Here is a 64,904-nt window from a genome sequence, read left to right on the forward strand (position 1 = left end):
CACTGCCTGTGAATGAGTATGTTATCATTATTTTGTCTTCATACCTTCTGAGAGACAGGAATGATCAACCTCACCTTACAGGTGAAGAAACTGAGAGGCAAAGAAGTTAAATCTTGTTTGGGGTCACACCGTGAATCAGTGGCAGAGTCTAGATTTGAACCCAAATCTGACTGACTCTAAAACTCTGTTCTTTTCACTCCACTCCACTGGAGGTCTACAGCTAGGCTTCAAATGATCCCCAACCTCTGAAATCAGGGGCACAATTGTGTATAAGTTTGTGTGCATTTTTAATGGAGAGTCTATACCTTTTAATGGATTCCCTGAGGTGGTTGCCACCCACTCCCGTTGCCTATACCATGCTGCATCCCTGGAGGTGGTGGCCTTTGAGCTGGGTCTGGAAGTTTGGACAGGGCTTCATGAAGCGGGATGGAGAGGCAAACAATGGGGTGGGGATGTGAAGAAGGCCAGCTGGGTAGAGGGAGGAGCACATGTAGGGGCTTGTTAGGGGGAAAGAATTCAACATGTCTAAAGAATGTCAAGGGTGCTGTGGGTTCTTTCTTTTTTTAATAAATTTATTTATTTATTTTTGGCTGTGTTGGGTCTTCGTTGCTGCGTGCGGGCTTTCTCTAGTTGCGGTGAGCCGGGGCTACTCTTCGTTGCAGTGCACAGGCTTCTCATTGCAGTAGCTTCTCGTTGCGGAGCACGGGCTCTAGGCATGAGGGCTTCAGTAGTTGTGGCGCACGGGCTTAATTGCTCCGCGGCATGTGGGATCTTTCCAGACCAGGGCTCGAACCCATATCCCCTGCCTTGGCAGGCAGATTCTTTTTTTTTTAATTTATTTATGTATTTTATTTATTTATTTTGGCTGTGTTGGGTCTTCGTTGCTGCGCGCGGGCTTTCTCTACTTGCGGCAAGCGGGGACTACTCTTCATTGCAGTGAGCAGGCTTCTCATTGCGGTGGCTTCTCTTGCTGCAGGGTACGGGCTCTAGGTACGTGGGCTTCAGTAGTTGCAGCATGCAGCCTCAGTAGTTGTGGCTCACTGGCTCTAGAGCACAGGCTCAGTAGTTGTGGCGCACGGGCTTAGTTGCTCCACGGCATGTGGGATCTTCCCGGACCAGGGATTGAACCCGTGTTCCCTGCACTGGCAGGCGGATTCTCAACCACTGCGCCACCAGGGAAGTCCCAGTTCTTGATCCTCGTTTATTTGTGCTCCAATCATGGCTCCTGGCTCCCTGGTATCTGCCTGCCCTGCAACTTCCCAGCATGAGTCTACAGCCTAAAGGAACTCCGGACCAGGTGTCAGGATCTTCATTCTGGTTCCAGTCCTGTTCTCTGCTGGATTTTACCACCATAGAATCTAGTAGGAGACTTAATGCCTTCTCCTCCAACTCTCAGGGACAGGGTGAGAAGAAAGTGAACTCACAGGTGTAATTGCTTGCGGCTTCTCATTGGCCAGAGGCCATGTCAGGGAAGAGGGCTGCTCCCTGGACCCCCTGAATCCCTGGGAAGTCGCTGGCCCTTACCTGTTCCACCCCTGGCTCTCAGCCCCATGTCTCTCTTGTGATTACTCCTGGAGTCTCCTCCCTGACCAGCCTGGATGATTTTAAGCACAAGCACCTCGTCTTCTTCAAATCTCAGCTCAACCCAGAGGTAGACTCAGCATGAAGCTAAGACTGCTTGAGCACCACGGCCTCTACCCAGGCCTTGGGAGAGTCTTCATCAATATGTTCCTGTTGTCAAGTTCTCAGGAAATTTCCAAAGGTAGACACTTTCACCACAATGGGTCAAGATGGCTAGTCCTTTCCACTCCAAGTGTCCTTGTGTCCCAGTTTCCCTTTATGTGAAGCAGTTGGCATGGACATTTCTGGAATAATGCTAAGGGGGAGTGGAGTTGGGGATCAATTTAATTTGGATTCATTGGGATATATTTACGTGGTTCTCAGTCACCTCTATGAATAGATAGATCATTGCTAGCTACCTCTGTATAGAGAATGGCTTCTAGGAATCTTCCTACCCACAGTCCAACTCATTTGGCATTGTGACATCAAGGTGTCATATCCAGAGGTCATCTTGTGACATGAAAGTGTTTTCTCCTGCCTGGCCCTGGAAGTATATGGACAACAGAGGAGAAACAGGTTTAAAATGTATGGAACCAGAAGCTAGTCTATAGAAAATATTTCCAACCATTAGGGGGAGAATTTTGGAGGTATGCACAGCAGTTAGTAAACAATCTTATGCTATTTTTCTGAATTGTGAGATGTATTTGTTTTGACTTCTTTTTTCATTCTAAGTAAATATTCACCTTCTTACCTAATTTTGTGCTCTTTTTCTTAAAGAGGACTCCCCAAATTGTGTGAGCGTCAGTTCCCACAAAATCTAGATCTAATCCTGGCTCTGACATTTATTTTGTGTGATCTTGGGCAAGTTGCTTATCCTTTCTGAACCATCTCCTCTTCTGTAAAACCTGAATGACAGTTTGGACAGGTGAGGACTGGGAAAGCCTTGCGACATTATTCCACTTCTGAAACCATTACTAGAGAAAGTAGTCGAGCCGAACAAAAATTAGACCAGAATATACAGGTAGGGGAAGATGTAATCTACGAGAAATAACGGTGAGCAATGAATCCAGCAAACCTTAAATCTAAATAACTGGAAATAATCTGGTTGTTGCAAACCTTAATGCAGTTTGGAAGAAAGGATTTTTGTAACGGAAGACACATTATGCAAGAACAAATTTAATAATAAGCTATATCTATAATTCCAGATTATTTCTGCAAAACCTGGGAAACAAGAGGGAAGGAGGAGGAATATGAACATACAAACAGCCTCATCTTGTTGGAAGAGACTCGGAAATTCTTGGCACTGATAAATGCAGGCTCAGATATCTGTTAGACATTTAAAGGTAACAACCAGCAGAACAAAAATGGGAATTAGAACTTTTGTACCTCCCTCTTCTTTCATGTGGCATAGCCTCAAAGCCCTGCCGCTGAGAGCTGCACAGAGGGCCAGGGCCACGTGTGCCCCCAAACCCCCAGCTTCCCCCCTGGTCCACAGCACAGGGCTGGACATGGATTTGGGAAGCTCCTGCTTCTGACTCCCTGTCTCTTGCCTCCCAAGCAACTAGATTGGGCTGGAAGCAGATTGGGAAACTCTCTCCCCATCCCAGAGAGATAATCAGGCCAGATAAGACTAGCCATAAAACAAGACAAGGCAAGACAAGGCCTGACACAGACAAGGACTTGTCTCTTCAGACCCAAGCATCCCACAGACCCACTTATTACACAGAGCCACGCATTAGTGCTTCTAGATCACAAGCCCAGGCATCACAAAGAACAGGTTCTTACGCCAACCCAGGCATCACAGAGAACCAGATGTTACCCCAAAATGTGGGTGTCACAGAACCAGACATTGTCTACACAACCCCAGGTGACATAGAATCAGGCGCCTGGGAGGAAATGGTGAAATTAGAATTCTAGTCACAAAAGTCAAAGTGGCTTTGGTGGGCCCAGGTCAAGTGTGTGAAGTCTTGGCAATGCATGGGTACCAGTGAGTCTATGCTGAGTTTGTTTGGTCTTTGAAATTAGAAAATGCCCCAGTGTGGGAGCTGGGTCCCCCTCTCCACCAGGCAGAGAATAGGCCTCACCCAGACTGGGGCTGCCTGAGGGCAAGGGCTGGGATTTCCTGACTCCAGAGAGTGAGGCTCCCTGCATGGCCAAGGCCCCTGGGGACCTCACACCAGGTTTCCTGAAGGCCCCGCCTAGCCTGGATGTCGGGAGTGGGACCAGTTCCCTCCCCAGGGCGGCTCCCCAAAGCTCAGGGCTCTGCCTCCAGGGGGCGCCAAATGGACACTTCTCAACAGAGGCTGTACTGGCCCCAAGTCCAGGCTGAGCGGGGCTGGGGAGGAGACCTGAGTCTGTCCTGGCCACACAGATGGTCACAGCTGAAGAGGCCTGAAAGCTGACAAGTTCATTGCCACCTGACAGAGATGGAGGCTGGGAGGCTGAGGCTCAGAGAGGGTGTTCCAGGTGAGCAGTAGATCAGGGCCAGGACCCAGTAGGCGGGGCAGCCTGGCCTACTATTGTCCACTTCTCTATCCTCGGGCCCTGGGGGAAAGATATGCAGTCCTTCCACCCAGGAAAGCCTGGTTTCAGGTCAGCCCGTGTGGCTGGGGGAGAAGAGGGGGAAGACCCTCAAGCTTCAGAAGTGGCCAAAACAACAAACCCGCAAGTAACTCTTTGGTTCAGGTGAGCCAACAAAGGCCCAGAAAGGGTCAGTGGCTTGCTCAAAGCCACACAACAAGTTAGTGGAGGACTCATAATTGGAAAACAGGGCTCCCAACCCCCAATCTCAGGCAAAGGGCCCAGAGGAGGTACTCGCCATGGCTGCTACTCCCGGCCAGAATGGGGCCCTGGGACAGCTCACACTCTGGATTCCTCAGGCTCCTTCTTTGCCCCTGACGCTAACAGCTGCTGCTGTAGGCCAGGGTTGGGTATGGTCGCCTTGGTCCCCTCCTCTTTGTCCTGCTGCCTTAGGATGGCCAAAATCAAGGCGAAACAGGCCAGAGAGCCTGTCTTGAAGAAGAACTGGAGGCCGATGAACCTGGGAAAGAGCAAGTGACCCTTGAACTCAGGACCTCCCCATTCAGGGCTTGGATGTGCTTGGGCTGGAAGCAGAGTGGCGTCAGCAATCATCACCCATTATGTAGTTGGAGACGTTGAGGCCTTGGTGGGGGGATAGGCCTCCAGCCCCAGGGCAGTGGACCCTGTCACCATGGCTTTGGCTGGGAGCCCCTAGAATTGACCCCCATGGGGGTCCTTCCTTGGAAGGGGGAAAAGGCTCCAAAGAAGCCTGCCTGCCCTGTGCTGACTGCCTCATGGCCTGGGCTGGCCCTGCCTCATGGCCTGGGCTGGCCCTGCCTCTCTCTGGGTCTCTCTCAGGACTCAGCGGGCCTGACAGTTGCAACTCTGGATCACATCACTTGCCGCAAGAAAAGGAGGATTCCCTCTCCTGTTTGTCTAATTCACCAAGACTCTTCTTGACTTCTCCTCCTCTAGGAAGCCCTCCTGGAACCATGCACTCCTCAGAGCTGGAAGTGAACAGCTCCCTACTCCCAGCTCTGCTAGTAAGTCCCTCTCCGCAGCTGCCCATCCATCCCAGGACCTGCAGCCTCTCTGCCTTCAGGTTCCTTTGGGCTCCCCATTGTATGGATGGGAAGATTAAGTCCCAAAAAGGCAGGTCTCGCAATGAGGGAGGCAGAGCGGGGCCTGCATCCTAGGCCTCCTATGTACTAGGTAGAGCCATCTTCCTGACCCACCCCAACTCTGTTTTTCTCACACCTGGGCTGCTCCCCTCATTCTCCCCTCACTCAGCCAGCACAGACGGGTGAGGCCCAGCTTTGCCAGTTATCAGCTGTGTGACTTTGGGCCACTTACTTAAATCTCCCTTTCCTCATCCATCAAAAGGGGAGACAATGTCTAGCTTGCAGGACTGGTGGGATCAGCACTGTATAGAGCGCCGGTCACCTTGCAGGTGGATGCCAGTGGACCTCCCCTCCCTGCTGGTGGCCTGCCTGGGACCCCAAGAGTGTTTCTAGAAGCTTTCTCACAGCCCCCTGGTAGCCCCTATCCCCGGTCTCACCGGTTTCGAAGCAGGTCGTGGTCGTAGTAGTGGCAGACGGCCCGACGCCCACAACTCTGGGCCCAGTACACACAGGTGGTGTCAATGGCACTGCCGTGGATCACGGGGCTGGGCATCCAGGCTGGAGGAGGAGGTGTTCAGGGGACAGTGGAAGCTGGCATCCCGGTACCTCCCCTGCCACTCCCTGGTATATATAACTCTTTAGGGCCATTAAGTCTTCAGCCTTCAAGCCCACCCCTTACCCTGGTATTGGATGCTGGCTCCCTGTTGGGCCGTCTAGCTGCTTGCACACCCACCTCCAGGGTACCTAGGTCGGATCTGTGACCCTGTGGGCCAGTGAACCCTAAGGTCAGGGAGCAGGCCCCACTCATCCCTGTGCCCCCCGGGCCTTGGACCAGTGGTCCCCAGCATATTCTTTACCCAAAACTCTCAGGAGCATGAACTGGATCCCCACAGCCAGAGTCTTGTCTTCTTTCTTCACTCCCCTAACAAGCAGGGACAGGGTGACATGAGGATTGAGAGGGTTCCAGCCTTCAAGGGGCTCTCACCATCCCCTTCTCTCCCACCCCCAGCACCAGCCTGCCCCCGGAGGTTCTGAAGTGGCTTCCCTTCAGCCTGCAGAGCCGGGTCCCAGCTATACCCGCTGACCGTCAGGGCCCTGTGCTGACCTCCCTGTGTTGCCGGTCACAGACACCCCTCTCTCCCCACCCCCTGGTCCCACCAAATTCTCCCCTTCCTCCTACACTTGGCAAAACCTGGAGCTGGGCAGCCAGATGCGCCGTTTAACTTCCCTGATCACTATGATGTCTCAGCCTGGGGTGCCCTGGCAATCGCTGGCTCCTCTTCCTAAGTCATCCCAGCAGCTGGCATTTGTGGAGTGCTTACCATGGCTCAGTTATTCTGTACTGCGCCCCCCACGTCCCCCGCATATGGGAGGTATAGCATGAGGCCCATTTTACAGGTGAGGAAACTGACAGATAGTTAGACAGGTTGAGTGACTTGGCCAAGACCCCACGGCTGATGGCTGTCAAGGGTTGGAATTTGTGCCGTACACTGCCTGCATGAACTTCTCTTAATCAGCCTGCCTGCTGGGGCATCTGACTCCTCTACTTTTGCTCTTGCAGCCAGCCTGGTTTACGGATCTACATGCCTTCTAATATTGTAAGGGGCTCCATTCCCCTTCTAATTTTCTAGAAAACAGATGGGGAATAAAATAATCCCAGCATAATGAAAATTTGGAATTATCCTGCTCTGAGGTCCTCTTATGGCTTCAGGCGACAGTTTGTCAGTCCCAGCAGGCACCCTCAGGACAAGGGCCAGAAAGATCTTGGACCAAGAGGCAGTGCTCAGCACAGGCTGGGTCCACAGTGGGCACCTAGTGCTTGTTGACTTGAAGTGGAACAGTCGTAGACCACACTGATGGGGTTTGGATTTCTAGGTGCACCACCTGTGACCAGCTCACTGCAGGTCGGGTGGGGTGGAGAGTCAGGTGACGCTCCCCCACTTCCTCCTCACTGTGACTGGAGGCCAGGGCAGGGGCTTAGGTGTGGCCTCTCCTCCTCTGGGGAAAGTAGGGGTCTGGGCTCTGGGCCTTGGCATCAGTACTATTCCACCCAAAACTTGCTACATGACCCGGGGCTAGCTCCTGAATTTCTCTGAGCCTCAGTTTTCTTATCTGTAAGATGGGGAGAAAACTTCACCTCAGCAGTTGCCATGAGGATGTAGACAGGACAGTGAGAGTCTGGTCTGCTTTGGGGACCAGGACACCTCCTTCTTTGAACACCTCCCTCAGGATCCCTTATCCTGCCTGTGGTTAAGAACCTCTTGGTGTGCACTGGTTCCAGCACGCCCCTGCTTTCACCTTAGGATGAGCATGAAGGACGGTGTGTGGGTGACACTAGCCAGTGCGGCACCCAGGCTGACCAGGATCATGAAGGGCAGCACGAGGTGGCTGCAGGCCGAGTCGCAGGAGCCCGCTGGCACAGGGCCGCCCCCTACCACGCAGCTGCAGTTGGTGTAGAAGACCTAGGGTGGGGAGGGGGGAAGAAGAGCCTTCAGGAACCTCTAAGGACAAGCAGCTGGCTTGCAACCAGCTGCAACCCTCACTCCCAGCCCCAAGGTGGCCTGGAAAACCACCTTTTTTCAGATTCTTTCAGAATTGGTCTAGACCACCAGTGTCCTCAGATGCCTCAACGGGAGCAAAGCTGAGCCAGGAAGACCTGGCTTTTCTTTTCTGCCCCTAGATCACAGTTTCCCAACCAGTGTGCCCCAGAGACCTCGGCCTCAGCTGAGCGACAGGCGTGCAGGGAACACATCAGCCCTCAGGGTGACCTGGTGAACTCCAGACAGCTGGAACTCTCTGGGCCTCTCACCTCCAGCTTTGGCAGCTTGAGACTCTTCCCAATGTGAAAAGGGCTGGGAAGCCCTGAGATGGATGCTGGGAGCCTTGGAAGGATTTGAAGCACGGGAGAGATAAGACCTGATAGCACAAAAGCTGCTCTGGCTGTTGCAAGAGGATGGACCTGATTGGGGAGGCTGGTAGAGAGGCAGGAGGGAGGGGGAGCGGGAAGGAGAAAAGGATTCTGATTTGAGAGGTATTTAGAAGGTGGAATTAGGGCAAGGTGAGAGAGAAAGAGGCAGGGAGAGAGAGAGACAGAGACAGAGAGAGAGAGGAGAGATTGGAGACCTAGGATTCCAGCTTGGGTGTTTGGGCGCTTGGCGTTGCACGACAAGGCTATGCTGCCATATGTGCCTGCCCCCCTGAGCACACACTGTCTGGACCTTCACCACGGGCTGAGGAAGCCACTGGGTCGGAGATACAATAAAGGGACAGGTAAGTGGAGAAATATGCCAAGGCCAGGTTATCGGAAGAGAATCATCCTGTCCTTTTTTCTGGAGGCAGAAGGTTGCTGGGAGAGATAAAAAAGCTAGAGGCCTTTCTCTTGGGGTTTTCCCAGCCCTTCATTCATATTCATCTAATTCCATGGCAGGAAGTTCGTCTTATGAATGACTTTAATCTCTCCAGCTGCCTCCGATTCTCACTCCCTAGGACCCCACCCCCTGAGCCCTAGATGCCGCCAGCCTTCCAATCTCACATTTATTCATTCATAAATGGTTACTGAGCGCAGCCGTGCTGGACACTGACTGATCCACCTCTGTGCTGAGTAGCTCAGGTTGGCCTGAGGAGGCAGGCTCACCAACAGACAATTCCAGGCCAGGGTGACCGTTCGTGAGTGCTGACCAGGACTCAGCTACACCCTCCTCCAAATACTATACCCAACACAACCTCTGAGGATGCACTGGAGAGGGGGCTGGGCTCAGAGGCCAGAGCCCTCAGCTCTAGTCCCAGCTCTGGCATTAAAACTTTGGGCAATGCCTGGTCCTTTCCTGGGCCTCCATTCCCCATCTGTATAATGGGCATAATAGAAGTGTGTATTACTGCATGCTTAAAATTCCTCAGGCACCGTGCTGAGTGCTTTTCATGGATTATGTCATGTGGCTCTTCACTTAATGAATTTATCCGGGTAAAACATTAGCACAGTGCCTGGTATATAGTAGGCACTCGATACTATCACCTCCATTTCACAGACCAGGAAACTGAGGCACAGATTAAAAAATTTGCCTAAGGTAACAGAGCCAGTTAGAGGCAGAACAGGGATTTGAACCAGGTGGCCTGGCCACAGTGCTCACAGGCCCCTATCCGCAGGAGTTCACTGTTGCCTCGGGGATCCAACCCCAGCTGCCAGGGCCTGGGGGACTTTGGAAGGGTCTCAGGGAGATCAAACCAAGTCAGGACAGTAAGTGCTAGGAGGCTCGAAAGCCTGGATTGCGATTATTCCAAATGCGAACAGTTTACACAGCTCAGGTGGTGCCTTGCTGGTTTCTGAAATAACATCAACCAGGTGCTTTACTCTGCGCCAGCCCGTGGGGCCCAGGTCTCTCCCTGTAGGAGTCTTGGGCTTAGATGCGGATGCCCAGCAGGACACAATGGCAGGGGTTCTGCATGATGGGAGTGGGGCTCTCCGGAGAGAGGGAGGCGTTGTCATAACAACCAGCCTGACACCACACCCACACACACATGCTTTATTCCAGCTGGTGGGGGGCGGCCTGAGGAAGGTGAGCATTGTCCCCACTTGTCCTTTGGGGGCAATGAGAGGAAAGGAGAGGAGGAACCAGCTGGTCTTGGTGGTCCTTCTAAGATTCACGTAGAACGCACTGCTGCTGGTTACGCTGTCCACTCCTCCTTTCTCCCACAACCGCATCCCCGGGAGTTCCTTGACAGCAGGAACCCTTGGCTCTGAGTCTGTCCTCAGCCCCCAGCACAGGGCCTGGCACAAAGGAGAGGCTCCACGAAGGTTTGTTGTTGACTGACTGACTGACTGACTGAATGGGCTCATTGCTCCAGCCTCCCCACTGGTCTCCCTGTCTCCTGGCCTGCATTCTGTTCACCTTCCTCTGCACTATGGCCTCAAATGTGATCAGACACAGGTCTGACCCTGTCACTCCCCTGCTTGAAACCCACCCAAGTCTCCGCACTGCTCTCCAGATGAAGGCCCCACTCGTGGCCTGGCATTCAAGGCCCTTCCTAGTCTGGGCTTTGCTTTCCCTCCATGAACCATTATGCTTCTGCTCCAATAATTTCTTTGCAGTTTCTTGAAACACTGTATGTGTGTGTGTGTGTGTGTGTGTACCACATGATGTGCCCTCCCTGCCTGGAAAGCCCTTCCCTAGTTTGCCTGCCCACGCTTGAAGATCCAGCACACCTGCCACGTCCCGTGAGGCCTTTTGGGACCCTCCCAGGTGGGATGTATCTCCTTGCATCCTTGTCTGTACTTGTGGGGACCACCTCTCCCGCCTATCACCACCCCTGGAATTCCTGAGTTACTTCCTTCTACCCCTCCCCTGCATAGACAGCCGGGGCCAGATTTGGTTCACCTCTGTGCTCTGAGCCCTGGCACACAGCTGGGCCCAGGCTGGCAATGAAAGCTTATTGAAAGAATAAAGTTCTACATCTGCCAGCAGGAGACAGATGACACAGACAGAGAGACGAGCCAGAGTGAGACCATTCAGAGCTGGGAGCGGGGCAGGCGCACAGAGGTGGGGAGGGCAGAGCCCATGGGAGGCAGAGGGAGCGGCCAGAGGCCTGACCCACCTGGCCTTTGTCCGGAGCCTCGTGGACCACCCGGCTCCTGCAGCCTGCGTGGCAGGGCGTGAGGTACTCCACCCGAGCGCTGGAGTCACAGACAGGGTTAAAGTCGTCTGACGGGCAGGAGCAGGGCTCCGTGCAGCCTGGAAACAGCTCCAGCCCAGGCTGGGCACTGGTGGGAGAGAAGGCCGGCAAGGTTGGCCTGGCTCTCCCTCCCTCAGGCCACGAGCCAGGGCTCCCTCAGCCCTGAAACCTCCCCTGACGGCCATGGTCAGAGATTTCAGCTCCTCACAGAGGTTTTTCACTGTCAGAGCTGCTCCATGACAGGCAATTGTGAGCCCCTTGCAGTGGAAGCTGCAAGAGGCCTCCAATGGGAGAAGTGGGGAGCAGAGTCTGGACCAGAGGCTCTGAGACCCCCTTCCAGCCCCAAGACCCTACAAGTCTTTGAGCTGCTTCTGCAAACATCTCTGCTCCTCAATGACCCTTTCTTTTAGGGAACATGAGGTAAATTCTTCTCAGAATTTAGTCTCAGATGAAAAGTGCCTTTATCTCAACGAGCTGGACTGCTTCCTTTTCTGGGAAAATTAGAACTGTATGTGAGGGGCCCAGTCAGAGTACCTGAGTAGTTGTGGGATCTCCGACCTGTTCCTGCCTCTCTCTGGCCTCAGTTTCTCTGTCAGCTCTGCAGGTTCCCCTTCCCATCGCCATCCTGTAGTCTCATGACCTTTCCCTCACTCTCACTGCCCTGTTCACTGTCTAGGGCACATTTTAGACCCACCTGACTCCCTTCTGGGGGCCTGCCCCCAAGTCCCAGGAGCGACTCTGCTCTAGTCTGACCGGGGACAGGGATGTCCAGGGGCAGGAGATCAGAAGGGAGGTGACTCCACCTCTCTGAGCCTTGCTATCCTCATCTGTGAAATGGGGATAATGGTAAGACCCATCCCGGAGATCCCGTGAGGGTTTAATAATACGGAATATGGGAGGAGCTGGACGTGTAGGAGACCCTCAGTTCTCAGCAGCTGTTGGTACCATTAGTTGTTCTGGAGTTTGAGAAATTCTCAGTTTGTTCAGTGGGTCCCCAAAGGCTTCTTCAATGAATTATAACCCAAAGCTGAATAAATTGCAAGAATATAGATGAGAACCTGGATGAGATGAGATGTCAGGGTCAGGGTGAGAGGCTTCAGAAGAAGAGATAAATGAGGCATGTGAGGTAGGCTCACTTTTCCCCATTTGCTTTTTTAAAAAATTGTGGTGAAATATTCATTTACTTTTTACTCTAAAAATCATGAAAATGTCCTGGCTCCCTCGTCAGACCAGGGGCTTCACGAGGGCCTGGCTGAAACCCCACCTCGGTGCCTAGAACAAGGCTCTGCAGATAGAAGGACCCACCCTGGACCTTTGGGAAAAGGAGAAGGGACAGGGAAGGAGGGGAGAGGGAAGGGAGATGGGGGAGAGGTCGTCAAGGTGGGAGCTGGGACAGAAGTGGCAAGGGCTGAGCATTCCTGAGCTGAGGCCCCCGCAGTCACACAGAAGGAGCCCCAGGTGTGGAAAGTTGGCCCCTGGGTGGAGGGAGGAGATGCCAAGGGAGAGGAGAGAACAGAGCAAGTTGGGGGATTCTAGCTGGGTGTTGGGCCAACCTAAGCCTGGAGCAGTTTCCCAGGAAAAACAAAATCATTCCGGAGAAGAGGCAGCAATGGAACTTCCAACACTCTCTCCAAGACGGTTCCCAGGGGAGAGGGTCTGTGTCTGTGGAGGGCTGTGGGCGGGGTGGGGGAAGGAGAAGGGAGATAGGCATCAGAGGCTTTCCCCCTGGAGGGTAGAGGCAGGTGCTGCCCCACAGATGTGGAAAAGAACTCTGGAATTTTAGGGTCATGGAACAGCAGAATTTTAGCTCCCAGCCTCTAAGGACCAAGGATCTCTGAAGTCTCCAGGCCAACTCCTTCCCAGGGCATAAGTCCCCTCTGCAGCACTCCTGATAGGGGCCTTCTTACCTGTGCCGTCCACATAAGTGGCCTTGTCCTGCCTCATCTTCCACCCCGCCCCAGGCCTGAGCTGCCCTGCCCACGAAGTCCCGTCCCTACCTAGGGGTGCCTGACACCTTCCCTGGAGCATTCAGGAGACAAGTCCCACTGTTCACAGCTGAGCCAAGCGGGGAGGGGAGGGGAGGGGAGGTTTGAGGTGGGGGGCGCCCCACTGACCTGGCCTTATCCGGGCCACCCCCTCCCGTGTCCCTGGCACCCTCCTGCAGCTTTTACTCACAGGCTCTGGCACATACTCACCCAGGCTGGTGGTTGATGCCTGCAATCTGGTGGGTAGAGCAGCCCATGAAGAAGAGGGGCGTGCTGAGAAGCAGGCAGAACAGAGCCCCCAACAGGCAAAGGGTGCCGCAGTGCATGGGGCCCAGGCGGAGGCGCTTGACCAGGATGCCCCCCACCACGATGCCCACGATGGCCAACGGGATGGTGAGGCAGCCTATGAGCAGGTTGGCATAGGATGCTGTGACGGAGAACTGGCGCTCCAGGAACTTGGGAAGGAAGATGGCCATGCCTGCCACCATGGACGACATGCACACCTGGGACAGGACCACCAGCAGGAAGATGGGGTGGCGCAGGGTCCGCAGCATCACCCTGGGAAAGACTGTTGGGGTGAGGGGAGGGAAGGTCAGAGTGGACTGGCCACGCCACGTGTTTCCGTCCCATCCTGCCTGTTCAATTTGTTCCATTCCTTCCATCCCATCTCATTCCACTTAATTCTGTTGCATTCAGTTCCATCCCATTACATTTGACTCCTTTCCATGTAATAATATTCCGTCTTTGAAATTCGGTTGCTTTCCATTCCACTGAGTTAGACTGCATTTTATTCAATCGCACTTCTTTCCACTCAGTTCTACTCAAAATGCGATTCCATGTAGTTCCCTTCTATACCATCCCATTTGACTCTGTCTCATTCATCTCATCCCATCTCATATCTTCTGTTCTACTTATTCATCTCATTTTTACCCCCACTCAGTCCTTTCCATCCTGTCCTGCAATAGCTCTTTCCAAGCCAACCCAGGCCTTTGTTTTCCCTTCTGTGTCCCCAACATGGGACAGCGCCCACTCCCCTGATTTCCCCATTCCTAGTTTATGTTTCTCCACAGCACTTTACCTAATATACTACACTTTACTCATTTAGCCATTCTACTGTCACCCCAGCAGAATGTAAGCTTCATTTAGAGCAGGGATTTTTATCTGTTGCGTCCATCGTTGAATCTCCACAGCCCGGGGTATATAGTAGTATACTTATGGAATGAGTGAGAGAATGAATGAACGAGAGAATGGATGAATGGACATACAGACTAATAGGTGATCAAATAGCAAAATGTTGGAGCAGAACCTAAGACCTCCAGAGAAGGTGGAAGCTCAGCAGGCCTGGTGCTGGGCAGCTTCTTGCAGGTAGGACAGAGGAAGGGTCTGAAGAATGAGAGGATCTGGAGAGGTGGAGGGGAACGAATTCCTATAGGGGCACAGCCGGGGCACAAGCATGGAAACAAGAACAGACGAGACGGCTCTGGCTTTGAAGCCCTCCGCTCCCATGCTGCCTCCTAAACCAATGCCTGTGTACAGGTCTCCCTCGCTGCAAGTCTGCTAAACTGAAGGGCGCATGACATTGGGTTGGTCTTGAACTCTGAGCTTCAGGGCCTTCATCAGCAGGGGTAGCCGAGGTGACTGGACCAGAAGGCTTTGTGGGATTTTCTCTCCACCAACAACAAAAGAGAAAGATGTGTTTCTGCCCTCAGGAGGCGAGATGAAGTTAGACATAAGGTATGAGGGAGAGAGGAGAAAAGGCCTTTCTAAGAAGAGGCATCGGGGCTTCCCTGTCGTGCAGTGGTTAAGAATCCACCTGACAGTGGTTCGATCCCTGCTCCGGGAAGATCCCACATTCCGTGGAGCAACTGAGCCCGTGTGACTCAGCCGCTGAGCCTGCGCTCTGGAGCCCACGAGCCATAACTACTGAGCCCACGTGCCACAACTACTGAAGCCCGCATGCCTAGAACCAGTGCTCTGCAACAAGAGAAGCCACCGCAATGAGAAGCCCGGGCACCACAACGAAGAGTAGCCCCCGCTCACTGCAGATAGACAAAAGCCCGAGTGCAGCAGCAAAGACTCAACACAGACAATAAAAAAATAAAAATAAAAAAAAATTTTTTTAAATTAAAAAAAAGAAGAAGAGGCACCAGAGGAGCTTTAAACACTTGCCAGGCTGGGCTGGTGGGGGGAGATGGCCATGGGCTCCTCTGGGCCGAGTGGGGGTGAAAGCGGGGCTCCCTTCAGTTCCTGCAGCTTCAGGGCCAGGGAGTTTCTGTCCTCAGAGCATGGCCAGCCAAGCCAGCTGGTTCCCTAGCCCCCTGGGCCTGGCCAAGAACTGTTTTCTTGGGCAGGGTGGCTGGGAGCTGGGGCTGTGGAATTCCCCCTCTTCCTGTCCCAGGCCTTCCTCCCGTCCTCGGTTCCTTGCCACACACGCAGTGCACTCAGCGGCACTTGGAGCGGGGAGGGAGTGACGCCGGGCCTTCACCCCAGTGAGCTGCCCCAGCTTGCCTCCCTCTTTGAGCTGTCCTGGCCAGGAGCAGCCTGGGCTTGGCCCAAGCTGTATGGGTGACCTCATGGTGCAAGTAGGGCCAAGAGAGGGCAGGGACTCGCCCAAGTTCGTCTAGGAAGGTCTGGGCCAGGCCAGGAGTTGCTGGGAGCTTCCTGGCTCCTCGTGTAAGGGTCGTTGTCCCTTCTATCCCTCCACTCCCACCCCGTCCTGCGTACCCGTGCCTCTGGCTGCCTGACTCCAGAGGGCTCCATCTCATGGACTGTTTCCGTCCCATTCTCCTGTGCTCATCACTGCAGTACACTTTGTCCCCATCCTCTATCTCTCTTCAGCATCTGCAACCTGTCCCTAGAACAGATGGAAAATTTCTGGAGGGCAGGGCTATGCCTTTAGTTTAGATAAGGATGCCTGAAGGGGAACTCCAGGGCTGTCTCTAGCTCAGAGACTTTCTTTCCCACTAGACAGGGGCTTCCCTTAAGTCAGCACAATGTCTCCTCCCATCAGACAAGACAGGGCCTCTGTCCACTGAGAGCCTATGTCTCCCTTATCAGACAGGGGCCTCCTCCAGCAAAGAAGCCAGGTCTCCTCCATTAGACAAGACAAGTTCTCCCTCCATTCAGGGACTATGTACCCTCCATCAGACAGGGACCTGTGTCTCTCCCATCAAACAGGGCCTCTCCCAGCTCAGGGACTATGTCTCCCCCATCAGATAGCCTTTCCTTAGCTCAGAGACTGTCTTCCCCTGAGTTTAGGACTCCTCCAGCAGAAGGACCATGTTTCCTCCTCCCTCTGCCTCCCCACTGGTCCTAGGTGGTCAAGGCCAAGCCTTTGGATCAGACTGGCACCTCTGGAGCTCAGCAGAAAGCCCAGAAGCCAGGGTGGCTGACCAGCCACAGGGCCTGTGCCAGCCATGCCGTGGTCTCCCCTAGGATCATGCAGGAGCTGAAACCATCAGAGATAATCTGGCCCAGGACACCTGCTCCAGGATCCAGTTTCAGCAACTTGCCCCAGCTTTCCTCTGGGCTGAAGCCAAAGCAATGATTAACAAGCTCTTCCATGGAACAGCACACTAGGGCCTTCTAGCAGCTGGGGGTGACCTGAGGTTAGGGAGTCTAAGCCCTTGCCTCTAGGCCCAGCCTCTTGGGTTCCAGGCCCCCCTTTCCCTGAGAGTACTGGAAAACCAGGGGCTAGATCACTGGCACCTCAGCATCAAAACTTAGGCCCCAAGAAGTGGGCCTAATTAACTTCCTATTGCAGAATTCCTTGGGGATGGGGGGTGGTTCAAGCAAACTCTGTAGTTATCACCCTCCTAAACCACAGGCAACTCAACTTACTGTCCTGGGATATGGTCAGAATTATAACAGGAGGGCAGGGGTGATGACTGAAAGAATAATTGTATCGTATCAATATAAGCACACTTTTTTAATCCATATGAAGGACCTTCCATTCATCCTCCCATTTGAGTCTCCTAACCGTCCTTGAGAGAGGCAGAGCAAGGATTACTGACCCAGTCTTTCAGATGAGGAAACTCTGGTTAGGGGAGGAAAGTAACTTGTAAAAGATCGTACGCGGGTCAGCGTCAGGGGCAGGCCTCTGAACTGGGTCTTCTGACTCGCTGTCCAGTGCTCTGGCGCACCACAGGCACTCAGTGTTTGTGGGATCAGACCCTTTAGAAAGGATGGTGTGGTCACAACATGGACCCTGGTTATTGATCAATTGAGTTCATAGTCTCAGGGTCAGAGTGACATGGATCTCACCTCTCACTGCACAGATGGAGAAACTGAGGCCCAGAGAGGCGCAAGGGCCCAGGACAAAAGCCCAGATTTCTGGACTTCAGCCCAGAGCTCCTTTGGCCCATGCCACAGCCAAGGACTTTAATAAAAATAAATATTTACTGAGAGCCTCCTGTTTGCAGGCTCCATGGTGGGAGGAGAAGAGGGGTCACAGATGAGCCGGCACAGGCCCTGAGCCTCAGGAGCTCACTGCTTGGTAGAAGGGTTGGACAGTCCAGATCTGAGCTGACACAGGAGTCCTGAGGTCCGGAGAGCCTAGAGGAGAGAGAGCCAGGCTGGGGGAAGGACAGAGTGGTTTGACCTAGAGGGACAAGAAAGATTTTAATAGGTGGTGATAAAAAAAAATGATGTTCCAGGCAAAGGGGACCCTTTGAGCAAAGACTGACCAGGGATATATGGTGCTCATGAAGGGCCTGTAGCTGTGGAAGGTGAATCAACAAAGGCTGGAAGGGCTGGATCCTGTACAGTCCCATGTGCCCCTCTGGCCCCACCTCTGGCCTCAGCTCACTCACCTTTGATAAACTGGATGACAGTCAAGTCTGGGGCAATCTGGGCTAGGCCATCCTTCTTCTCTGGGGACTCCCCAGGGCTCCGCTCAGAGGAGGCGTCCTCACCCTGGAAAGACACACGGCCAAGGGCAGTCAGCTGGAGGCCAGGCATTCTGCTCAAAGATGCTCTGGGCTGGGGAAGGGAGCTCTGGGAGAGGAGAGGGCGGGGGTCTGTCACTGCCAGCAGTGTCCCATTTGTTCTTGGCCCCGTAGATACTTAAGTAGTTTTTGAAAAAATGGATGAAATTCCAATGGTTGAACTCTGTCATCACCATTATTAACATCGTAATAACCGACATTACCGTGAAAATTCCCACCGTAACCACCACCATCATCGTTATTCTCGTCACCTTAAATATCACCCCCATTCACATCGCCAATATCATCATAAGTAAACAACCAATGTAGTCCTTACTATTGTCATTGTCTCTGTCAAGGTCACTAATTGTCTGCGCAATCTCACAATCATTATCACATCATCACTGTCACCTGACCCTTCAGAATCACCAGCAACAACATCATTATCGGAATCACTAATATCATCATCGCCGTCCCTCACATCACTGTTCTCCCTACCACTGTCTTCACCACCACCAGCAGCATCACCAACTTCTATCCAAGGTTATCGCCATCCCGCTATCTTCAGTTCCGTATCCCTCATGGCTGTCATCACCTGGAGAGTCACCATGAGCAGGGGCCTCCAGCGCCCATCCTGTTCCATCCTGTCTGCTGCGCCAGGAAGGGAAGTGGGTTGGGAGAGCCAAGAGGCAACAGCCCCCTCCTCCTTTTGGATGAGTCAGGCCACACCCAGAGGGGATTGCTCAGCCCTGCGACTGAGGAAGCTCATGGCTACCCTGTAGTGTGCCCCTCCACCTAGGTGAGGATGGCCTCTGTGCAACTCCTGAAAAAAAGGTCTCTGATCCCAGAAAAGAGAAGGCTAGGGGTGATACAATTATGGTCTTCTGATTGCGCCAAAGAGGGAAGGAAATAAAGATAGATAATGATTAATGATTACTAAGCACTTACTACCATCCCAGTGCTGTTCCAATGACAAATCCATTAACTCATGGAAACCTCACAGCAACTTTCTGAAGTAGGTAACATTGTAATCCTTATTTTTCAGGAGATAGAACTGGGACACAGACAGATGAAGTAACCTGCCTGGTCACACAACTAGTAAGTGGTTTGGCTAGGATTTGAACCCCGACAGCTTGACTCCAGGGCCTGTGTGCATTTGGCTGGTTCACCCTAAGGGCAGGGGGAACCAAGGCCCTGAGGGAACCAGCACTAAGTGCTGGGTATTCTGCCTGCCTTACTCCAATACAGCAGTGCTTTCAGGCAGGTACTATTACTGTACCCATTTTTTATATGAGGAACTAAGTCTTAGAGAAGTTGCTTCTGGCACAGGGTCATTCAAGTATAAGTGATCAAGTGGGGTCTGATTTTACTACATTTTTCTGTGCAGCCCGAGACCAAGATTAGAAGCAACAAGTTCCATGGAGAAAGACTGAAGCCCAATGTGATGAGCAGCTTGGATGAGCCTGCCCTGGGAGGAAGTGAGTTCCCCATCATTAGGAGCATGCAAGCACAAACTGACTTCGCCCTGGTCTGGGGTGCTATATACCATGGGGAAGGGTGGGTTGGGCTGGAGAGCTCATCTGAGGTCTCTGGTTCTGCCTCTTCTCTCCCCACAGAGCCTCTGTGAGGTCCCCATAAGCTTCATCCTCTGGCTGGTGTCTGACACCTTCTCTTCTGTCTCTCATCTTTTTTTTTTTTTAAGGGAGCAAATACTGGATCTCCCCACATTTCAGGACCTCCACGAGGGCCCCCACCCTGGGAGTGCCCTGTTCCAAGCCTCTTCCACCTCACTTGCAGGTGTTGGCTGGCTCAAGGCTGGCCCTGCCCCAGCAGGGAAATTCATTCAAACATCCGTTCAAGTGTGTTTGTCCCCCGTGGGCTTCTCCCTTCCTCGTCTCTACTTTTTATTCCAGCAGGTATTGGGCTCTGGGTTTCCTGGCCTCAGGGGAGGTTCGTGGCAGGGCAGAAAGTCATGGTTGCAAGATTTTCCTTTCTGGCTTTTGTTTCCAAAGCCTGATGCCATTGAGAAGATTAATCTGGGTGTTTTGGGGGGTGGGGAGGGGGGCTGTTTGGAGAGGGAGAGGAGAGAGGGGTTCCCTGAGAAGCAGGAAGCCACATAGCCTCTGCGACAGTACCCAAGGAAGCAGTTCACTTCTGAGGGGCAGGCTGCAGAAGGACTTAAGGAGGCTGGGTCCCCATGTTCCCAGCCACATGGAGCTTCTCAACTCCTAGCAGGTTAAGGGCGGGCCACATGGGCCAGGATGGATTGAGGCTGATATCTGCTAGGGGTGCGGTGGGGGTGAGGATAGGACCTCCCTGGTGCCTGGACACCCTGTAAGACCTCAGGACCTTTGCTTCACCTTGGTGGGGGAGCCCTGAGAAAGGCTGAAGTTGAGTTTCCTACTGAGCCAGGAGGATGGGCATTCAGAGTAGAAGTTAAGTTGATTTTCAGAGAAAATAACTATCCATCTTATACACACTTAGGGTCTGAGTAAAACCTTGTTCAGTGTCTCTCCCTTGCTGAACTCTGAGCTCTGCAAGAGGAGGGACCACATTTACCTTGTTCTCTGTTGAAACTCTGATGCCTAGCACAGGGCCTGGAGTGAAATAGTGCATGTCTGTGAAACATCTATGAAAAGAAGGAGTGCAAGAGATGGCTCCCACAGGCAGTGGGTGCAGGCAACGCCAGGCTCTTGGAAGGAAAATGAGAAGAACATCAACGGGAGATGCTATAGTGCTGGCAGCAAGCTCAGAGATGGCTGCTGGTTCAAGGGAGGGCAAAGGGTCCACACTGAGCCCCCAGGGCCTAGCAGAACGGAGACTCCAGGCATGCCAGGCCACTGGTATGTGGGCTGGTGGCCCCTGCTCCAGCCTCACTGGGACCTGCAAGGGAAGGAGACTTACACGCCACACAGGAGCAAATAAGTTGTGAGGTTAGGTAATGCTGACTAAAACCTGGTACTTGCCGTCTGCCTCTACAAGGATTAAATCACAAGCCGCTGTGACCGCCGACCTTCAACATGCCCTGAAAGGAGTTCAGGGTGGAGACCAGGAATAAGACACGCTGTGCTCTGGGAAAAACTGGCAGAACAGGCCTTCAGACAGTTAGATATTTTCAGGAGAAGATTTTATGAGCCCAGTTTGTGCATCTCCTCATACCTAGAAAAGCACTAAAGTCCTTCATGGTGACGTCTGCTCCTAGCAGCAACCTTCTACAGGAATGTGTGCTTGACTGCAGGTGCCACACCTCCTCCCCCAGCTTCACCAAAATCACATGCATACTGACCTTCCCCCCACCTCTTTGGAGCAGTTTCTCAGAGCTATTTGAAATGCTGTCTCCCAGGCTATAGTCCTCATTTTGCCCCAAATAAAACTTAATTCACAACTCTCATGTTGTGCTTTTTTTTTTTTTTCGGTCGACAGTAACTTGCACAACATCACACAACTGGCAAGTGGCAGAACGAAGATCTGAGCTCAAGCCTGCCCGAGTCGAAACCTTACACTTTATGCACCAAGCCCTGTGAATCAGAAGTCTGGTGCAGGACTGGCGGAATCAGGAGGCACCTTCGTGGGGTGATGTGAAGGGGCCTGACATCTGAGTCTTGCTTCTCTGGATGAGGCACTGTGGGTCTATTATTCATTTATATCTCAGAGCTGTGCTGTCTGTTGCAGCCACCAGCCGCACGTGGCCACCGAACACTGGAACAATGGCCGGTCCAAATTGAGACGGGCCGTAAGTGTAAAACACACATTGCATTTCAAAGACTCGGTATAAAAAATGGAACGGAAAATATCTCACAATTAGTTTTTCATAGTTATGATATGCTAAAATGAGAATATTTTAAATATAGTGGATTAAAGAAAATTCTTCTTAAAATTAATTTCTTTTCCTTTTGAATGCGGCTACTAGACCATTTAGAACAACATTTGTGGCTCATGTGATATTTCTTTTGGATATGCTGCCTTAAGGAGAGTTAGAGAATCTCCTTACTCTGTTCTGAGTCCTAGCCAAGCTGTGAGAGAGCGTGTGGGAAGGTCCAGGGTCCCGGAGCGAAAGGGGTGCTGCCCCAGGAATGGAAATAAGAAGGGTGGGGGATAGATTGACAACCTCCTAGGTTTCCTATCAGGGAGAGGCAGTCTTGCCCTTCAGACAGGCAACATCTTGTGAGTTCCTTGCCTGGGGTTCCTTGTCCCCAAGTAAACAGTAAAAACAACCACAGTGTCAGCTGCTGCCACATGTATAACCCTACGTGGTCTACACTGCACTTTCACATCCACCCTGTCATTTAATTCCCACAACAGTCTGGTGTGGGGACGATTACTGCACCTATTTCACCGAAGAGGAAGTGGAGGCCCCCAAAGGGCAAGTGTCACCCAGGGAGTAATTGGCAGACTAGGCTTTATTACCACCCCCTGTGCCCATATTGACCTCTGGGCTTTGGGGACGGGAGGGGAGGGACAGACCTTCAGGGGTTGCGGGGTCAGGAGGGCATCCAGGCAGAGGTGAGCTCTGGGATTGGAGAGATAGGAAGGGAACGGTTATTTGAAACAGGGACATATACTAGCAGAAGGGCAGGGGTGGGAAGAGAGGTGTCTGGGAGGTGGGAGGAGCCAACTGACGACGGTCAAGAACCTCTCGGGAGAGGAGCATGGCGGTTCAGAGGGCCAGGCTGAGGGACTTGGGCTTTCTTCTGTGGGTGCTGGGTACACTGACCTCCAGCCCCTGTCTCTGTTCCCTCCAGAAGTTTCCGCCTCTCTCTCCACATCTGTTTTGAGGACTCCTGACTAATAGTGGGCTCCAGAAACAGGAATCATCGAGCCTCTGCTCAGAGTGGGGCTCAGAGTATGACCAATCTGAGCTGTTTCCCCAGGTCAGCATGTCTGGGCTGAGGGAGCTGGTCAGAACTTCCCCTCTCGGGCTGTGTGCTGAATGCTGCAGCCCGTGGGACCCGGGACGCTGTGTGGTCCAGCACGAGGAAGGTCCCACTGCCTGTGGGGCCTCAGGGGACCCAGGAGCTGTCCTTAGAGGAAGCTGTGTTCCTTGAAGGCTCTGGGCCGGGGCTGTGATCCCAGCCCCACAGAGCCAGCGCTGACCCTGATGGGTGATGTGGAACTCTCTGCCAGCCCTCAGCTTCCGTCACATCTGGCCTCAGGAAGCAGCCACAGGGATGGGGTTATATGCTTAACTTCCTACCCTCTATGGGAGGGAGATCGTGTCTTCTAGCAGAGGTCCTGGACATCTGAGCTTCTCTGAGGGAACGGTGTGCTCCTGGCTCTCTTACAATGAGATTCTTGCAACTGGCCACACCTCTTTTACCTGTGGCTACCAGAAAGCTCAGGACCCAATAAGTGTTTCAATGAGTGGTCTTGGTCTTGATCGAGTGACTCAGCACAGGCCCTGCGATGGTTCTTCCTGGGCCTGAATCCCAGCTCCACCTTTCACTAGCCATTCCACCAGGTTATTTAATCTCTCTGTAACTCGGTCCCTCGGGAGTAAAATGGGGGTAACAACTATTTCATAGGTGGGTTACAGGGATTAAATGGGCTATTAATACAAAGGGCTTAGAACAGTGGATGGTACAGAGTAGGCAGTACATGTTGGCCTAATTTCTCACTCTCTTACTAGTACTGTACATGTATTTGGTGTGAGCCCTATGGAATATAGTGGAAGTAGGATATAGAAAAGCATCTAAGAAGAAAATTGGAAAAAAAGGTAATTTTTCCTTTTAAAGCTGGCCTAATCCATGCTAAGAACAAGCACTCCTGGTTGCTGAACCCGCATGTCAGGTATTGAACCATCCACCTCAACACTTTGCCCCATTTCCTTCTTACAAACCCCCCAAAATATAGATTGTATGGTTATACCCATTTTATAGATTTCAGACTTAGTAAGTGACAGAGTCAGAATTCATACCCAGGTCAGGACGGTGCAGACAAAGCTGCTGTTGGCCTTCCTCCCTGCCACTAAGCGATGCCTCCAGCGCAGACACTAAGGAAACGCTTCCACGGTGCCTCACGGGCCAGATAGGCTACCAAACACCTCTCTCCTTTAGCCTCAGTCTCCTCCTCTATCATTTGGTGGTATTGGACTAGACCAATGTTTTTAAAACTGGTTTTTGCAACAGAACCCTTTTCCCAAGTGAAATCTCACTCAAAAGACTGGTAGAAAAACACCGAAAAGTAGAACTGGTCTGATTGAAGTGTGTGTGTGTGTGTGTGTGTGTGTGTGTGTGTGTGTAGGAGAGGAAGGTCCTTAGCCCTGCTGGGGAACCCCTCCCCTTCAGTCTCCCTATGGTGGCATCCTTTGGGTTCTGTGGGGTGCAGTTTGAAAACCACTTGAGCAGATCACTCCAAAGGGCCTTCCCGCCCCAGTGTATGAGGAAGCTCTGATCCACACCAGGCCAGGGAGAGGAAGGCTCTCTTCAGACCTTTGGGGCCAAGACCTGGCCTCGTATAGACGGGTGCAGGGGAAGGTGGTGATGGCCAAGCTCTGGGCACAACCTTGACCCTCTCTGGGCCTCAGTCCCTCTGTCTGTAAGAGGGAGTGGGCGTTGAAGTGGACGATCACACAGGTCCTTCTACCTTAGAGAGCTGAGGTGGGGTGAGGGTGGAGTCACAGGCTTGGGTCACCTGGGATGGGGAAGGAAACAAGAGGGCTCCCAAGCTGGCTGGGAGGGCTCTGGAGGCAATGCCAGCAAGGGAGAGACTCCAGGCAGAGGGAAGACCTGTGTCACCCCGAATCTCACAGGGGCTGCAGTGGGAGCACAAAGTCCCAGGGGAACAGGGGCCTTCCGCCTGGGCAGACCCCAACAGACGGGCCCTAAGTCCTAGGTTTTCAAGGCCATTGCCACTGCCCACTTTTGTCCCCATCCCTGAACATTTTCCCAAAGAAGCACATCGAGGTTAATGACTAGGAGACAATGGATTTCATAGACTCAGGCCAAAATTGTAGCTATTTAGAAATGTGAATTTTGGGAGTCACACAGCATTTGAGGCGCAGAATCTTAGTAATAGAACATAAATACTCGAGAATCTTCAACTACTAGAAACATAGAACTTTAAAACCAGGTAATATTCTAATCCCAGACTCTGGGAGATACCCCAGAATAACAGACACTGAGGCTGCTGGGAAATATGACAGAGGCCAGTGGTGTTCAGAGTCTGGGTGGGGACACAGGATCTCCAGGGGATCTCTTCTCAGCCCCTGGTCCAGCCTGAAGGGTAGCTCAGAAGGGCCTAAGGAGAGCACAGGAGGGCTGCTGGCTGAATGGGATCCTACAGCCACAAAGCTGTATGGGCCCAGTTGACCTGCTAGGGAGCCCCTAAGAGACCATCTTTACTCTATGGGCTCTGCAGAGCCATGTGCCAGGAGCCCGGCGGCTTGACAGGACATTAGAAACTGGCTAATTGTAGACAGGGAGACTGAGGCCTGAGAGAGGTGAGGCCTGCCCTGGTTCACTTCTAGAAAGACGTCTGGGTGGCCACCTGAGCTCTGAGGTCACAGACACGTGGACAGAGACAAAGGCAGGGAAGCAGAGCTCCTGCCCCTCCCATGCCGATACGGCCTCCCCCATCCCCCATCCCATAGTCTTTTCTGTGGAGACTATTAATCCCCTCCCCCCTGGCAGAGAACTCTAAGCACAGGCCATGGGAGAAAGCTGAGCTGTCATTCAGTCATCCTCCGTCTGCCTGCTCCTGGCCTTCTTTCACTACCTGAGAGCTCCTTGGGGCAAGGGCTGTGGGATACACCCCTCGGTCCTCCTGTAAAAGTGCTCATGTACGGCCCTGTAGGCAGGGAGCCACTTAAAGGAGACACCAATGAACCTGCCAGAGGTAGCAGACTTCGTCCCGTCTTCTGTGTATTGTACAGACAGGGAGACTGAGGCCAGAGACCTCCTCTGGGTCACGCCATCCTTATATAATCTACCACTATCTCCTGGATACCAGTAAAAGCTGCATTTACTTCTAGGGGGGTATTTAGAGGACCCCTGAGCCTGGGAGGGGGCGCTTGAAGGGACTTCAGAAATAGTCCCCCACTTCACTTTCTCCCCTCGCCTGTTCCGACTCCCCATGGAAGATACACATCCCATGTATGAGGACCTGGGCTTTCTGGCTGCCAATTTTGCCTAATTGGGCCCTTCCTCCTGGTCCATCTCCCTCCCCATCAGTGGCCTGAGTGGGCTGGGCCAGCCCAAGCAACTGAAAGCAGACCCAGCCTAGGCAGCCTCAGGAGGCGGGGGAACAGTTCCTCCCACATCAATATTTATTGCCTGAATGCTGCTGGAAGCAGATCATCATGTTCTCAGCCTTCGGTTCTTTTTTAAGAACCTCTCACCGCCTTCCCTCCTCACTCCCCATCCCCGATGTGCTGAGAGAATGAATCCAGACAGCCAGACAGGTTCACAGCGAGGGAGCCAGGGTTTCAAGTCATCACAGAGACACAGCTCTAAAAATCCGAATCTCTGCATCACAGCAGCTTCCGCTCAAGGAATAGTGCACTCTCCGAATCCGAGGCACACAGAATCCTGCTCCAGGAATCTAAACTCAGCATCGTACACAACAGAACAGAATGGGGAAGTGATTTGCTCAAGGTCACATGACCGAGCCCAGCACAGCCGAGGCTCAGCCTTGTTTCTTCCACCTCTTCCACCCCATGGCCCTATGAACTTCTTCTCTGTTCAAATTCAGAACAGAGAAGTGCCGCTTCTCTGTGGCAAGACCCAGCTTGGAGACTGTCCGTAACTGGCAACCCAGTCTCTTCCCTTCCTTCCTCTGTGATCACCCTTGCTTCTAAGAACTCTTCCCCAAGTTCCAGGAATTTCTTCTCATTCATATTTTGGCGTGAGCTAGGCAGAACCAGGAAGGACCATCTGTGGTTCCAAGCTGTCTTCTTCCCCCGAAACTGGTCTCTCTCCAACGCCTGCCTTGCCCGCCTCTGAGCCAGCATCAGCCCTTCACTGCCTCTGGATGCCCATCCCATAGAGCAAGATCCAGGTCTGTGTGGTCCCCCTCCTGCGTGGCCCTTTGGACTCATCCTCACGCCCTGCCTTACTGCCAATGCACTGGTTCCTGCCTGGATCAACACCACAGCTGTCACATCGATCTCCCTGCCCCCAGCTGCTCTCTGCACACTCCTCTGTCCCTACCAATCCCTTCTGTTCTTAGCACCTGGTGCTAAAGCCGTAGGACTCCCTCCAGGGCTACCCACTGCTCTTGAAGCTGGAAGGCAAGCCTTTTCGTGTTCTGGCCTCTGCTGGCTGTCCCAACATCAATTTTCTTTGGTCCCCCCCAACCCCATGTATATTATAGCCTCTGCTGCAGCAGCGGGTGGGAGATGTGCTGGTGAAAGCAGCCAGGTGTGGTGTCAGAATGACTTGGGGTCAAGTCCCAGCTTTTCCAGGCAGAGACATTTTCAGCCCTTCCTCTTAGGCCTAAATTTTCTTGCTCTAAGGATGAGGCACTATCTCACATTACAGCAAACATTCAAATGCACCAACCTGCAACATTAAATTGAATTATTCTTGCTGCAAAATATTTGACAGGATTTTTATAAATTGTCCCTTTGAAATTGAACTACTTAGCAACAACTAACTTCCTTAATTTATGACTGTGATTTCTCAAAATCCTGGCACAGAGGTCCTAAAACTCTTGTAAATAAGGGTGTTAGGAGAATCTTTTGATCTAATATTTAGTCTTTGATCCCGGTTCCTGACACAGAGCTCCTAAGATCTTTGTAATTTCCTGAGTGGTAAGAGCATCTGACACCGAGCCCCGAAATCCCTTGGAATTTCCTGGTGATAGGAACGTCTTTTGTTTTAATGAGGTGACTCTGGTGGGCTCCTGGATGAGGGCTGGTCACCAGAAAGATCAAGCCATGATTGGAAGCTTGGAACTTGCAGCCCACCACAGCCCCCTAATTCTGCAGAGAGGAGAGAGAGGCTAAAAGGGAGTTAATCATCAATCATGCCTACGTGATGAAGCCTCCATAAAAAATGCCAGTAGTATAGGGTTCAGGGAGCTTCTAGGTTGGTGAGCACAGCCAGGTGGGTGATGTACCCAACTCCACAGGGACAGAGCTCCTGTGCTCGGCACACTCCCAGACCTCGCCCTGTGTATCTCTTTATCTGGCTGTTCATCTGTATCATTTACCATATCCTTTATTATGTAATAAACTGGTGAACATAAGTCAGTGTTTTGCTGAGTTCTGTGAGCCACTCCAGCAAACAATCAAATCCACAGAAATCTTACGTGGGGACAGGTAAAACAGGACTGTTTTTCTTTTATACTCCCAGACTTGGGAAAAAAGAAAGTCTAATGCACAAATTTTCAGAATGTAACGAAATGTGTATGAGTGTTCTGAAGCTGACGCTAGTGACATGCAATTGAGCTTTTATAAGACATTTCTCTTTTGTCTTCTTTTGTATTTTAGAGCCAATTTATTGTTTTTCAGGCCTCGTGTTTTTGTGGGTCCCTGGAAAACTTAGAGGTCCCTGGCCCAGAATCATCTCTCCTGCCCAGTGGCCTCACATGGTCCTGCCTTCTCCAACTACCTGTGACCTTGAGCACATCCTTGCACCTCCTGGGCCTGTGCCGTCCTCTGAGGAAAGACCATGAGGCGTGCAGAAGAGTTCAGTGAGATACCCCTGCAGTACCTCGCCAGTTACTTAACAACTTATCTGTCTCTTAAAGAGACTCCGTCCTCAGAGTCTAGGCTATGCCTGGTTTAAGTAAGGGTGGAGACCATGTGCTGAGCCCCAGGGTCCAGCCTGACGCCTGGCCTCAGGGAGGCACTCAGTACATGTCTGTCCCCTCACTGTCCCTGAAAAGGCCAGGTTCATTTCTATAGCCAAATCCTTTGCCCAGGCTGTTTCCACACCGAGAATGCCCCTCCCTTTCCTTTCCATGCTTCTGCACGTCCTTCATTGTCCAGTTCGACTCCCCTCTCTTTAGAGAAGCCTTCCCAGACCCTCCTGCAAACCCTCCACCTCCTCCCAGTTCTAACATTGCCATAGCACGTTCAGAATCTACCAAACACTTTAAGCAACAAGCAGAGAGGCGGTAGGGTAGTGGTTAGAATGAGGGGAGTAGGCTCAGACAGGATTGGGCTCTGCTTCCAGCACTGTCCTTGCTGGTCTCGTGATCTTGGGTAGGTCACTTCCATCTCTGGCCCTCGAGCTCCTCAGCCGTGGAGGGGCAGGAAATACACACTGTGCAGGGACGTCGGGGAGAGGGCTTTGCAAGCTGTGATGTGCAGTGCCCAGGAGGGATGGAGTTTAAAGTTATCAAGGAGGACAAGTGGGTTGGGGGTGGAGCCTGGACTAGAGTGGGGCGTGGAGGGGGCTTACTTTGCTGACAGGTGGGTCTGAAACTGCCAAGACCTTTCGCCGGAAGCGAAGCTCACGTTTCTCCTTGGGCATCTCCTTGGGGAAGAAGAAGTAGGGGGTGGCAGCCAGGGCCACGGTGCCAGCGGAGATGAGAAAGCCCAACCACCAGGCACCCACCCATCGGGGGTCCTTTGAGGTCAGACTGATGCCACCTGGAAGAGAAGACCATGCGATATTAGGGTCAAGGTGGGCTGTCACTTCTTGGCCACCACCCTGGGACTGGCCTCTTGAGACATGAAGTGGCCTGTGCTGGGAGTCAGGAGATCTGGGTTCCAGTTGTGCCAGTTAGTATACCTGTGTGACCTTGGGCAAGTCCCTGACCCTTCCTGGGCCTCAGCTTTTTCAACTATTAAGGCAATGTGTGTCGTGGTCAAGGTCATGGACTTTGGAAACGGACCGCTGGGTCTGAATTCCATTGCTAACGTAACCTTGGGCAAGTTACTTAACCTCTTGGTGCCTCGGTTTCCTCCTCTGTAAAGTTCAGATATTAGTAGCACTTACATCATAGGGCTGATGTGAGAATCATAGAAACTAATACGTGTAAAGCACTTAGAATAGTGCTGGCACATAGAATGTCTACATGGGTGTTTTCTCTTTGCTCACTGTTACTACTGTGATTATTATTAGGAAACTGATGGCTAGGACGACTTTTGTGGTTCTCAGACCTGCACGATGATCAAAATCACAAGGGGTGCTTGTCAAAAACACCTGGCCTTACCCATGACAAGCTTAGAACTGCCACAGGATGGGGTGGGAAGGTGACCAAGGAATCTGTGCCTTTAACAAGTTCCCCACCAACTGTATAACACAGGGAGGAAAAAAAGAAGGTACAATCTTTGCAGGACATATATTAAGTTAATCTTAAAAATGCATTCCAATATACATTAGGTGTAGACAAATACTGTTTGATTCCACTTATACTTGGTACCTAGAAAAGTCAAATTCATAGAGTCAGAAAGTACATTGGTAGATGCCAGGGGCCAGGGGGGTAAGGGTGAGGGTGGGAGTGGGAGGTGAGGAGGGGGAATGGGGAGTTAGTGTTTAATGGGGACAGAGCCTCAGTTTAGGAAGGTGAAAAATTCGGGAGATGGAGGATGGTGAGAGTTGCATAACAATGTGAACGTACTTAATGCCACTGAACTATGCAGTTAAATATGGTTAAAATAGTATGTTTTATATTATGTGACTTTTGCCACAATAAAAAAACATTAAAAAAAAATTCCCCAGGTGATTTTGATCCCCCTCCAGGTGTAATTAGGGCAAGATTATCCCAGGTGTACCTCCTGACTGAAGTGCCCCCCTCTCCCAACAGACCTCTTGACCCCAAGGCTGAGTTGGGTACCTCCTCCTTCAAGAGCGTCTGCAAACACTTTCTAACAATACAGATGCATGATGACACCAACCCCATGAGTGGGGCTGATTCCCAGGGGCTTGATCCTGAGCTCCTCCTGGACAGGGGCCAGAGTACACAGTCAGCACTCAGCAAATGCATTTGTAAAACTGGGGGCAAAGTTGGCTTCTGCACTGATTCCCTCTTCCACTTATTATTCCCCTGGCTTCTGTGCCAGGCTGGTGGGAACTCACACACACAGCTCAGATCCGCTTCTCACATACCAGTCTGTGCCTGCAGTGGATATGACCCGCCCAACCCATGCAATGCCCCAGAGAGAAAGAAGGATTAGGGAGGTGGCACATTGGTCCACAGGAATGCCACATCTGCCTGTGAAGGTGGCATAGCTGCCAGGATGATGTCAACAGAGCCAGAAACATCCCCCCATCCCCTGTGCTGGGGTGTGTCTGGGAAACTGACTCCTGACTCCTAAGACTGTTCCATAGGGAGAGAGGAGTTACAACCAGAGTCCACATTTGGCTCCTGGCCCAGCTTTCTAGAAGGAAGGGAGGTGGGGCAGGGTTATCCCTAGCGACTCTTGTTCAGAGCTGCCCAGGCCTGTCCTGACTGGAGGCACCCGTGGGCAAAAGCCAGAGAACAAGAAACAGAATCTGCCTGTCCATCTACCTGTACATGTGTCACCTGAGGCCTCTAGGGCTTGCTGGAAAATCTCCAGGTGAGGGATGGGACATCTGAGCACCACGAGGCAGAAGGCAGAGCTGGGAGCTCAGAGCTACTTGGTGTGACCAGAGGCAGCTGAGATGCCAGAGTGACCTTTTCTAAAAAAATTCCACTCCCACTCCTCACAGAGCGCCAGGACTCTGGGATCCCCAACACTCCTCCCTCCTGGCTGCCTTCGGACCCAGCTTCAGTTCCACTCCTTGGCCCACACTGACCACTACCTGGATCAGAGACCGCTATTCCCCAAACGGTGTCCTCAGCACAGGTTGTCAGGCTCTGAGTGGTCAGAGCTGGAACGGTCCTTAGAGGTCACCCAGTGGATTTCCCATCTGAGATGGCCAATGTAGCGGAGTCCTGCTCCAAAGTTCTCTCCGGCACGCCAGTGTCCTCTCTGTGTCCTGAGGCTTGTCCCCCGACAGATGGGAGTGCCCCACAGGCCAAGAAGAGTATGTGGCCCTGTCTGCTCCACGGTGTATCTGAGCAGGGGGCTGGGGGCCTGGGGGAGCTCAGGGGTGGAACTAGGTGAAGACACGTAACAATAGTGACAACACTTATACCTCTCCATCTGACGGCTCCTTGTAGCTTATCTCCACATTCTCACTGCATTGTGATTACAGCTTTGGGAGGTGGGCGGGACAGAGAGTATCTCAAAGATGGGAAAGCTGAGGCTCAGAGAGGTTAAGAGGCATGTCCAGGGCTTCCCTGGTGGCTCAGTGGTTGGGAGTCCGTCTGCCGATGCAGGGGACGCGGATTCGTGCCCCGGTCTGGGAAGATCCCACATGCCGTGGAGTGGCTGGGCCCGTGAGCCATGGCCGCTGAGCCTGCGTGTCCGGAGCCTGTGCTCCGCAACGGGAGAGGCCACAACAGTGAGAGGTTCACGTACCGCAAAAAAAAAAAAAAAAAAAGAAAGAGGCATGTCCAAGGTCATGGGGTTGCTGGGATTTGAACCTGGGTCCCGTGGCTCAGTGTCTCCTATGAGACCAGTGGTCAGTCAGCTGTGTCTATGTGCCCCCGGGGACAACTGTGTGCTCTGAGGCTCACCTTCCGGCATTCGATCAATGTCCACATAAAGGCGCAGCATGAGGCTGCCCAGCCCATAGGCCATGCCTGGCCCCATCATGGTCACTGCAAACAGGATCCCTGCAACAGGAAGCCTAGGTTAGACCCCTCTAGCCCGGCTTCCCTCTGCAGGTTAGTGCCTGCCCAGCCTCCAACTGGCAAGAGCAGCCCATCTCCCCTGGTCAGGGACGGAGAGCTCTCCAGGGCTTCTCCGGCCCTTTACCAGTCCCATGGGGCAGAGGTCAGGGACTCATACTTAGCCTGACCTGGGCCGCGCCCTCCCTCAGAGCCCGAGGGGTGGGACAGGTCCTCACCGAGGTAGAGGGGTGAGTTGCTGTTGTGGGCAAAGTCATCAATGTAGGAGATGCCAAAGGGCTGAATGGGCACCCCGCCCACACCGAGCAGGGTCTGGGCCGTGAACATGATCCCCACCACGGCCAGATGCTGGACTTCTGTGTAGCCTGAGCAGCTGCTGTTGGATGGGGCTGGGGCTGAGGTTGGGGCCTCAGTGGTGGGCACGCACAGGGAGGCCTCAAAGTCCTGTGGCATGTCTGCTGAGAGATGATAAAAAATATTAGGACAATACCTAAGACTTATATAGCACTCACTGATGCAAGGTACTGTTCTAAATGCCCTGTATATAAATCATCTGACCCCTACAGCAAACCCAGGGAAGGGGTGCTCGCATTACTCCCATTTTACAGATGAGAAAACTGACGCTCAGACAGCAACTAGCAAGGGTTAGAGCCAGGATTGGAACCCAGGCAGTCCAGCTTTGAGTCCATGCTCTTAAACCAGAGGTATGTGGAAGTGCCATGGCAACAGTGACTCTTAGGTGGAAGGGGTGGGGCGGTCGGAGGAGGTGTGGAGTTTGAACTGGGTGGAGAAGAAAAAAAAGATTTTCCAGAAAGGGAAGGTGGGGGCGGGTGTTCCAGAAAGAGGTCACAGCACATGCAAAACCAAGAGCTTGAGAAGTTCAGCATGGCTGGCTCACAGAGTGTAAAGGTCGAGGCCAGGGCTGAAAGCAGGGCCAGGCAAGAGCGGGGACACTGGGCCTGGGCTGTGGAGGGCTCTGGCGCCCTTGACCTTCCTTATGGGGAGGCTCGGTGTCAGCTCGGGACACAGATGCAGAGTGCAATAAAGGGAAATTTCTTAAATTAGTACCAGACATTTGTTTCCTGTAGCTCACCAATATTTGCTGAGCAAACTTAAGAAGACCCTCATACTATTATTATCCCGAATGCGGGTGTAGAAGTGGCCTTCTCTCTGCGGCTGGCCCAGCCCTTTCTGGGAACTCTGAGCCATGTCCACCCAGCCCAGAGAGCCACTCTTTAGGGCTGGAAAAAGCCATGTGAGCCAAGGTCAAGGACCTGGACCCTCAACCAAGACTGCCTGGGTTGAAGACGGTGAGCCTTTGGCAGAGAGGCCCTCAGCCCCCCAGGGCTCAGCTTCGTCCGTCATCTGTTGAACAAGCCCCCTAGGATGGAAGCTCTACACAAATATGGAATTCAGAAGCAGAATAATTCAGTAGCTCAGAGCAGAGGCTCTAGGGCCAGGCTACCAGGGCATGTCTACTAGCTGTGGGCCTTGGGGAAGTACCTCCTTCTCTGTGCCTCAGTTTCCTCACTTATAAAATAGGATAATGATAACACCTGCTCAAAGGGTTGTAAGCGTTAGGAGTGGTGATTGGTGCCTGTGCACAGTGCCTACAAGACATTAGATATGAGGATTATTATGGGGATCTTTAATAAGATCTTTTTTTTCCACCCCTGGGTCCCCAGTACCTAGCAGAGGGCCTGGCACATAAATACTAATGATAAGTAATTCATTAATGAGGAGGAACGAGTGAATGAAATAGCCTTGTATGTCAGAGCAGCGTGGGTGTTTGGTGGTCACCAAGTCCAGTCCACCCATTGTATAGATGTGGAGACTGAGGCTCAGGCAGGAGAAGAGGTCTGCTTGGGGTTTCATGGGGAGCAGAAGGGTGTTGTATGGCAGTGAGGGTGAAGAATGTGTGTGACCCTGCACAGGAAAATCCCTGTTAAAGTGAAGATTCTGGACGGAGGAATGTGAGGAAGTGTAATTTTTCAGCATCCTAGTCAGGTCTCTTGACAGTTCTCCACTCAGGCCTAGATAACCACTCTGCTTTCCTCCTGGACTTTCCCCACTTCCCAGACATTGCCTGTGCAGTTCCCTCCACCTGAAATGCCCACCTTCTCTCAACTGCCACCTCCTCCAGCTCACTCCAGCCTCCAGTATCCTTCCCCTACTCAGGGCTCTACCAGCTCCCCCTGGCTGTCTGGTGCTGGACGTTCTGGCCTGCGGCAGAGCTGCCCATGCTCACGCCAACCCACGCTCCCTCGCAGCTTCTCGGGGCTGGTTGTACCTGCTCCATCTTTCCACCCCTGGGCCTGGCACAGAGTAGGAGCTCCGGGGTCTGAGCTGATGGGAGGACAAGGGAGGAAGGATGCTTTCTGATAGCGCTCCTCCCCTGGGAAGCCTTCCATGATGGAGGCTGGGCCGTGGGCTCCTTCCCTGGGCTCCTTCGGTCCTGTTCTTCCTTCCTCACACAATTGATACAATGCGTGGGGGAAGGGGAGGTATTGTTTGTTTCCTCTCCCAGACTGGGAGCTCCCAGTAGGCAAGGACTGAGTCCCCTGAGAGGGTCCAGCACAAAACAGGCAGCACTAAGGGTTTCTCGGGTGGACCACCAGATGGATTGTTGAGGGGTTGGTGGACGGATGGGTAGATGGGTGAATGGGTGGAGAGGTGGATGGGACAGGGAAGGCTGCCTGAGTCGTTCTCCAAGGGACAGGCATCCATCTGTCAAGTTGACTCTCAACAAAATCCCACTGGGCTCAACAGGGGCTTCACTATTTCTGTCCCAAATTCTTTCATGGTTTTATTTGTTCATTCACTCATTCATTCTTTCTTTCATCAATGTCTTGGCTTCTTGTGAAGATTAAATGCATCAATACACATCAAGCGCTTAGAACAGCGGTGCCTAGTAAGTGGTGTGTCATACTGTTATTATTATACACAAATTATTATATATTATATATTATTATCCATAAATATTTCCTGAGGACCCACACAGGCCAGGCCCTAAAGTGGGCTGCATTGTAAACCCACCCTCACCTCAAAAATAAAAGCGGTGACATACAAGCAGGCCCTCACCAAGCGATGCCCAGAGGGCCTCACCTCTGCCCCAGGACTACCCACTACCCCACTGCCCAGGGCTGCCTGAGGGACCCGCCCGGGCTGAAGGAGGCAGTGGGGGGTGTGGGGAGGACTAGTAGGTGTTCTGGGAAGCTGGGCCCATCCTAACCGCTGGAGACCTGGGGCGGGGCCCTGTGCACAGTAATGCAGCAGCTCAGATATACCCTCAGCCCAACCCCTCCTGCTCTTACCGGGGCTGGTGTGGTCGTAGCGGTACGGCTCTGAGATGAAGTGTGGGACAGCCATGAGCACGCCCGCCAGGGTCACGAGGACAGCTCCATAGCCGATCAGGCGGGGCCGATGTACCCGGCTGCCAAAATAGCTCACAAACACGATCAGGGCCGTGTTCCCCACCTGCAAAGGGATGAGAGGGCCCATTCAAGTGGGCCAGAGGGCCGGCCTTGTCGCTATCGCCAATCTCAGTGTTCCCTTCTGTAGAATGGACTAGATGGTTGAATAAGAATCATTTGGCTCCGTCTTAAAAATACAGATTCTGGGTCCTCCTAGGAAGGTCCCTAGTGTCCCATTAGAGGAGAGAAATTAGAGCAGCGTGGACAGGGCTAGAAGTTCAATTTTATTCTAGAATGTGGGTTGGGCCCCGTGTTAGAACTTCTGGGAAGTCATGAATGAGAAACAAATAAAGTCTAAAGCCAGAGGACTAAGGCTTGGATTTTGAGCCTTAGAATCAAAACCCCCAGATGTGGGTGCTGAAGGGGACGTAAGAGTTTGCAGGGAAGGGCGGCTCTGCCGTCAGAAGCTGGGGTGTGCACTCCACTCTGTGGCTCACTGGTTGGTGACCGCGGGTGAGGTACTTACCCCTCACCTCCTTGCCGATGGAGGGGGGCAGTATCAGCAGAAGGTCAGTGGGAGGACTGATCCTGGGAAGGACAGTCACTCTCCATTTTATAGATGGGACACAGGCCTAGAGTCAGGGAGTGACTTGCCCAAGACCCCAGGTAATGACGTTCTCTTCCCACCTCTGAGATCTGAGGATGGAGTGCTAAGGAACACCTGGGGACTCGGTGTAGGCCACAGGCCTTGGGTTGGGAGGAATGTGACACATCACCCAAGGGAGAGAGAATTTCACAGAGATCTACTGGGGGTCAGGGAGAAAGAGAGTGTTCTCAGGACTGTGACCTTTTCTGAGGATGAAAACATCTGTTGGGGAAGGGGTTGGGCACAGCTGGACTCTGATCTCCCAGTCCACCCAAAGCGGATTGTCCACTCCTGGCTGTCTGGCTGTCATCCCAGAGGCAGAGGCCTGTGGATCCCGGGGCAACTCCACGCTGTAGAGTCATCCCCTCCCCCAACCATGCCAAGGTCCCAAAGTTCTGCCTTTGATCTAATTTAAACCTCTCTCACTACTGTTGAATTGGCTTCCTCTGATTCCTTCCTGGGGCAGACAATAGCCGGGTGCCTGAAAAGGTGAAGGAACCAAAAGGAGAATTGGGGGACATGGGGACCCTGGCTAGCTCTAAAATCCTCCGTGTCCCCCAAGAGGGACCCCCAAGGGTGGGATAGGAAGGAGCTAAGATGGGATTGCATGTGGCACTGGGGGGAAGGGTTTATGTTGGGGCAGTGAGGGAGGGGGAAGGGGGTGAGCCTCCCTCAATGTCCCCCCCTGCGGCTGTGCCGGGGCCAGTACCTCGTTGAAGGCGGCCAGCAGCCCTGAGGTCTGACTGGAGAGGCCGAAGCGCTTCTCCACCGTGGAGATGGAGCTCTTGAGGTAGCCGGAGATCATGAGCTGCGCCAGCTGCAGCAGGCTGTGGCACAGCACGAAGAACTGTCGGAGGGGCCGTGGTGATGGCAGCGGGTGGGCGGAGGGCCGGGGAGATCGCGGCGGGTGGGTGGTAGATAGACGAGGTGGGGTTGGAGAGAGGGAGGGAGAGTGAGGCCATGAGATAGAGAAACAGAGTCAGAGGAGACAGTCACACAGGAGGAGAGAGAGGAAAAGAAGAAGAGTCCAGAACAAGTAGAGAGAGAGAGAGATACTGGAGTAATGCATGGATTCTCACACAGGCCTAAAAACTAGGAAAGCTGTCCTGGGTACCCCAGGAGCCCGGGGGCGACCTGAAATCCACAGGACTGAGAGTAGGGTCTTCATGGGGCCAAGGATGACAGGAGCCCCTCTGACCCCCAGAGATCCCCCAGGCTGGACTGGACCCCGCTCTGTGTTCCACCACCCTGCCCCTTTCCCCAGGAAGCTCCCCAGATCCCACCCCACCCAGTCCTCCCCTGGAGCTCCCCTGGGAGACCACCTGCACACAGCAAACCCCCAAGCTACCCACCCCACCTCACTCAGCCTCACCCGAACACCCTCCCTGCCTGTACTCCTACTGAAAAACTGGCAGAATTCCTAAAAGAAGAAAAAGCTTGCTTCAAAGAATTAAAAATAGGGTGTTTATGCCAGAGCTTAAAAAATAGAGTGTCTGTTCTTCTGAGTTTCAGTTTCCTCATCTGTGCAACAAGGAAGACACCCCTGCCTCCTCAAGTTATTATGAGAACTAAATAAGACCATGTGGGGACAGCTTCCGGCACGGGGCCTGGCACCCTGTAGGTGCTGGTGGAGGCTTGGATGTTTAGGGCTGCCTTTGGAGCCAGCACTCCCAGTATTCATACAGGTTCAGGATCCCTGGGGTCCTTCTCTTTCCTGCTAGAAAAACAGGAGCCAAGAAGACTGGTCACCCACTGCCCACAGAGCAGCCTCTCTGGAAGGAGAGAACATGTGCCTGAAACCAAGTTAAGTGCTTCTGTAGATCACAGCTACCCATTCTACAGATGAGGAAGCTGAGGCTCAGGGAAAGGCAGCAACTTGCTTGGCATTTTATAGCCTGTAAGTGGCAGAGCCTGTTCTATTGGGCTTGGATGGCCCTGCTCCTGCCAGGCCCTGAGAGGTACCTTGATGCTGTGAAACACACTTGGCCGCAAATCTTGAGGATTTGGCCTGGCTTTGCCTCCAGGTGTGTCTTCTGTGCCCACCATGGCCTTGGTGTCTTTGTCTGGCACCTGGAGCTCCTCACCAATTGGCCCTGTGGGACAGACAGCCAGGGCATGAGAGTGGAGATGGAATCCCAGAGAATGGCCCTGACTGGGTAGCCCAAGGTATTTCAGGGGTTGGTGAGAATCTGAGTCAAAGCACCATCAGCCTTCCTGCATCCCAGGTGCTGAAAGAGCCGTTCCTAAGAGGGTGTGTGTGTGCTCCATGTGCCCATGCTGGTCAGATCCCACTGGGACCACCTATTCACACCTTCATTCCATTCCCAGCGTAAAGCTTCCTTCTAAGGAGAAGTTTCTGATGCTGCCACGTAACTGTAAGCTGTGGCCCTGGTGTAGAAATGCATAGCCTTGGCCCCCCTGGGGCCTATATCTGTGAGACATCCAGTGTTCCTGGAGGCTGACTTTGGGTCTGGGTCTGTGTCTGTCTGACTCAGTCTAGGATCAGAGGTCTGGGGTCCAGTGCATGGTCAAGTCTTGGTCCAAAGTCAGGACATAAAGGCTTTTCCTGGGGGTAGTTTGGAACAGATACCAACACCTCCACAGGGCACCACCCTGGCTATAATCACAGAACTAACCAGCCCAATGCCCACATCGTACATGAACCAGGTTGCTGGTCTGCACAGAAAGGGCACTAAGAGGTCATCCCATTTAACCCCTCTCATTTAACCCTTGAAAAACTGAGGCCCCATGTGTGGAGATGACTCAGAAGGTAGAGCTAGGTTAGAACCTGGATTCTTGGCCCCATTACGTGTGCCTGGTTTTCTCCCATGGTAACCATGGTAACCATGTCCGTCTCCCACTCACTGCAGTCCCTTCAGAGGCATCTCTCAGGGTCTCTTGACGTTTAATCTCAGTGATGAGCCTGGAAGCCTGGCCTTGGGAGACCTCACCCCTCCATTTAGATGAAAACCACCTGCGCCCCTCGGCAGCCCAGGCCTCCTTGGCCTTCCTCCCCTTCTGGGGTCCCGCTTCCTGCAGAAGCCACTCCATTGTCTCAGATGCCTCTCAATCTGGCAGGAGTTTCCGCTCATTCAACAAGCTCCGCTGGAGCCTGAAAACTGCCCTGAGGACACTTCTGACACAGAGAGGGGGTGTGGGACCTCTCACCCCATCTCCAGGGAGATGGAAGGCAAACTCAGGGAGGGACTACGGAGGCCTGCTACCGCCAGTGAGGGTTTTGTGCTCCTCACACAAGATACCTGGGAGCCTAAGGAATTTTTCAAAACTGAGATATAATTCACACACCGTAAAACCTACCCTTTCAGAGTATACAATTTAGTAGTTTTAGTACATTCAAAAAGTCATACTCTACCACTGCTATCTAATTCCAGAATATTTTCATCACCCCAGTAAGAAATCCTGCACCCATTCCTCCCTCCTCCCATTTCCTGACAACCACTGATGTATTTTCTGGCTCTCTGGGTTTGCCTATTCTGGACATTTCATATACATTCATATAAATGGAATCATGCAATATGTGGTCTTTTGTGACTGGCTTCTTTCACTTAGCATAATGTTTCAAAGGTCATCCACGTTGTAGCATGTATCTATGCTCCATTCCTTCTAATGGCTGAATCATATTGCAGGGTATGGCTATATATCAATCACATTTTGTTTACCATTTATCTGTTGATGGACATTTGTTTCAGGTACGGTGAATATTCATATACAAATTTGTGTGTGTGTGTGTGTGTGTGTGTGTGTGTGTGTGTGTGTGTGTGTATTTATTTATTTATTTATTCATTTTTTTTCTCAGTTCTCTTGGGTATATAGCCAGGAGTCGAATTCCTAGGTCATATGGTAACTCTATGTTTACTTTTTTTTTTTTTTTTTTGCGGTACGCGGGCCTCTCACCGCTGTGACCTCTCCCGCCACAGAGCAACAGGCTCCGGACGCGCAGGCCCAGCGGCCATGGCCCACGGGCCCAGCCACTCCGCGGCATGCGGGATCCTCCCGGACCGGGGCACGAACCCGCGCCTCCCACGTCGGCAGGCGGACTCCCAACCGCTGCGCCACCAAGGAAGCCCTATGTTTAACTTTTTGAGGAACTGCCAGACTGTTTTCTAACACCATTTTACACTCCTGCTAGCAATGGATGATGGTTCTAACGTCTCCACATTCTTGCTAATACTTATTATTGTCTGTCTCTTTGATTATAGCCATCCTCATGGGTGTGAAATGATATCTCATGTGGTTTTTTTTTAATAGACTTTTATTGGAGTATTATTGCCTCACAATACTGAGTTAGTTTCTGTTGCACAACAAAGCGAATCAGTCACGTGCATACACATGTCCCCGTATCCCCTCCCTCTTGAGCCTCCCTCCCATCCTCCCTATCTCACTCCTCTAGGTCATCACAAAGCACCAAGCTGATCTCCCTGTGCTACGCTGCTGCTTCCCACCAGCCAACTATTTTACATTTGGTAGTGTATATATGTCCATGCTACTCTCACTTCGCCCCAGCTTCGCCCTCCCACCCCACCCACCCCTGGGTCATCAAGTCCATTCTCTATGTCTACCTCTTTATTCCTGCCCTGCAACTAGGTTCATCAGTACCATTTTTTTTCTTTTTTAGATTCCATATATATGTGTTAGCATATGGTACTTGTTTTTCTCTTTCTGACTTAGCTTCACTCTGTATGACAGACTCTAGGTCCATCCACCTCACTACAAATAACCCTCATGTGGTTTTGATTTGATTTTCCCTAATGACTAATGATGTTGAGCATCTTCTCATTGCTTATTGGCCAAATCTTTGGGAAAATGTCTATTTAAATAGCTTGAGGAGGGACTTCCTTGGTGGCACAGTGGTTGAGAATCCGCCTGCTAATGCAGAGGATACGGGTTTGAGCCCTGGTCCAGGAAGATCCCACATGCCACGGAGCAACTAAGCCTGTGCGCCACAATTACTGAGCCTGCACTCTACAGCCCGCGAGCCACAACTACTGAGCCCATGTGCCACAACTACTGAAGCCCGTGCACCTAGAGTCCATGCTGTGCAACTAGAGAAGCCACTGCAATGAGAAGCCCGTGCACCGCAACAAAGAGTAGCCCCTGCTCGCCGCAGCGAGAGAAAGCCTGCGCGCAGCAACGAAGACCCAACACAGCCAAAAATAAATAAATTTTGAAAAATAAATTAATTAAAAACAAAAACAACAAATAGCTTGAGGAATTTGGTTGAGGAAATGGAAGTGTGTGTGGCTGGGAAGGAGTCCCTTTTGTGGGGTGTGAACACTCAGAGGAAACAAGGAGATGCTGAAACAAAAGTGACACCTGACAGGGAGGAGATAAGGGGTTGGTCTAGATAAGGGAAGTTGGGGCGAGGCTCTGTGGAGGTCACTTTGAAGGAGAAGAGAAGGTGAGGGGGTTCCAAGCAAACTCAACCAGAGGAGGTTGACAGGATGATTTCTGAACCCCAGTTCCTCTCACCAGTAGAGACCAGTCACCTACTATAGCACAGAGGCTGTGCTACATGCTGTCCATGTATGTGAAGGCTTGCACGCACATTCTGCATGCTCGTGAAGCATGTCCACAACTCCACGCCTTTGGTGATCTCATGATGTCTATGCTTCTGATGAGGACACCAAGGCTCACAGGTAACTAGCTCTGCTGACTCATGTTGGTGCAGGAGCAAGAGCTGAGGTGTTCATCTCAATGTCACTCTGTGCTCCTTGCACAGATTTGATGAGGGGAAGAAGCACAATGTTCTTCTCTGTCTTGGCCCAACCAAACCTAGCCAGGCCACCTGGAAGGCAGCAGTGTCCGCCCCCAAGGGGCCAGGCCAACCAGATGATGAGGCTGGAGCTGAAGCTGGAAGGTCAGAAGTCACTGACCTGGATCCCCAGCTCTGAAAGAAACCCAGGGGATGGATGAGGGAGGGGGCAAAGGCCAATGGACCAGCTCAGGACCTTCCACCCTCCTGTGACCCAGTCTATAGTGTAAGCCTCTGGGTGGAGGAGGGCAGCCCTGGCCCTGGGCCCTCCCCCTGGGTTCTGAGAGCAGCCACCAGTCAGTGTGTTGGGTGGCCAGTCGGTCACTGAACAGGGCTGGTCAGATCGGTTGTCAGTCCCCTTTGACCCCTTCCCGTGGGCTGGACGCCTCTATAGGGGGGCTGGCAGCAGACAGTCTGATTCCCTGATAAGGGATAGAACTCCCCCTGGAAGGAGGGTCCTGAATCCAGGGCTGTGTGTCCACCTCACCTCACCTCACCTGCTGTCTCTGAGGCCCTTCCTGTCCTCTGAAGGCTTTTTCAAGGGCCAGCCCTGACAGGAGAGAGGGCAGCTGAGGGAGTGAACCTGGGCTAAGCTGGGCTGGCCTGTAGGAATAAGGAGAGAGGCAGGGAACCAGGTCCCAGGAAAAAATTCCAGCCTCTTCCTCTCTTAGTTGGGTAGCCAGTTTTGGGGGCCCCAGGTATGCCAGGGGGTTCCAAGGGCTGGCAGCCTGCGGCTCCAGAGCTGGTAAGTCACTGGTCCACTAGCCCACTGGCCTTCAGGAGACCTGTCTGTTCAGGCTGTCAATTGCCCACTCGCTGTAGAGCAGCTGCTCAGAAAGCCAGTCAGAAAGTTGCCCCGAAAGTCTGTCAGCCAGAGACCTTCAGTTCAGTCAGAGACTCCAGATGTGTGCAAGGCACGGGGTCCTGGCTGTGGGCATACCCCCTCCCCGGCCAGGAGTCTGAGTCTGGGGGATGAGGGACAAGGTTCAGAGAGCAGCCTGACAGGAGGGGCTGATTTTCCCTGCCCGTTCTTTCCTGGAAAGGCTCAGGGGCCTGCCTACTCCAGCCACCTCCCAGCTATAAACAGCACATCTCAGGCAGATATGGGGCTGCGAGCCTGGATGTGCCCCTTTGTCTTTCTCAGTCTGTTTCCTCTGTAAGGCGAGGATATAGCATCTACTCAAGGAGGTAAGGCATCTCGGGCACCTGGCTCAGGCTTGGCACACAGTAGGCCTCCTGAGGGCCAATGCTCTCCCCTCTCCTGATAATCTTCAAGTACCTCTGAGGCCACAGGCCCACCTGAACCCATTTCCTTCCACGCAGCCCTGGTTCCTCCCTCCGACAGCTCCAATCATTCCGTCTCTGGATCAACTCTCTCTTTCCCATCCAAGCCCCAGTCAACCACAAGACCTGAGGACCTGGACCCCTTCCCGCCGTGCACACTCCCTAGCTGTGGAGGCAGTTGCCCAGGTTTTAATCCCCCAGCTGGTTTTGATCCCTTAGACCAGCGGCCCCTTTGCTTCCTCATCCTCAACGCAGGGCCGGCAATCCCTACTGCCCACTGCCGGGAGCGCCCCGAGAACCAGACCCTCCCGCCATGTTCAGCCCGGACACTAGAGGCCCCAAACCACACCTTACCGATGACATTAACTTGACTTTGCTATTCCACTGTCTTCATTAGCATTTTTAGTTTTTACTCTTCTTAGACTGAGCAACCCCAGCAAATGGCTTGATTTTTTATGACAGGAACTTCCGAAAAGACAGAGCGACTCTTCAAGGGAAACCATCAACAGGGTGTGCACCTCAGATTCTTCGAATCTCTGCCCCCCAGATCCTCACCTTGCTGTTTCTACCAGAAAACCCTGGACTGTGGTATCACTATTCTTACCCAATCCTGGTCATCCCTCCCTCACTCACCTCTCTCCCCATTCTGAAGAACTGGCTGTAAAACAAACTTTCAAATTCTCAACAAATATTGACCTTTCCTCCCCACTCCGAGATACTGCCAAAGCTTTGAGAAGTGGTATTGTCCCTTGTCTGGGTAAATAATAGACTTTGTCTTACTGGCAGGTTGTGTCATTAACATGTGGGGAACCAGCACCGACACGGTGCATAGCAGGTTCTCAGTGAACATTGTTTTCTTCCCTGTCAGGTACAACCCCCCCCACCCCCGCCTGCCTTCATACTTGCTTTGGGACAGCAGGGAGCATTGCCACATCTAGAACTTGGGAACCAGGAGAAAGTTCAGCCCTGAAGGGCCAGGGAGGCGGGGGGTTGGGAGACCCAGCTCTCTGGCTCACCTTCTACCCTTACAGGAAGTGGCCTGATGGAGGAGTTTGTCCTGGGACCACCCTATGTGCTGGGCTGGGCACACTCACCCAGCCTCCTAGCAAACGGTTGAGGTAGCTGCTGTGACTCCATGATGTGGATGAGGAAACTGAAGCACACAGAGGGGAAGGGGCTTATCCAGGTCCTGGGGCTGGTAAATGGCAAAGCCTGGACTGGAACTCAGGTCTGTCTGACACCTGGGCCCCTAACAGCAACCATGAGACGGTGGCTGCCAATGATGGCCTTAGAACCTATGAAAAATAATCCCCATGTAGCCATTTCTTATTCTGGCCTCGCTTCCCTCCAGTTAATTGTCAAAGGTGGTTGTATGGGGACAGTCGGCCATTCTACCAGCTGATTCTTTAGCTGGTCAGTTAGTCATTTCATTGGTCAGTCAACACCCTCTTCTGAGGGTCTCAGAGAGCACTGTCAGGGCAAGGCTGGACAGAGAAATATGGTGAGAAGGACATGTGGCCCTCAGTCCAGGGGACCTGAGTATGGTGAAAGTTCAGGACTCATAACCAAGGCCCAGATTTGAACTTTGAGGAGGGACGGGCTGAGACATGCCGAGAGAGCCTGGGAGAATTCTCATATCCTGAGGATGGAGGAAGAGGGCTTGGGCCAAGGAGGGACAAGGAAAGGGCACTTTTTCTCCAGAACATTCCAGCCTGTCCCTCAGCAGAGAGAGCACGATCTAGGGTCACTCAGACCCAGTGTGGCCTCGAGCCAGCAACTAGACCTCTCTGAACCTCTGCAAAATAGGAATAAAGAGCCTTACCTCTCAAGCCTGCATGAGGGTCACACAGATAACATCCTTTAACTCCAAGATGCTGCACAGTGTCAGTTTTGTCAGTGTTTGCCCCAAACTCACCAGGGAGCTATCTCCAGGCCTGGCCACCAGGCCTGAGAACTTACTGTCCTGCAGTGGGACACTCAGCCCAGCAGTGCTCTCTCACCTCCTCCTGTTCCCTGAAAGGCACAGAACCCTCTGGAAGCCTCCCTCTGCTGTCTCCTTGTCTTCCCTCCCCTCTCCATCCTCCCCGGCTGCATTCCAAGACATTTATTTTATTTATTTATTTATTTATTTTGCGGTACGCGGGCCTCTCACTGTTGTGGCCTCTCCCGTTGTGGAGCACAGGCTCCAGACACGCAGGCTCAGCGGCCATGGCTCACGGGCCCAGCCGCTCCGCGGCATGTGGGATCTTCCCGGACCGGGGCACGAACCCGTGTCCCCTGCATCGGCAGGTGGACTCTCAACCACTGCGCCACCAGGAAAGCCCTACCTTTATTTTTTTTTTCTGATAATTTCCTTGTGCAAGAGAAGGAAGGAACTCTCCCCTACCCCTGCCACCACACACGCTTTGCCAGGGTGGTCAGAGGAACTGGCAGAGAGATAATACAGGGCAGAGGTTACAACGGGGAGGCCCTGGCCAAAGGCCCCATGTGTAGCTGCGTGAGCTGCGCACCGTGAAGTGAACGGCACCCTCTGGAGTTGTGCAGGGTGGACGGCAGTCCTGCCTGGGGGCACATCTGACTCCTAAACATTTTTATTTGGCTTGTACAATGCTGGCTCGCTGAGTGTTTTTAAGTTAGTTGCCAGCATTTAAAAAAATCAGGAAATTTCACACAAAACTCCCGATTTTTGTTTTTTCTTGAAAGATTAGCAGATCTGGCAACACTGGGCCCACCTTCCTATATGGAAACACTCAGCTGGTCTAAGATGCTTGCCTTTCATGTGGCAATTTGCCCTGTTAGAGCCTCTTTGGGCCCACCTGGCCTGCTTCAGGACCCTTTTCACCTGCCTGTGGGCTTCCCCATCTGTGACCCACAGCAACCCTGGGCCTGAGGAGTCTGCTGGACAGGAAGCCAAGGCTGGGTTCACCCTTTGAAGGGTGAGACAGCAAGACCAGAAAAGGCCATGACTTGCCCAGGGTCACCACGGTGGGGATGGACCTTGTCTCTGCTTGTTCTAGGAGTGAGAATGAAGATTGTTTCCACACATACTGTCAGCTCCACAAGACAGGTGGCCGGGGTCTTGGAAGCAAGCAGCCCAGGTGCCCGCTCTCAGGGAGCTACCAGGGTGTGTGTGTGTGTGTGTGTGTGTGTGTGTGTGTGTGTGTGTGATGGCAGGGCAAACACCTAATACAGAATCACAACATGTGCTCACTGTGTGACACAAGAAGTTCCAAGACTATAGAAACATAGCGAAGAGGTCCTAGACTACATTTAAAGGTTCTGGAAGGATTCCCGGGGGAGGAAACATCAAAGTAAAGGGCAGAAGTATGAAAGTGCAAAGACTGCTCAGGGAACGAATAGTCCAGCAAGACTGGAGCACTGGGGTCAAGGTGGGCAGGTGAGGCTGGAGTGGTTGGAGGGGCCAGGCTATGACCACCCTTGAACGCCAGGCTGGAGGGCTGGGTTTTGTCCTGAGCCCAGTGATGAGGTCTCATTTGGCCTCCTATGAAGACCTCCGTGCCTCTTGGGAGAGAGTGGAGAAGTCAGGCTGTGGGCCGGGACCAGGGAGAATGCAGGAGTGGGGTCCAGGGGAGCGAGCGATGATGGGGTCTGGGCCAGGTGGTGGCAGTGGGGATATAGAGTAACGAGTTGATGGACCACAGTGGGGAGATGGGAAGGACAGGACTGGATGGAAAAGCAGGTGGATGGGGAGTACAGGAGGCCAAGGAGTCCTGGGGGCAGGGGAGTGGGGAGAGGTAAGGCTTTTGGTCTGGGTGTACCACCATTTAAGGCAGGATTGTAGGGTGGTAGTGAGCTCAGCATTGGACGTGTGAGTTTGAGCTGGCACGGGGGCTCCCAGGGGAAGATGCCTAGGAGATCGTGGGCTCCAGGACAGCCCATGAGAGGACATGGGCCAGAGCCAGTCTGGTTCTTAGTCTGGAAGGCATGTGTGGAGAGAAGGGAGCAGAAGCCACACGAGGGCAATCTTGCCTTTGAGAGTGAGAAGCCTCCCCCATATGCCCTGACTGAGGAGAGCAGAGCAAAAGCAGGAACCCATCCTGGAACCATGTTCAGGTGCCAAGGTTGAGGGGATGGTGCAGGGTCAAAAGGAGCCCGGAGGTTTCTGGAAAACCTACCAACCTCCAGCACTCACACAGCCACGGCCTGAGCTGTGATGACTTCCTAGCCACAGACACTGGGCAATCCATTTGTCCAGATACCTCTCTCTGGAGGTGTGTGTGTAGGACGCCAGCCTCGTGGCTAACCCTCGCCTCCAGCCCTTCCTACCTCCTAGATTGCCCTGGGCTGCCTCAGCCTGCTGGCTCCCTGGCCTAGCTCCTGCAGCCCATGCCAGCTCTCTCTCCCTCCATAAACCTCCCTTGCCCCTCCTGGTCCAGTTCCCTCAGCCCTTTCTCTGGGATGCCAGGCTGGTCACCCTCCTGCATCACTTATGTCCCCCTCTTATCTGCCCGATTAGCCAGTGGACTCCCCCGGGCAGAGGCTGTCCTCTCCTGGGTCGTGATGGACCATATCGGGTCCCTGTTGAAACCCTTTGAGACAGAAGACTTTGAATTCAAATATTTGTTTTGCCACATTGTGGCTGTGACCTTAGGCAGTTTATTTAGCCTCTCTAAGCCTCAGCCGCCTTCTCTGGCACACAGCAGTTTTGGTAGGATTAAAGGAAAATGCCCTGCCTGGTACACTGTGGCCCTCAACAATGGTGAGTTGAGGACCCCATCTGGCGCACGTGAGTACGGACGCCACAGCCTCCAAGAAGTCAAGGCCACCCCTAGTGAACATTCTTCTCTGGCCCCAGTAGATGCTTGCTATTCCCCAAACTCATCCTGTTCTTTTCCACCTCTCAGCCTTTGTACATGCTGTACCCTCAGCCCGGAATGTCCTGCCTCCCCGGCAAACCACTTCTCATCTTTCAAGGCCAGGCTTAAAAACATGATTCTTGAATTGAGTTAAACAGAGTGAGGGAGAAGGGTGGAGTGTGGGAGTCTGGGGAAGCGGGGGGCTGCAGCATGAGCCTGGGGTGGGGTGGAGGCAGTGTGGGGCCCCTGAGGGCTTCAGTTCCCCGTGTGGTCCCACAAGGCTTCCGCAGGGGAAGAATCAAAGACAGGAAGTTGGGGCGGGGCAGTGTTGGGCCTTGGGCTTGGCTGTCATCTTTGGGAAATTCCTCCTAGCAGGACCCTTGTGTGGTCTGTTGGGAGAACAATAGCATGTTACTGGCCTCCAGCTGTTGCTTTCTGGTATTTTCCAAGCTGGGTCAGAGACACCGTGCTGGGACTTTCTATTCCCGATTCCAGCCCTGGCTACCCCATCTAGACCCGAGATGACCCTAAAAATAGTGATGAAGGCCGGGGGATGGAGGGTGAGTCCTGAGCCCTGAGCCCACAGGGAATCCAGGCTGGCCTCTCTAGGCCTAAAACACAGAGCCTGAGGCTCAGAGACATGTGCCCATTGGCTCAGGCCACACTGCTTCCTCCAGCCAAGAGTCCCAGCTTGTCACTCTCTGTGCTTTCCTGTTTACTCCCCGAGGGCCCCATTGTACCCCACCTCACTCCTTATCACGAGTCTCCAGTCCTCAATAAGAGCAGGCTTTCAAAGCAGATTGGAGGGAGGGAAGGAACGTCATGGGGCCGGGGTTGCTGGGGGCATGAGGAGGATGGAGGAGAGCTTCTGCGCTGAGCCTTCCCCAATACCCCACCTCTGCCCCACCTGGGCCAGGCTCTGGGGCCTCAGAACGGATCAAATCAGACCCCATTTCCAGGGAGCTCCCAGTCTGGGGAGACGGGCATTGTTCTCCATCACTCCAAGCATCAGTGCTTAGGGCTCTGGGCTGCAGCCCATGAGGGGTAGCAGGAACCAAGTTTACCTCCTCTCCACCCCCAGGGTGTGGCTAGGCCCAGGCTTGCACCCTGGAGATAGCCAAGCCTGCCCCATACAAGAGGCCTCTGCTCCATTGCTCTCTCCAGAGGCAGAAAACTGAGCTTCTCAGCACTGGAAGGGACCCAGTGACCACTTCAGCCGACCCCTACCATCTACTGCACAGATGGAGAAAGTGAGTCCCAGGGAGGGATACAAGCAGACTGGGCAGTGGATACCTGGCATCCGATCGTGGAGTCCAGGCAAGCTCGCCATGTGGTTCCCAGCTGCCCAAGATCTGGCGCATCGGACCAGGCCCGGCCTGGAGGAATAAATCCCCTGCCCACTCCCCAGTCACTAGCTCCCAGAGAACAGCTTGCTTTGTCTGGAACCAGTGGAGAAGTGCCCAGCGTGGGTGGAGACTCAGCAGCGTGGGGTGTGTGAAGGGAAGAGAAAGCCCCGAGGGCAATGGCACAGAACAGAAAGGGCTTTGGCATGGGGCAGGCCTGGTTCTGGCCCCGACTCTGCAGCTTGCTTGCTGGGTGACCTTGGACGAGTCACTTGCCCTCTCTGAGCATGTGTTTCCTCACTTATTAAAAAGGGTGAGAGAATGTCACTGCATTCTCCTAAAGCTAGTGAGGCAGAACTACAATTTGAAGCTGGTTCTTTCCCTTGCCCCACCTCCCTGCCCTGGGTTGGCCCACATGTGAACCTAGGACTGGAGAGAACAACAGAAACAATACCAGGAACAAGGAAGGACGAACTGCAAAGACAGGGTCAAACAGCATATGGGAGAGCGATTACTTCCAGCTGGGAGAATCAGTCTGGAAGGCTTCCTGGAAGAGTTGGTGTTTGGAGGACTTAGAAAACAGGACAAATTTCATGAGAATGGGATGTGGGCAGGTGCCTTCCGGGTGGAGGTAAAGCTGAGCAGAAGTGCAGAGGTGGAAAAGCGGCTTCCCTGAATCACAAAATGGGCGTGGTCTGGGGAGATCATTTTCTTCAGCGCCTCCCCTATAGACATGGAAGCTCTGCCTGTTACCTAAAAGCACATGGCGAGCTGGTGCTGGGACTTGGCTGACGGCCAGGTCTGACCCTGACTCTTTTCTCTGGTGTCTGCCCCTGGCTGGGGCTGCTGGCCCTTCTCCCTTAGGCCAGCTGTGTGTGGGTTTCTTACCAGGCTCCAGGCTCTGTGTCCTGCCCCAGCTGTATCCCCACATCCCTCAGACCAGAAAGAGAGCATGGGGGAAGCCTGGCCATAGCTCAGACTGGGGCTCAGGAAGAGAGGCCAGAGGTGGCTTCGGGTGGCTCAGTGGGCAGAAGCTGGGGTCAGCCTCCTGCTGTGTGTGTGGGAAGCGGAGGGCCAGCTAGAGAATATTCCAGAGCTGAGCCCTGCAGGGGTCAGAATCACAGTTGGGGGACAGGTGTCGTACAGCCAAAGTCACTAGTTTCTTCCCGTAGGATCACCAACCCTCAGATCCCATAACAGGCCAAGGCTGACTGGGAATTTGGTTTGTCAGTGGCCCGTCTCCAAATCACCTCACTCTCACTGTCATCTCCCCTGCAAGGGCCTCAGAGGAAGCATCCACCCCCACCCTTCCTTCCACGCCATGGCTGCAACACAGCTGCGTCTGCCTGCTCGGCCCAGGAAGCCCTCATGCCTCACTCCCCGAAGCAAGTCCGGCCTTGTCTGGGTGGGTGTGAGGCACACAGACAGGGGAGAAGGCCAGAGGTGATCGCTGCAGGGCATCCAGCCCGAGGGCCACCCTATCTGAAGACCCTTTGTTTCTTCCACCTTCCTCCTCGTGCCCAAGAAGCTCAGCAGGACGCTCTGTTCCCAGAACCAACGCCCTCTCCACATGGTGCTTTGGGCACGCTCCAGACTTGGCTTCTCAAGGCTTCAAGACACCTCCCCTCCCGCTTCCTCCCCGCCCCACCACCAACAAACGCACGTAGGTCTGTGCAGGTCTTTCTCTGAATCGGTTTCTTTTCTGTGATCTTTCGGATTCTTTGTCTGCAGGCCTGTCTCTCACCTGATCTGTCTCTGTCTGATTCTCTCTCTCTCTCTCTCACTGTCTCTGCTTCTCTTTATTTCTCCTGGTCTCTTCCACAGCCCTCTCTCTGAGCTGGTCGCCCCTGTCCCTGCATTGCTCCAGCTGACACCTCTTGATCTTTGCTTTCTCCTGCTGTCTCTGGCCTTCTGTCTCAGACTTTGTCTGACTCTGAGTATCCCTGGACATGCTCTGGGTCTGACTATACTTCTCTCTATCTCTGTTTTTGTCTGCTTTGTCTGCCTCTATCTTTGCCTACTTCAAAGGGAGAACAGGGCTTGGAGAGCGTCCAGGGGCCTCCCTTCCCATTGCCCTTTCCGTTTCTCTGTCTCATCAGGGAGGTTAAGTTGGGTGCCCTGCCTCCAGCTGAGTAAACAGTGTCCCTTCCTGCCCCTCTGGTCATTCACTCATTCATTCAACACACTCTCACTAGGTCTGGCCATGTGTCTGGCTCAGTGTAGGGAACTGCGAACCCCTGCCCCACCCCAGTGCGCACAAGTTACCCCTACAGCCTCACCGTACACCCTGGGAACGTGGGCCCCAGACTCCCTCCCAATGCCCCTTTCTGACTTTGTCCAGACTTACCTATCCTGGGTCCCATGATTTCGTGGACGCAGTGAACTTCAGCCCCTATTTCAATCTCAGGACTGGAGCTTAGTGGGAGAGAGGGAGTGAGAACTTATCTGGGGCTTCTGTAGACAGCAGCCAAGGAACCACAGCAGGGATGCGCCAACGTGGGGACTCCAGGCACCGGGTCGATCGATGCTTTTTGGGCCACGGTGGACAGCAGCCACCTCTTCCAAGTGGGTTAGGAAGCCCTGCTCAAACTTGACCCTACTTTCCAAGTGCCTATCTCCCTTAGTCACTAGTTCCTTCTCTCCGTCTCTTTCTCTGAATTCCTCTGATCTCTGGCTGGGGCAGCCCAGGGCCAGAGTCGTGGAGGAGGATGTGTTTGTTTAGATCCAGCCCCGCTGATGGGAGGAGGCTGCTGACTAGCCTCCCCTCAGCCTGTTCCTTCACAGCCTCTTGGCTTGGCACTTCCCTTGGATATTTTCTCCTGCGAGCAGTGGGGAGGTGAGGGGCAGAAGGAATGTGGACGGGTGGCCCCTCCCAGCCCTGGGGTCGTTCAGTCCTGATTTTCCAGTCTCCACTCTGCATTCCCATTCCCGCTCTGAGCCTCCTCCCACACCGAGCTCTCGTCCCAGTTACAGAACTTTTTTCACCCTCCAGGAGCCCCATACAGAGCCACTTTCCCCCACTGTCCTCCTTCACTGAACCTCTGTCCCCCTCAAGCTCTCATCCTCTCTCACTGATCCCCTATCTCCTCTCTGAGCTCCTCAGATCCAGAGCAAGGAGGGACTCTATCCATTGGGAATCACAGTGGCCAGCGCCTCTAGGGGAGGGCAGGGACTTGTGGTAGCAGCTCCAAAGAGTATGGCCATCTCAGTGGAGGGAGGGTGGAGAGAAGAAGAGGACATATGAGATTCCCAGGGTTTTCTGCACTGAAGACTGAGGATGGAGGCCTCGGAGCCAGACAGACCTGAGTCCCATCTCAGCTTTGTCCTTTGCCAGTCAAGTGGCCTTAGGCAAGTCCCTGCACCTCTCTGAGCATCAGCTCCCTCATCTATCAAGAAGGGACAATAGCCCTCACTCACAGGGCTACTGTGCAAGTTCAGTGAGCGGAAAAAGAATCCAAGCCTGAGGCCTGGAGCTCAGAGAAGGGAATGGCAGAGGTGGGACTCAGAGCTGGGCAGTGAGAGGGCAAGGAACCTGGTCTTCCTCTTTGCTCCACACTTTCACTTTCCATTTGGCCCTCCTAATGACCTTGTGGGCCAGGTACTTATTCTCCCGTTTTACAGATGAGGCACTGAGTCTCAGTAACCGCCCAGAAGTCACCTAGCTAGTAGGTTGTGGGATCATGCCTTGAACCTCTGATGCTAGGGACCAGGCTTTTTCCTCTACCCAGGCTGCATTTTCTGAGGAAAACCTCTGGGTTTCCCCAAATCCAACATACAGAAGTGAAACCGACCCAGATCCAGTAGAGTTTTTGCATGATATAGGGATGTGGGAGTGGAGTTCAGCTTTTGGGGTGCAATGACAGAGAGACACACATCAGTCCCACTTGGCTCCCAGTGGCTGTATGGGATGCTAGAAGGAAGGGGGAGTGTCTGAAATAATCGCAGATAGGCCTGACACATAGTAGGCCCTTGTTAGATACTCGTGGTGTGAGTGAGTCTCTGAGAGACCAGAAATGGGAATGCAGGACTACCACCCAGGGAAAGGTCAACCGTTGGCTTGTGTTGATAGAAAACCTGACCCCAATCCTGCTCGAGAAAACCAAATTGGCTCTCTCTCTCTCTCTAAATCCTTCAGACAGGTACTGTGAGTCCTCCCAGAGATTGGCAGAGGTGCAGCCTTCCAGACTGCAAATTACAGGTGCATGGTCGAGAGAGGGAAGGGTCCTTTCGACTTTCTGGAGGCTCACTTGCCCCATGCTTGGCCCCAGAGGCTGCAGAAGTTCTGCACATGGAAAGATGCTAGGACCAGCTTGGCTGGCTAAGTTCATTTCACCAGTCTTTGAGTAAAAGCATGCACAGCACCCCACAGGGCACAGAACATACAGTAACCTCAGGCATGAGCAGCCTTCATGCATCCCCTCAGCCTCCCCAGGCTGACACAGGTCCAAGAATATTCCTGAACTCAGCTGTGGAATTAGAGCACAAGTCCAATCCCTGAGACCTCTGGGGAGTTAAGCTAACAGGCCTTCAGATAGCTCTTGGGTTAATCCTGCAGTGAGGTTCCACTCTGGGTGGCCCCAACTTGAGGTTCAACCAACCTGGTTTGCACCCCACCTTTGCCACTTGCCAGCGTGATGTTTGCTGAGCCCTGTGCAATTTACAGAGCCCCATGATGTATGTGGATCGCAGCACCATCTGTGGATTCCCACAGTTTGCAAAGCTTGATGTCTAATTTTTAGAGTCCCGTACCATTGGCAAAGCCTGGTACAGTTTACAGAGCTCTGCGGCTTCCAGGGCCCCATGATGTTTGCACACTCCTATGTCTTGTGTCGAGCCTGATGCTGCTTTTGAAACCCCAAACCGTTCACAGAACCCAAGCCTTTACCTCTTTAAGTCATCCCACGTGGGGAAATGCCTTTTAGCAAGCCAGGCAAAAAAGGCATTTGGGTACAAGGGGAGAGTCCTGGGCTCCAGCCTCGAGACCTCAATTCTGGTCCCAGCTCTGTAACTACCTTGCTGTGGGACTTGGAGCACATCCTTTCTCCTTTCTGGGCCTCAGTCTTCTCACCTGTTAAATGGAGATGGTGATATCAAATGGCCCACCCTCAGGACTGTTCTGAGGGTCACTGTGAGGATGCCCAGAAGATGCCGGGGGCAGGGCAGTGGGGGAAGGGGAAGGGGGCCAGAGGCTCCTTCCTGAAAAAGGCTCTAAACTGCCACATCAGCACCATTGCTCCTACTTCCCTCTGGCCTGGCAGCCAGAGAGCAGATATCTATAAATGGGCCCTCGGCCAGGCAGACACGTAACGGCCTCGGTCAGAGCCTCAGCCATCCCTACCGCCAGATGCTGCCTGGGGGTCAGACCCCGAGCTGTGCTGAAATGCTCTCACGCGTGGCTCATTAGATCTGCCCGAGGAAGGCAGTGCGTACTTACTTCACCCATGAGGACTCTGACACTCAGAGAGGCCATGTGATTTGCCCAGGGCTACATGTGGAGGATACAGCCGGGGCTGGGGTCTGAGCCAAAGACAGCAAGGATGGACCCGTGGTACTCAGAAGGTCAGAGGAGGAAGGAACCTGGAGCTCACTTAATTCATCCCCTCCCTTTTGCAGATTGGGAGACTGAGGCTGGAGAGAGGCAGGCTGTGCTGGGTCGTGACGGCGGGGAAGTCCCAGTCTCTCCGTGGGCTTCAGTTTCTCCCTCTGGTGAATGAGAAACAGACACCCTCCTGCCAAGTGTTCAGGACTTTCCCATCTTTGTTGCCATGGCTCCTGGATCAGAACGCAGCAAATTTCCCAACTAGGTGAGGAGAATCATGGGTCTGCAGGCAGGTAGGTGTCTGCTGGAAACTCTACACTCCTCCCTGAAAGTGGCAGCCCTGTGCCCAGACAGGGCATGAGTGAGGGCATCAGATGGTTCAATCCTGACCCGGTAAGAAGATCTCTGAGACTCAGTGTCCTCATCCGTAGAGACGATGGGAAACCGCCTGGCAGGGCTGCACTATACCCAATCATCTCACTCATCTCACTCTGTATGTGCGTAGCTCTCCCAGGAGACTGTAAACTCCCTGGAGACCTAGCTGGGTGATCTGAGGCTGGTCACTTGCCGTCTCTGATCCTCAGGGCCCTTGTCTGTGAAATACCTTCCCAGGGCTGTCCTAAGGCTCAGGTGAGTTGATGGATTAGTGCTTACTAAGTCTGAGAGCTGAGCAGACATGAGCCATTATTATTAATATGGTGACGATGGTAATGGCGATGACTCTTGTAATTCTAGAGGCAGAGGATGCGATAGAAGTAAATCAGAAGCCAGGTCATTCTGACCTCACTGACGACCCCATGTGACTCAATCACTGGGAAGGCCCTCTGAGGTGGGAGGGCACTCAAGTTGTTAACAGCTGTTGTTCTGTGGGTGCCGCAGGCTGTCCCCTCTCACAGGGTCCAGACCGGGCACTGGCTGGCCGGTGGCTCCCAACCCTGCCTCTGCCACCAGCACACTGGCATTGGTCAGGTCCTATGTCCTGTCTGGTCCCCAGTTTCCTTATTATAAAGTGGTGGGGGTAGGTCTCATTCTGCTCTGCCCCCCCACCCCCCACCCCCGTCTTTGGGGAAGGAACATGAGCTAATGGATATACCACTGCTTTAGTAAAGTGTCAAGTGCAGGAGATGAGGGATTATGGTTATTAATGATTTGGCTCCTGGGAGAGAGGACATGGGGGAAGGGGGGCAGCGGAGGCCGGGAGTGGAGACCAAGGGGAGCAAGCGTCTGCCCCTGGCTGCCAGGGCCCCAGAGCCCTGCAGACTTTGTAACACTGCCCCCTGGGGGCCAGAGAGGAGGTCGGTGCCCCAGGCTCTTCCTTTAAGACTCCAGTCCAGGAGGAGGGGCCCGGAAGGACGACTGTTAGAGGAGGCTGAAATGGACAGGCCAGAAGGAGCCCAGTGAGAGCAGTCACCACCTGCTCCCCTCTCTCCCTCTCCTCCACACCCGTCTCTCAAACCGGCCCGCTTCTTCCTATGCTGCTGTCACTACCCTGGTCCTGGCCACCAGCAGCTCTGGTCCGGGCCGTGTCCCAGCCTCCTCCCCACCTCCGGTCTCCATCTTCCTGTGAGCCAGAGGGAACTTTCCAGCCCTTAAATCTAAGCATGCCCCTCCCTTCTTCAAACCCTGCTCCCACCCCACTCCCCAGCGCCCTCAGGATAAACCCATCTCTCTCTGCCTGATGTGGAGTGCCCCCTACCTCTCTGTCTTGGCCAGATGAGAATCTCCACTTGCAAGTGAGAGGAAAAGGTACAAGAACAAACCCTTGGGGCAGGACTTCTACCAAGGCTTCTCCACTTGGTAGCTGTGTTCATTCTTTGCTTGTTTGTAGGGGTTTTTGTGTGTATGTGAAATACACACGTGAAATGTGTATGTGAAATATCCAACACGTGAAATTTACCGTTTGAAGTATATGGTTCAGTGGCATTAAGTACATTGGCATTGTTGTGGAACCATCACCAGCATCCACCTCCAGAACTTCTTCATCTTCCCAAACCGAAACTTCATACCCACGTGCTATTTAATCCTTCACGCCTCTGTTTTCTCATCTGCAGGATGGGGCTAATGAGTGGATGTACTTTGCACAGTGCCTGGTAGGTAGTTAATAGGTACTCAACAAACATTACTACCATTTTGTTCTCTGGGGGAAAGCAAGTGTGGCAGGACTGCAGGGGTTATCTGTAGACATCCAGGGCCTTCACTGCCCGGGATTCATTTCTGTGACTCGGGCAGAGTTTATGACAGCTGCTGGGGAAGCTTCATGCTTCACCTAGGAAGATGAGTCACTTCCTCACCTGATGGCGTTATGAGCCTGGAGATGGAGAAGGCAGGAAGCAGATTGAGCACGGGCAGCTACTTCTTGACCAGGTTGGTCCTCCACAGATGCTCCAGTGACAACTGTACAGGCAAGGAGGGTTCTGACTGGTGGTAGGGCCCAGTCTGGGCCAGGGTGGGACACCCAACTTTTCTCTGTTCTAAGTCTCTCAGGAGGAGCTGGAACAGGCTAAGCTGTTTTCCTCAGGGCTGTTTATTTGGAGCACTGTCAGTTTACAGTTTGCTTGGTTCTCTCCTTTTCATGTTCCACCCCAAGCACACCCACTCCCTCCACTCTGCACACATGTTTCCTAGATTCACTCACTCCAACTGTTCCTGGCACTCATGTGTAAAATTCTCTCACCATTGAAGTGGCACCGTCCTTATTAGAATGCCTGTCCCCTCTGTCTTTCTGTTCTCTGAGTGGAACATAGACGTGTCTTCCTCGGGGAGGGGAGAGACCAGGCCTGAGGTGTCCCATGTGGGGCAGGCCTGGTCTCTGGCAAGGGCACAGGTGGATCTCTCCAGCAAGCGGGGTTCACGGTGGTGTCTGAATCAGAGGTGGGCCCAGACCGGGAGCCTAGAGGGCCACAGAATCTCCTCCTAAGGGTCCTTAGGTTGGGGACTCCTCTCTCTTGAGTGAGAAATATCAACTATCTTCTAGAAATAGCCACAAGGGAAGAAGGCAGCTCAGCATAAGCAAACCAATCCACCCTTTGGAGTCCCTTGGGCCTGAGCTCAGCAAACGACGAGCTACGTGGCACTGGACAGTTGCTTCATTTTTCTAAGCCTCAGTGTCCTTGACTATAAAATGAATGCAGTAATTATGACTGACATTCATTACAGGCCAAGCACTGTTCAAAGTACTTTACTTGTATCAGCTTAGTCAATGTTCCCAACTACCCATGATAACCTTACACGTCCTACCCTGCACAGGTTAGTGTTGTGCAGTGAGTGGTCAGGTCTGAGATACACATGCAGTGATGTCACAGCTCCACAGGCCAGAGGCATGTGGTGAGACATGAACCGTCACTGCACTTCCCCGCACCTGAGGAAGCTTTCATAGCATTTCACGTGTACCTCTGACGTGACAGATACTACAGCCCCCTCACCTGAACAGGCTGTGACAGCAGTGCACGTCTAACTAAGACCTGACCACAGGTCACATGTCCCCTCACCTGATGAGACTGTGACAGCAGTGCATGTGTACCTCAGACATGACCGCTAACCACTCTTCCCCTCACCTGAGGGGGCTGTCACAGCAGTGCACATGTACCTCAGTTGTGGCCAATAGCACAAGCCCCTTCACCAGAGGAGGCTGTCTCAGCAGTACAGGAGTACCGCAGAGGTGACTGGTCACCACAGGTCCCCTCACCTCAGGAGGCAGTGACAGCACAGCACTTGTACTTAAGACCTGACCGCTCACCATAAGTCCTCCCCTCAGAGGAGGCTGTGACAGCAGTGCAGATGTACCCCAGACGTGACCACTGACCACAAGTGGCCTACCTGAGGGGGCTGTGAAAGCAGTGCACGTTGAGCTCTGACGTGGCCGATACCATGGGCCCCCTCACCATAGGAGGCTGGCCCAGCAGTGCACAAGTACACCAGGCATGACCACAAGTCCCCTCACCTGGGGAGAAAACGGTGGCACAGAGAGGTTAGGAGACTTGCCCAAGGTTACACAGCAGGTAAAAGGCAGACCAGTTTTTAACCTAGACTATCTGGTCCCAGAGCTCATGTCCCTAACCTTGGCACTTAACTGTCCCAAAGGACTAGTTTGAGGACTCAGTCATCTGTCCATCAGTCACTAAGCCATGAGGTTTTATATAGAGTTGAGCTCTGAGTATAGCACCTTTGACTGGGTTCCCAAAAGAACATGGATGTGGTCAGGATAATATCCTAGTTCTCTACATGACCTTCGTCAGTGAGTATTAAACAGACTGCTAATACCCCCAGGGAACTTTCCTCAGCCAGGTCCTCTGCTTCCAGCCTTCCAGGATGAAAAACCTCAGAGGGGAAGACATCCAGGGGGTAACTTCTCAGTGGCTATGGTGGTGATGGTATAGAAAACTTCTTCACAGCACTTCACAGTTTGCAAAGAACTCTCACCTGGCGTGTTTCACTAAACCTTCATTCCAGCCAATATTGCTGGCACTATTGCCCCGATTCAGAAAGGGGAGACAAAGGCAGAGAGAAGTGACGTCATTGCCCAAATGGAGGAGCTGGGATTTGAACCCAAGTGCGTTTGGCCCCCAAAGCTGTTGCCACACTGCCTCCTGGTGGCAGGAAGGATGGTGACAGTGATGAGCATGCTGGAGGCCCCTGTAGTGGTCCCTGATTCTGGACTCTCCTCCCCAGAGCTCCAGGAGCCTCCTGCCCACACCGGGAGGCAGCACAGTCTCTCCCTGGACGTATTTATAACTTCCCTTTCCTCCTTGGCACCTTCCTTTTCCAGCCTCTCGCATCTGTGGGAGCCTGACACCTGTGAAGGTGACGGGCAGCAGAGGTGAGACGGAGAGAGACAGAGCGTCACTGACGACTTTCCAGGGCAGAGCGGCTTAGGCAGCTGGCCTGCACTCAGGCGGAATATAGAGGGCCAGGCTGTCTTCTGTTCTGAGCTCAAAAATGTTCCTGAGGTACACGGACTCCTCCTAGAGACATTTCTGGACCTCCCCACTTTCTCAAGTGGGTGAGACCTGGACTGGGAATGTTATGGGCCTCCCCACGGTCCCAGGAGAGAGGGACAGGGTTGTGTAACCTGGGTAGAAGACGCTTCTGACACCTGCTGGCACCCTTCACCTCTTCTCAACCTGCGCCGCACTAGCAGAGCTTGCACTCAGTAAACAAACCCCCATTCTACAGAAGCAGAAACAGAGTCTCAGAGAGCTCCCAGCCAGGCTTCAACCCAAACTGGTCTGGCACCAGGATCTGAGCACATATCCACTATATGGCCTCTCAGACCCATTCAGTGGAGAAGAAACTCCCCTGCAATCTCAGGCTCTTCACGAAATTCTCCCGCCACTCTTGTCTTAAGTGAAATTTGCCCCCCTACCCCTGCACCACTAAATCTGCAATCTTGCTTTTCTCTCTCTCTCTCTCTCTCTCTCTCTCCTTCTCTCTCTCTTAAACCTCCTTCTCTCCTACTAGTAGTCCAGACACTGGGCTCAGAAGATCCACTTCTCCTCCTCTTTGACCATTCCTTCCTCCTCTCCCTCTCTGCTGGCTAACTCCTACCAACAAATGGTGGGACATCTACTCAAATATTTCCAATTTAAAAATATAACAAAATCCTCCCTGATCCCTCCTTGCCCTCCAACCATCCACATCTCTTCACAGCCACACATCTTGAAAATGTTATCCACTCTCTCTACTTACCCCCCAAATGTCCACACCACCAAACTTCCACTCCCATCGTTCCACTGGACCTGTTCACCCTGGGGTCCCCATTGACCTCCTCCTTGCTGATCTCCTGGACACTCTTCACTTCTCATCCTTCCTGTCCCACCAGCAGCTTTTACTGCTGCTGGCCACATGTGCCCTTTGGAGTGCCTCTGTGATATCATACTCTCCTGGCTTTGCTTCACTCTCTCTGGCCAGTTTTTTCCCAGCATCTTTTGCAGACGTTTCTTGTTCTGCCTCTGTCTCATGCTGGTTTCCTCCAAGGTTCTGTCCTCACTCTACGCTCTCCCTAGCTCCATAAAGCATAGCCCTCCCAAGTCTTTGTCAGCAACTCAGCTCTCTCTCTTGAGCTCCAGACTTAAACCCTCCAATACCTGCTGGACAACCCCACTTGGATATCCCATGGGTCCCTCTAATGCAACATGTCCAAAACCAAACTCATCATCTCCCTCCAAAATCTTCTCACCTACACTGCCCGTTGCCCACCTCCATGTTCTGCAGCTCAGCCAACATCACCGCCATCTGCCTCATCGCCCAAGCCAGAATGCCGAGCGTCGTCTCGCACTCTTCCATATGCAGTTATCAAATTCTGACAACGCTGCCTCTTGGAGATCTATCTGATTCTTGATAGTTAAGAAGCGTAGGCCTTGAAGACACTTGGATAATAAAATCGAGGGTAATAAAAACCACTGATCAGAAGAACTGAAACCAAGTATGTAACCACCAGGGCACAGTCATTGGTACAAGTAAGCACTCACTAAAGGGCAGCAGCTTCTGTCATCATTATCATTGCTCCTTCTCCCTCTTTCTCTCCTCACCACCCATCTCCCTGGTTGGCCTCCCTGCCTCTAGCCTCTCCCGCTTGAATCCCTTCTCCACGTGGCAATGCGTGGGATCTTTCGGAAACAAGCATCTGTTAACCCCCTGCTTGAAGGCCCTCCCTGGTTCTCCAACGTCCTCATGCTGGCTTCGTATTCCTTGGCCTGGAATTCGAGACCCTTCTGGTTCTGTCCCCTGCCGACCTCATCTTTTGAGACTCCCAGTCTCTCCCTCTATACTGCATCCCAAACACACTTCTATCTGCCCCTCTAACACACCTACTTTTCCACACTTTCCTCACTTTGTCCCTGCCTTATTGGCCTGGAGAGCTCTCCTCATCTGCTTATAATTCACAACCCACCTGAAAGTTGTCTTCCATCATGCAAACCTACTTTGTTCCCTCCTCTGAGCCGTTCAACTCTATAGTAGTACGGACCACACTGGATATGATTGGTGGTCAATTTTTTCCATAGGCTACACCCACTGGACTCTGTCAATTCACTGTGTTCAGGCACCCAGCACGAAGCCAGCTGCATTCAATGTGGAATGAACGATGAACCTCAGTTCTCCTAATCTTTATTTTTTTTAAAATTCATTTATTATTTTATATTTATTTTTGGTTGCATTGGGTCTTCATTGCTGCGCGCAGGCTTTCTCTAGTTGTGGCGAGCAGGGGCGACTCTTCGTTGCGGTTCGCGGGCTTCTCATTGTAGTGGCTTCTCTTGTTGCGGAGTGTGGGCTCTAGGCACGTGGGCTTCAGTAGTTGTGGCACACAGGCTCAGTAGTTGTGGCGCAAGGGCTTAGTTGCTCTGCGGCATGGGGAATCCTCCTGGACCAGGGCTCGAATCCATGTCCCCTGCATTGGCAGGCGGATTCTTAACCATTGCGCCACCAGGGAAGTCCCCTCCTAATCTTTAAAGTGGACAGCATAGGCAGTCAGCCTGGTTAATCCAGAGGAGAGCAAGAGCCCTGGGAGCTGGAGGAAGATAGTCACGGAAGGCTCCCTGGAGGAAGTTGGACTTGGAGTTATAAGGCATCTAAGAAACAGTGAGAGTAAGAGAGGGCAAGTGAGTGAGAGGGAGTGAAGATTTGGGAACCTGAGTGGCTCTCTGCTCTGTCACACTTGTTCCTCTAGCTTCAAAACACTTGAAGTGTCCCCACACCCCCATCCTCTGGCCAACAGCACAGCACTTTACAGTTATATAGAGATTTTTCACAACCTTTGTCTCATTTGTGTGGTTGGTTGGCTCAGAGGCTAGACTGAGAGTTAGCAAATCTGAGACCTCCATCTTGCCTTGTCCTCGGCCTGCTGTGTGACCTGGGCAATTCCTTTCACCTCTGAGACTTGGTTTCCTCACCTGTCACGTGGGGCTGTGAACTGTTGCTCAATAGGTGGGAAAACCTCCATAGACCACAGAGTTCTGTGCCCCAGTGAAGACTATTAATCTTGTTGTTCTAATATCAGCCAAGCCCAGTGGTAGCTGCTAGCCAGCCACTTGGGAGTCCTCAGAAAAGCATTACACAGGGCCCTGTTAGAAAGGGACCTCAGGGGAAAGGACCCAGCAGGTTAGGGACAGGAGGGCCTGGGGGTTTAATGGAACCAGTCTCAGCCCCAACCTGTCCTCCCCACTGAGGCAGCGCTGGCTTGGGGAGAAGAAGGGGCAGCTGGAGTGGCCTGGGTCGCAGGTGAGCTGAGCCCCCCCTTATGTAGGCATGAAGACTGCAAAGGAAGTGCCCAGAGCCTGTCAGAGCCCAAGGAGGGACAGGGTTCTGGAAGGGCACAGTTTAAGGGGACAGGCAATTAGGGACCGTCACCCCACTATGAGAGGGGCCCTACGAGAAGGGAGATGGGCTAAAATCTTTCTGCCCCAATTTACAGCATTGCAGGCTGGCTGCTGACTCACTAACTGTGTGACTTTGGCCAGGCATAGCCCCTCTCTGAGCCTCTTCCTCCGTATCAGCCACAATAGGGGAGCAAGACCAGAAGCTTTCCACAGGGTGAAGTGTGTGATTCCGCAGGAATGCTGGAGGGAAAGCCCTGAGGTCGTCAGGACAGCTCTGTGGAAACACGAAGAAGCCAGGCGCTGGGCCACACTGAGATCCTGGTTTTATAGGAAAGGAGTCAGGGTCAGTCTCCAGCCCCAAGGAATCCTCAGGCTGGTGAGGGATACAAGAATGATGTGGGCTGCCAGACAGGGAAGCTTCAGCGCCGCTCCCGTGGTGGACCCTTGGGAGACCTGGCAGGGAGCCCGGAGTCTGACTTCCAGCTCCTTGTGTGACCTTGACTGAGCAAGTCACTCCCTTCTCTGAGTTATTTTATTTGAAAAATGGGAGGAGGGCTGTGGGGATTGGACTACGTTGCTTGCTTTTCAGGACGCTTCTGGCTCTGATGTTCTGGGATTGCCCCGCAGACCTTGGAAAACCTGCTTACATGGGCCCAGCCAGTGGAGGGGACAGCATCTCAGAATTGCAGCAGCTTCCCTGGAAATGTGCATTCTGTCAATTTAGATGTTAAAAGAAAAGAGAAGAAAAATCCCTGCTGACTAGTCCATTATGGGGAAAAGTTCAGTTTAACTCAGGTTAACCCTTTCATTAATTAATTCATTTATTAAAAAAATATTTTGAGGGTTTATTATGAGCCAGGTACCAGGTGCCTGGTGCCTGTGCTCTAGAGCCCGTGAGCCACAACCACTGAAACTGTAGTTGTAGGGTTTTTTTGTTTTTTTTTTTTTTGCCACTCTCTCACTTTGTCCCAGCTTACCCTTCCCCCTCCCTGTGTCCTCAAGTCCATTCTTTATGTCTACATTTTTATTCCTGTTCTGCCCCTAGGTTCTTCAGAACCATTTTTTTTTTAAGATTCCATATATATGTGTTAGCATACGGTATTTGTTTTTCTCTTTCTGACTTACTTCACTCTGTATGACAGACTCTAGGTCCATCCTCACTACAAATAATTCAATTTTGTTTCTTTTTATGGCTGAGTAGTATTCCATTGTGTATATGTGCCACAACTACCAGGCACCAGGTATACAACCGCTCTGCTCAGGACACGGGACCTGATTGTCATGACTTTTTTCCATGCAGATGTGCCCAGTCCACCTCTTCCTTAAGTCATTTCTTGAAAAGAGCATTCTTTTTCTAGCCTTGTAGTGCCTCTATTTAGTAACCAGACC

At 52.8% G+C, this 64,904-nt stretch overlaps 1 protein-coding gene across 4 annotated transcripts; it reads right to left on the reverse strand.

The window, feature by feature from the left end:
- Positions 1–2,622: 2,622 nt before the first annotated feature.
- On the reverse strand, positions 2,623–52,316 carry SLCO2B1 (solute carrier organic anion transporter family member 2B1). Of its 4 annotated transcripts, none has more exons than XM_082659395.1 (14): positions 52,012–52,316; positions 38,410–38,540; positions 37,157–37,294; positions 35,703–35,865; positions 32,607–32,843; positions 32,275–32,373; positions 29,124–29,314; positions 17,665–17,767; positions 13,064–13,421; positions 10,791–10,956; positions 7,500–7,663; positions 6,059–6,123; positions 5,639–5,759; positions 2,623–4,600 (listed from the first exon to the last, which is right to left on the reverse strand). In XM_082659395.1, the coding sequence occupies exons 1-14, from the start codon at positions 52,025–52,027 to the stop codon at positions 4,420–4,422; spliced, it is 2,133 nt and encodes a 710-aa protein (XP_082515521.1). In that variant the 5' UTR covers positions 52,028–52,316; the 3' UTR covers positions 2,623–4,419. The 4 variants fall into 4 exon arrangements, with proteins under 4 accessions (XP_082515521.1, XP_082515520.1, XP_082515522.1 ...); XM_082659394.1 differs by having other exon boundaries at positions 32,607–32,846; XM_082659396.1 differs by lacking the exon at positions 52,012–52,316 and adding an exon at positions 43,859–44,118 and having other exon boundaries at positions 32,607–32,846.
- Between the last annotated feature and the right edge of the window lie 12,588 nt (positions 52,317–64,904).

The sequence above is a fragment of the Grampus griseus genome, assembly GCF_964374135.1.
Source record: "Grampus griseus genome assembly, chromosome: 8".
Lineage (NCBI taxonomy): Eukaryota > Metazoa > Chordata > Mammalia > Artiodactyla > Delphinidae > Grampus > Grampus griseus.

Excerpts from the sequence above, each read along its gene's own strand:
- SLCO2B1 (XM_082659394.1), bottom strand. Across the intron at positions 32,374-32,606 it reads CAACTCACCCCTCTACCTCG|GGATCCTGTTTGCAGTGACC; the intron begins GTGAGGACCTGT and ends TTCCTGTTGCAG. Across the intron at positions 5,760-6,058 it reads CATGCTCCTGAGAGTTTTGG|CCTGGATGCCCAGCCCCGTG; the intron begins GTAAAGAATATG and ends CTCCTCCTCCAG.